Below are 60,948 nucleotides of genomic sequence, written 5' to 3' on the forward strand. Positions count from 1 at the left end.
GCCGAACTGAAAGACGTTGTATTGCATATTTCTAATTGGTTTATTTTCCTGATTGCAATATATTGTGAAGCATAAAAGCCAGCTGCATCAATCTCTATTACGCGTCATTTTTTGAAGGCGTTTCAAATAGCAGTCAGTGCAGTATTAACGTTTTTGGAGCTTGTATTACATTGTAAACAATCTTATTTAAATAAGTCTAAATTCGCACACTGTTATTTAGACAGCGCAAACCAGTCTGACCTCCTTCAACTTTCTGTGCCCGCTGAGTAGATCTTAAAGCAGCTGCAGCCAGAGTGGCCGTAATGGCAACACCGCGGAAGTTCAGTTTTTCTTATTTCTTCTGCAGAAGCACCGGCATCAGAATATACTGATCCACATAAGTAGCGCTTTCGGCTTCTGATGGTTTTTATTGAGCGCTGCTCTTAACTTTTGAACATTTGTTCAGACTAGTTTTCCCCATGAAAAAAGACATTTCCCAAATTACATGATTTCACTCCCCTCCACTATCAACAAGTAGAAATAAATAAAACATATAATACAATGAAAGAACCACAGACAGGATGGCTGGTGGTCTAAGGCGTTGCGTTAAGGTCGCAGTTTCCCCTGGAGACGTTCGTTCAAATCTTACTTCCGACAAAGAGCCTCTCTCGTTAGAGTAGAAACGACAGAATCTCTAAGTAAAAAACATTTCCACAACATCTCGCATTTCACGTGTTTAATGTTAATTGTCTTAGTGGTTGTTTCGGTGAATGTTGGCTCTCTTCTCTTGCAGGCTGACGGCAAACTTCTTCAGAGAGGGAGTCTCCCACGCACGGCTTTTCTTTATCAGGACCGAAGGTAACAGAGACAGACTTCAAACTCAAATGAATTACTTCTTGAGCATTTATGACCGTTAAAAAGCTGAGAGCAGAAGAAAAAGTCATTGGAAATTAAAAAATGTCTGCTGACAGTAATCAGAACTCATGCTCAACGGCGGACAAGCGTTCCTTGTTAGTACAGTGTTGAGTACCCCCGCTTGTCGCGCGGAAGACCGGGGTACGTTTCGGTGACAGGGTGCTGGTTTAATTTTTTAACAACCTGACTTCAGTTAAAAACTGTGTACTGTTTATTAAGTTTCAGACTAGTTATTGCGGTAGAATATGGAGATCATCTCTAGCTCTGAGCTCAACTGCAACAAGAAGTCGTGCTGAACAAAATCAGAGCCCAGCTCAGGTGCTCAGGACTCAGGAGCATTGTTGTGGTTCTAATTAGCACAACAATGGGATACTTATTGGAAATAGTCCCAAAACAAGCACGTCTGGCAGCTAGTAGACCCCTGTAATAATTTTGCAGTGACAGAACACTTTGAAGATTTGCAATCTATTTAAATATGAATTTTCTAAATTTCAGTTCTCTTTACTCCCTGGCATAACTGAACTCTCACCTTCACATACTAAAGGCATTACATGCATTAGCTGTGATAATGCTTCTAAGAAACACAGAATGACATTTAGTTTTGTTCCTCATTTCCTCCCCCCCCAAAAAAAGGAGTACATTTCCGCCTGGAATGATTGATGCCCCATCAAACATGTTTTAATATCCCCGGAAGTTTATACAGTAGAATCCTGGTTCGTGGCTTAAATTCAAGGTAAAAAATACTAAGGAAATGAGTTGGAAACAATGTCGATCTGGGATTTTACTCATCCGGAACATTTCACTACATTGGGCAGTATGTGCCAGAGAGAAGCTCCTGATATCCCTTCGGTAGCTCAGTTGGTAGAGTGGGGAACTGTAATGGGAACACTTGGGAATCCTTAGGTTGTTGGTTCGACTCTAGCTTGAAGGAAGGTGCCTTTTGTGTATTTTAATCAAAGAGTTAAAATAGTGAATCTGTTTAATTCAGCCGTTGATCAAAAGCTCAATAAACGACGAAGCAGAGGCTCCTGTTCCGAATTCAGCTCCCGTCTGATTGTCTTGTTTTGGCAAAGATCTGATCTATGAATTAAGGGACTACTCTGTCTGCTTTGTAATTCAAAATTACATTTTGTAATGCAAATGTCAAGTTTTTTGTAGATATAAAGGTGTTCTCTGTTTTCAAAGGATAGCTACTTAATTGGCTTTATGATTTGGTATTGATTTTGTATCGTTATGTTATTAACTTTGTGCTTTCTGTGTTTTTATTGTATTGTGGACTTATTTTTTAAACAAATGCTTACAAAGGCAAACACGGCACACATCTGTTTATACCAGTGGTGAATTGTACATTTTTATTAAGTACAAGCTACTGTGCACTTCTGGGAGTATAACAGGTTCGATATAAAGTGGCAAAAATATAAAAGGGGAAAATACCCCAGACTGCGTGTAAAGCCCTTGTTGTGGCTGTAGTTTTATTTTTAGATAAAAATGGCGTACTGTGCACGAAATGTTGCAGAAACACAATCTGATATTTTAATAACTATTATTTTAATAATTTGATAAGTATGAGGCCCCGGATCCAAGTCTTCGGTTCTGATTTTTTAAACATGATATCTTCCCTTCCTCTCGATGTGAGGAATTGTTTTTTTTCACATTGCGATCCAAAGAGCCTCAGACGCACAGTCTAACAGTAACCAAACCAGAATGGATTCTGCTTGGACCCGGACTGAGCTCATTCTCACTCCCTGTGCTGAAAACAGAATTATCTCTTCCCCGAACATCGTCTACAGATCACTTGTGTGCTTTTAACCTTCTCGCAGCTAGAGGCGAGACTGAAGCTGGAGATGTGAAGGCACCCGCTGGTGCATCTTCTCCAAATTTCACAATCGCGACAGACTTCTCTTTTTTTTAAAAAGTAGATATAGCCCTGAAAAAAGCATTAGCTTTATCAGTTTTTACATTAATCGATTTTGAATCAAATATTATATTTTTATTGCAATTTACATAATAATAATTATTATTATCGCTTACACTTATATAGTGCTTTTCTGGACACTCCACTCAAAGTGCTTTACAGGTAATGGGGACTCCCCTCCACCACCACCAATGTGTAGCCCCACCTGGATGATGCAATGGCAGCCTTAGTGCGCCGGAACGCTTACCACACATCAGCTATCAGTGGGGAGGAGAGCAGAGTGATGAAGCCAATTCATAGATGGGGATTATTAGGAGGCCATGACTGGAAAGGACCAATGGGAAACTGGGCCAGGATGCCGGGGTTACACCCCTACTCTTTCAAGAGACGACCTGGGATTTTTAAAGGCCAGAGAGAGTCAGGACCTCAGTTTTACTTCTCAGCCGACGGACGGCACCTGTTTACAGTTTAGTGTCCCTGTCATAATACTGGGCCATGAGGACCCACATGGACCGCAGGGTGGGCGCCAAGAGACAGAAACCAGATGGTACCGTGTGTCAGGCTTGGCAGCGAGCAGGACAATGACGTCACGGGGACAAAGTAGAGAAAATCAAAACGGTTCTATAAAAGACCTGTGTCAACTGTCAGTTCACAGTCTGGACACTAAATCCACTGAACCAATTTCAAATCTCTCTAACACCTGAGCTGCGGCTTCTTTCGAGTAGTTATTCAGGAGAACATTGTGTTAATCATATAGATGAAATGTTTAATATATTCAGGAGGGTAGCTACGTCAGCATGCATATCTGCAAAGGAACAAGTAATACTGTAGGTTTATTTCATGCTGAAAAGAGAAGAGAGAAAACAAACCTGAAGAAGGTTTCACAGCTGAAACCCTTTCTTGCATAAATTGTAGAACATGCTGTCACATTTTAGTTGCATAACCACCTCATGACAAATAACCTTTTCAAACCCCTCCAATCTGGCTTCCATCAACTTCACAGCACAGGAACTGCCCTTGTCAAAGTCCCTAATGATCTGCTAATAGCTGCTGATTCTGGTTTTCTTTCTATACTCATCCTTTTTGATCTCAGTGCTGCATTTGACACTGTTGACCATGACAACTTTCTTGTCTTGAGACTGTTTGGAGTTTCTGACACTGCTCTCAAATGGTTCAAGTCTTACCTCACTGATCGCTGTCACTTTGTCTCTCTTAATGGGTACAGGTCTGAAATTGGTCTCGTTAAGTCTGGTGTTCCTCAGGGCTCAATACTGGGCCCCTTGCTCTTCAGCATTTACATGTTTCCACTTGGTCAGATTTTAAGATCACAAGGCCTCAGCTATCATTTCTATACTGATGATACTCAAATATACATCCATACCAAACCTGACACTGATGTGGCTGTCTCTGTTCTATTTAATTGCATATCTGACAAACTTGGATGACTCAATTTCCTTTATCTTAACTGCGACAAGACTGAAGTCATGCACCCCCCATCAACTTCATAAAAAACAATCCTGTAACCCTATCTGTAGATGGTTCTGTACTTGATCTTCAGTCTAAATTGAAAAACCTTGGGGTGATATTCGATTCTGGATTAAGATTCAACCCATCTGTGCAGCATATTGTCAAACATCTTTTTTTCCACCTCAGAAATATCACTGGACTACGCCCTATGTTATCACTAACTGGGGCTGAAAAGCTAATCAACTTTTCAAATGTTCTTGAGAGAACATTTGTGTTCTCTCAAGTTGACTACTGTAATGCTCTACTTGCTGGGGTATCTATAACTACTTTGAACAAACAGCAGTATGTCCACAATTCAGCAGCTAGAATCCTGACCAGCTCTAGTGCAAGTGATCACATTACTTCTATCCTGAAGTCCTTGCACTGGCTTCCAGTCAAATTTCAGGTAGACTTGAAAATCCTCATGCTCACCTATAAGGCTCTGCATGGCTTGGCATCTCAGTAGCAGTTTGATCTATTATCACCCTACTCCCCACCTTCGCTCTTCTAATTCTGCTCTCCTAACTGTCCCCCAAGCCTGTCTTCACTGTATGGGTGACAGGGCCTTCTCCTGTTATGCCCCCAAGCTCTAGAACTCTATGTCCAAGGATACCAGAGTCACCTTCCCTAAACTCCTTCAAATCCAGACTCAACACCTTGTTCTGTAGAAGAGCTTTACTGAACTGGTTCCATTCTTTACCACTCTGCTTCTGCTTTTCTTCATACCACATATGGGAAGTATTCTTGAAAGGGGAACCCTCACAAATATTTCAATTAATGGGTCTCACTTCCCTTGAATTTCTCCACTCCATTTCAAACCTATAAACCATAAAGAAACAAGGGGAGGCAGAAGGGTCTTTCACAGCTTTATTGAGATGTTGCCATTACAAGGCAAGTGGAGGCAGGAAAGTCACAAGGGCCAGGCTGGAGCCTTCATTCAGGCACCTGGGGGAGGAAAAAGAAGAACAATCCAGCTGAACTGCAGGACACCCACCCCTACAGGAGCTCCTCCTGCCAGACCCTACCTGTCCACTGGCCAACATCTCCAAAGTCCTCTGCTCCCTCCACATCCTCACTGGAGCTCTGAGGGTCTCCCTCCTCATCCTCAGTCCAGTCAGCTCCCACATCCAGAGGACCCTCTACTGGTGCCACAGCCACCCGACTGCTGGTCACCAGGCTCCTGGTACCTGTGGACAAGCAGCACCCAGGAGTGAGGGATCTGCTATACCCAGAAACCCACAGTGATGCTACTCATCTAAACAGTCCCTCTGTCCAGCATGGGATCATTCCTCAGTTGTCCAAGCATGGTTGTCTCTTGGGCAGAGATGCATCCACCAGGGATAGAGAACCAGACCCACCTTCATTCCGGCTGCCAGCACACCTGGACTCACAGCAGGCACAGACCTCATGGTCACCATACAGCTCCTCCCACCTGAAAGAGAGGAGGACAGGTGAGGCCTCCACCTGGCATGTCCCAGAGCACCCTCAGCAGGCTCCTTGCAGAAGTACCTCTTCGCCTCCCTGTTGTAGGTGCAGGACTTGGTCCCTGGTGTTGCTTTAGCAGGAGCCACAGCCATGACACAGTGCATGTACAGCTCAGTCACTTCATGCTGCAAGAGGGAAGGTCACAGCATTAAGGGATCAAGGCCAATAGAGGGACAGAGAAGGACCTTCTGCCATCTGTGAAGTCAAGCTGGCAGCTCTAGGCACTACAGCTGCCACAGTCCGGTTCACATCTAGATCATGGATGTGAAAGCAGACCATGGATCAGTAGAGCAAGAAGGCTGAGCAGCCTTTGAGAGCAGTACCTTCCTGGACAGCTTCTTCTGGAAGAGGAAGGCATCAATTGTGAAGCGGAGCACATCCTTCTGCTTGGAGGGGACAAACCTGGACAGGCAGCCATCTGCCTTGCTGTCCACCATGCACCTGGGGACAAGGACAAAGATGAACCCCTGCAGGCTCTCGGGGCTCCTGCCCACCTCCACTCCCAGTAGGGGCCGTACCCCAAGTTGTCGATCACGGGGAAACGGGGCTGTGAGTGCTGGTCTGGTTTCTCCGTTACGTAACACGAGTGGATGTACAGCCTCTGCTCCACTGTGGCAAAGTAGGCAGTGGCCTGGAAGTACATGGGCTGACCCAGGAAGTACTCATCCTTAGGAGAGAGCCGGACCCAGCGGGCTGGAGAGAGAGGCAGCATTACACCTGCACACAGCACCCCCTGCAGGCAGGAGGAGCCACTCACTCAAGGAGCTTACAGTTGGTGGTGAGCAGGACAAAGCTGTGCTTGTTCTTCAGGTCCTTGAAGAAGGTCCTTCTCCTGGCCCACGTGGGGACATAGCCAACCTTGTAGGAGTAGTGGAACCTGCAGGACAGAGGGGGGGGGGGGGGGATGAGGGGCTTCTGGACACTTTCCCCAGTGGCTTCTCAGCAGCAGCAGAGCCCTGCCTACCTGTTGTAGGAGCACTTGACGGGCACAGAGAAGGGAATGAAGCGATGCACAGGTGCACTGGAGGAGGGCGGGGCATAGCGGAGAGTGTTGGAGTACATCAGGCGGCCCTGGACAACCTGCAGGGTTACAGAGGAAGGGATATTCCCAGGAAAGGCAACCCTGACACTAGCCCTACAGCTCACATCGATACACTGCCTGTAGATGAAGCCCCGCTTACTGATCGCTCGGTGCCACACTCATGAAGCCCGTAGATGAAGTAGAAGTAACGGCGTGTGGTTCGGCTGACGCTGCAGTTGCCCAAGGTCACCTCCGATGGCCGACAGCTGAAGCCGAACAGGAGCCGACTGACCCTCACGTACATCCTGCTGGAGTCGCACCACACAGCCACTCCTCGGGTGCCCCCGATAGCCGGGCGAGCCGGCTGCCGCCCTCGCTGGGGAGGAAACAGGACGCTCTTGATGTAGGCGGGTAAGGGCCGGCTGCCGGCTTCGGGCTTCATCTTCTCCTTGTCGAAGTAGGGCGAGTACGCGTCTCTGGACACGGGAAGACGGCGGAAGTCGGGAGCCAAGGGCTGCGAGTCGTTCTCGCTTGCAGACAGGTCTTCGGAGGGCGCATCTGCCAGGTTCAAGTCCTCCGACTGGGCTGCGTCTTCGAGAGCCGGGAAGTCGGCCTGGAGCGCTAATGCCCGAGAGTCCCAGCCAGCTGGCCCGGCGGAGATCAGTGCGGGGAGCCCGGCCGCTGCGCACAGGCACAGCATAAAGAGAAACGAGCGCATCGCCAAATTAACGTCCCGCTAAATTGCTACAGGAGTAAGATAAGTAAACCACCAAACTATGTTGAAGCAAAAGAGCATAAAGTGTGAACGCTGTGACTAGGTTTTTATACTGGCAGGACCTGCTACCACACACCTGGTCACACTACCGCTCAATCAACACAATCAGTTACACACAGAGACCCATATTGTTTCAGCGTCTAATTAGAACCTGCTTCCAGTCTGAGGCGGGACTCCGTGAAGCCACCTGCACACTTTCCCGTGTGTATCTGACCTCAGCGGAGGAGTTCCACGCAATTTCGACAGAATTAAATCACCCACACGTGTAAAATTTGCTCAGATTAATTTATTGTTCAATTAGTTTCTAATTTCCGAGGACAGTGTGTTAAACTCGCTGTCAGACAGAGTACGGAACACGCGACACGTCCGTCCACACTTTCCTTTATCGAGGGGGCTGTTCTATCAACATGTACGGCAATGAAAATAATTTTACTATTTTTCATGTGTAATTGCATGTCATATTAAAATGTGTAATACAAGCATTTCTTTGCTTCCCAGTAAAGAAATACTGATCAGCTTTTGACATGATCTGATAATAATTTGTCTGATTTTCCAGAGATTGCTTTTGCTTCGCAGCACTGAGAACCAATGGAAGCCCGTTTCCGCCAGGGAGTAAAAAAAACGCGCTATGGTATCTCAGAATTGTGACTTAGAATCTCAGAATTGCGACCTAAAAACTCAGAATTCCGGCTTTATATCTCGTAATTGCGACTTTATCTCTCACATTTGCGTCTTCGAAATAGCCCATATTTCATTGTTTGTCCTTTTGTTATTGTAACGGATTCGGGTTCCAGGGCTTGTGCCCCTCGCCGCTCCCACCCTACTTCGTGTCTCACTGTATTGGCTCGAGCCCAGGCCTTGCTAGCTGAGCTAAAGAAGACCTTCTTTTTTAAGTAAAAAAGGACATACAATGAAAATATGTAAAAAGTATAAGTTTCAGATTTTTTAATTGTGAATTCCTCTGGATGTGAAGTGTCTATTTGTCTATCTTATATCATATTCTGTCTCCGCTTTTGTATTTCTGGTGTTTCAATATTTTTTTTAAAAAAAGCCCATCATCCACTATTCCATCCGGGTACTATGGAAGCCTCACTGGCGGAAATGGGATTCCATAAAAAAATAATGTAATTAATTTGATTTTTATCGGCTGAAACGTGTTTTCTTTCTTCCTTTTTTCAGCATGGAATAAACCTATTACTTGTTCATTTGCGACATACAATTTGTACAATCTGGTTGCAGTGTGGTGACGGCACCGCCCTCCCCTGCGCATAACACGGATGCTGGCCGCCGGGGCTAAAGAAAGTGATCTTTAGCTCAGCTGGCAAGACGTGGGTTCGAGCCAATGCAGTGAGGCACGAACTAGAGTGGGAGTAGCGAGGGTACAAGCCCTAGAACCCGAATCCGGCATAATTACAAAATGACAGACAATGAGATATGGGTTATTTCGAAGTTGCAAATGTGAGATATAAAGTCGGAGTTCTCAGTTACTAAGTTAAAATTCTGAGTTACTTAGTCGGAATTCTGCAATACCATAGCGCGTTTTTTTTAACTCCCTGCCGGAAACGGGCTTTCATACATTTCAATTAGTCTGATCAGTGTAGGACAAGTTAATGTTGAATCATTACTAGGTCTGTCTGTCTCTTGTTTGTATATAAATGAATGTCTTTGACAACTTAATGTTAGTTTTTAATTTAGTTTTACGATGTAGGTCATGCGTTAACATATGCACGAGCATACGAAATGTCTCACTCCTGATTCAGCTCATGCTCCATAGTAGAGAAGAGATTCCTCTTGCTTCTCATACAATCATATCAGAACAGAAGCCCGTGTCACCCAGCTCTGATTCAAGAGCGACTCGCATCTTCAGCCCTTTTTTTATTCGTGATCCTAATTTTCTTTAGTTATGATCAATATTGAACTTTTTCTAAATAAAACGACAATAATCAAACATGCAGGCAGATTTTTAAAAAGTTTTAGGAGCTGACAGGGTGCCCCTTTGGAATAGTTGTCAGAAAATGTGAGAAAAGGAAAGGTACGTAAGCTCTCACACACAGCATTAGAGATTGGCATCTGATTGAAAAAAAAAACTACCTGTCTCCCCAGCATTTAACGGTGCTGTTGTTTTGATTTTACGTATTGTTAGCATTTTAATGAATTGTTAAAAGATTGATACACAAATCGCTAAATAAGAAAACGTAAAAACCCTAGCTGTAAGCAATTGGCCATTCATATTCCTGAATTTTAAATCCCTGTGTTTATCTGTATCCGAATGCCTGGTGCAGCTATTTTGAAAGCAGAGTCTATGATTTACTGTATTGCAGAAGCGTATTGCCACCAAAGAAAAAAAATCCTGAGTTTACAGGAGTGAGAGAGGAAACAAATGCAAACACCGTTTAGAAAAAACACACACGTCTCAGGCCTTAATCTTGACAAGGATGGGATTTGAACCTAGACGAGCAGAGCACAATGGATTAGCAATCCAAAAAGTGACTCCTGTTTAATTTTCTTTTTGCTTGCTCGATTTGTAGTACGCTCCTCAATCCTTACAAACGATAAACAAAACGGCTTCATGTGCCACAGCACTCTGCTGCAGGTACGGTTTGCACCGTGTATTAGGCGAACCCGAATTAAATATTTCAAATATGTGAAGAATTTCATGAAACCTGAAAAAAGATCACAGCCAATGTCAGCAATTCGGAGCCTGTAGGCAGCTTCAACAGAACAAAACGATCTGAAGCCGCAATACTTTCATAGAGTGTATTGTGACACTCTAACCACGTTGTTGCTATTACTGCTACTTCTGCTGCCGTTGCTTTAACCTCTACTCAGCGGGCAAGTAAAGTTGTACAAGGAATCTTGAAGACACGCCCTTGTAGAGCAGCTTGTAGAGCAGCCTGTGATGATTTGTACTACAAAAGACCAAGTGCTCAGTGACGTCTGCGTTTACCGTTGAAACTTTTCTTCTCAGGTGCATAAGCAGTTGTCTTAAACATAGCTGAGTGGCACAGCGGAAGCGTGCTAAGCCTATAACCCAGAGGTCGATGGATCAGAGCCATCCTCTGCTATACACATTTTATGCACGATTGATAAGCACACCATCAGTTTAATGAAGTGCATTGAAACTGATTTCTTCTCTCGTGTGTGCAAACTTCACACTTACGGCGCTCTTTAATCTTTACAAATACGCAGATGCCCAAATGTTTCTTTGGTTGTTCTGAGATCCTTTATAGATTCCTCAAATCCTTCAAATGAACATCCATATCAGCACAATTATGTTTATATATTTTAAAATTAAGGTACATACAACAAAAATATCAATGTACATTTGTACAGTGCTCATTTAATAATGATTGTCAAGGATTGTCAAGTTCCCCAACAACTCTGTGTTATAATTTTAAAATATTTTTGCTAAGGATACACAACGGGTGTATAAGGCATTCTCCCTACAGCCAGCTGAAGATAAAATTCCACACGTGAAAATGGTTTAAAACACGCTCATTTCCTGCAAAGCTCAAGAGGGTTTTTAGCGGAGATTATGTTCACATTGAAACAATCCGAAGCGCGTCCCTGAGTGGGCTTGAACCACCAGCCTTTTGTTTAATAGCTGTACAGAGACACACTCCCGTTGCTTTTCAATATTCACACGTTTGTAGTTAAAGAAAATAAAATGCTGACATTTTCCTGCCAGCCGGCAGTATTTATTCGGCACTGACCAAGAATAACCAAGAACTTTATTTCATCTTTCGCAGGCTGTAATTTCCAAAAAAGGAAGTTAATACTTGTATTAAACTAAATCAAGCCGACGGAGATGCACTGCCGTTGTTTTGCTCCACTTTTCATTAAAAGGAGAAAAATTACCTGCTTTTTCTTGCAGTATTTCTTCTGTCCTGATAAACAAGATTTGTATTTTATCTGTTAGAATTTGTATGAATTTCTTGAAGTTCAGAAACAACTTGTTCCAGAAAAGAAATGAACACTTGCTTCAAAGTAAATCAAGAAGTATGTCTCTCTCGCTGTGTGTGCTCTTATCTGTCCATCTCTCTCTCCTCTTCTCTCACTCTGGCAGTCTGTGCAGTGTATCTGAAGGGGATGTAACACCACTTGGCAAAGAAGAAGAATTCTCAGAGGCAGAATAAAAAATCATTATTCTCTTCTCAGTCAGATTCACAGCTTAGACTCACACTCAGACTGACGCTCAGCTCCATACTGGTCTCCATCCTGACAGTCCAGAACCAGAAGATTTTCAGACAATCAGTGCTGCTACATGAATAATATCAGACAGAACAGCCTGGACTCGGGTCACATCTCCCCCTTTTCTCCTTCCTCACAGCCGCTTAGAGACAAAGAAGAGCTCCTGGTCCTCCTCTCTGTGAACTGGGCTCAGGGGTCACTGATCTGGCAGCTGTGGGCTCTGTTCCAGGGCAGAAGCAAGAAGCTTCTATTAACCCTTTCCAGGACTTCCAGCCCTTTAGTATTACTTTCTTTACTGTATATCAGCCTCCAGACATGTTCTATAAATGTTTTATAACACACATGAGTGTGGAATTATCTTAGTATTTATGTAATTAACACCAGTAGTGACACTCTGATCAGTATATTGAGTATTAGTAGCCAATGGTCTGATGGTTGTGTCTCCAATAGTGACTAGTTGACCAGTCTGTAGCTCTGAGCAGTGGTACTTAGATCACACAGAAGAAGACCTGTCTGTGTGTGATTCCACACCAGCCCTGGGATTCAGCGTCTCCCACACATCTCTCGCAGACAGTCTTATAAATTTACAATTAAATGAAGTCTTGTAACAGTTATACAGTTAATTTCAATCATCAGACTACCTATGAAACTGAGAGCTGGCTGGAAATAAAGCCAGGATACACATTTTAACCTCAAGGATCAGGAGTCTGTTCCTCCTGGCTCCTATACTCTGATGATTCGTTTAAAACATTTAAAAGCGCTTATTACAGGGACTTGTGCTCGTTCTCTACTGCTCCACACGGGTATGCTTTGTAACACATTAATCTACGAAGTAAACTATTTTTTTTTCCTGTTTAATGATTTTCATTCCTCGGTTTGTCGCTCTCCTTCTCCAGCTGTTATAAATCGCTTCTCTTCACAGCCCGGTGTGTTCTTTTTGGAGATGTTATATCTGTAAGAAAAGCCCCCCGGGCTCCGGACAGGAGTCTCCTCCAGCGGAGACGCGCTCTGCTCTGTCAGAAAGAGCGCTGTGACGTCACAGACACCAGCCAGAGCGCTGGGATCAGAGAACGAGACCGCGGGAGGAGCGCGGAGCGCACGGAGGAGAGTTATTGATCACTTATCTGTCGACAAACAATTAATTCACCTGAAGAACTCTAGAATAATCGATTAAATTCACCGATTGGTGACTACTGATTCTTTTCCCGTTCTTGACCCTGTTTTAAATATCTAGAAAACAGTCAATAAAGACTGTATCGATCAATTACCATAGTGCGTTTAATGTTAATAATGTTCAATCTGAAATTAAACAATGATTATTCATATTATTATTTAGGTAACTGTATCCTAGAGCTAGAAAATTATTTTCCAAGTTGATAAATGTATGTAAGTAACAGTTTACATGCATTTTTTCCAGTGTTTATAAATCATAAGTATGGTAACCACAGCAACAGACGTCAGGTCACTGTGCGCGTCTAGGTGTCTCGCGTTCGTCACAAAGAGTGATGTGACGTCATGGGTAGCAACTAATACTAATACTAGTGTATTCATGTTAATATTAATGAGAGTACAACTGGTAGTTTTAATGCTAGTGTTCATGTGAGTATTAATGATGATAGCGCTACCGATAGTTTTAGTTTTAATGTTCGAATTCATGTTAATATTAATTATAATTATAGTGTTACTGTTAGAGTATTAACAGTAGTAGTAGTGTTAGTTTTAATGATAGCATTACTGTTATTATTTGTAGTTTGTGTCAGTGTTAGTGATAATGATAGTGTATGTCTTAGTGATAGTGTTTGTGTTGTAATATGAGGAGTATTTGTTTTAGTGTTAGCTATTGTGTATCTGTAGATACGTGTGTATGTGGTGTCTGTGCATGTGTCTGTTAAGTGTGTGGTGTCTGTCAGTTTATGGGTGTGTGTCTGTGAGTGTGTAGATGTGTGTCTGTGAGCTTGTTGTGTCTGTTAGGGTGTGAATGTGTGGGGTCTCTGAGTGTGTGGTGTCTATAAATGTGTGTCTGTGAGTATGCGTAGTGTCTCTTTGTTTCTGTAAATGCATGCCTGTGAATATGTGTGTTGGTGTGTGTCTGTGAGTGTGTGGTGTCTGTCAGTGTGTAGTTGTTTATTTGTAAGTGTATGTGTGGGTATGTCTGTCAGTGTGTGTAGTGTCTATTTGAGTATTAATGATGATAGTGTTACTGATAGTTTTAGTATTAATGCTAGTATTCATGTTAATATTAGTGATAATTATACTGTTAGAGTCAGAGTACTCATCATGTTAGTTTTCATGACAGTATTACTGTTATTATAAGTATTATTAGTCTAGTAGTAGTTTGTGTCAGTGTTAGTAACCATGATAGTGTATGTTTTGGTGATAGTGTTACTGTTGCAATATTAGCAGTATCTGCATTAGTGTTAGTTATAGTGTATCTATACCTAAGAGTGTATGCGGTGTCTATGTGTGTATATAGTGTCTATGTGTGTGTCTGTGAATGTTTGTGAGTGTATATCTGTGAGTGTGTGTAGTGTCTGTGAGTATAAATGTGTGTGAGTGTGTAGGTGTATATCTGTCAGTGTGTGTGAATGTGTGTGTAGGTGGGCTTGGGCTCCACTGGTGTGTCTGACAGAAGTGACCCATCAACAGGTGTTGAGGTCCAGAGCCGCTTGCGAATAGAAACACTTTCTTGAGTCCAGACCAACATCCAGAGAGCTGTGAGTGCTCTGTTTTTATCACAATTAGTAGTAATGACAGTAGTAATTCCCACACTAATCATTATTAACCGAAATAATCATCAGAAAATATTGCCTTTGCAATGATGTCATTCCTCTTGACATTGAATTCTTCATGAATTTTCTTTACTGACAGGACATATCTGTGTCTGAGTGCCTGCTGCGATAAGTACGACAAGCCATTGATCTCCAATATTTTCTGGTGTGGTTATTTATTGCATACGAAACATTATTCTCATTAAGAATATTTTACCTGCAGTCACAGTGAAACTGCTACGGCAAATAAACTTTTTATGGGTGGAAAACGTTCAAAAGACTTAATGGCTACAGGGGAGGGTTGAACACACAAACTCAGTATAACTCCACTGTGCACAACTGTATATGTACCACACACTGACCAATTGCACCACTTGACCTCTGTAAGGCAGGCTCCTACACAGATTGTAAAATTTGCACAAACGTAGGGTGAAACAGGGTTTTTTGGCTGTGGATACATCTCCACATGGGGGAAAGGGACAGTAAAAAAACAAGAGAAGAAACTGAAATATATGTGCTCACTGTAATGTGGGAAGAGGTGGTCAGACAAGCAAAACAGCTTTGCGGATAATGTGAAGTGACATTGTTTTGTGTCAATCAGCTCACGGATTCAGCTTCATGTGTATGGTTGTTGAGCGAGATTGGTTTCTTCACAAGCCCAGTCAATTGCCAGTGGAGAGCTTTCCGACACACACCTTCATGAATACTCTCGTTAAGATGATCACACCTTTCATTGTCAAGTCACCTCCTTTATATACAATAGTTGCACCAACACTAAGAGAAAGGATGAGAAATGGCTTTTATCAAGCGATTGCAGTGTTTGTTGAGGATCCTTTTTTGCTGAACTGGCCTCTGGAGAAGTGTTGTAGAGGTGCAGTAAAAGAGAATGTTTGTGTCACTCAAGACTGTAATAGAACACTACAATTACAATACTTTTATAAGAGTAAATATTACTGGTGCATCACAGTTCTTATAATGGTGAAAACAAGAGCACCTTCTCAACATTTTTGACTGATGTTCTACTCTGATGAAACAGTGTATAGAATTAGGTGACAATATCGGAATTCATTCAAACGCACAAGATTAATTTTCAGCAACAAAATGCGCTCAAAAATATTTTACAAGAAAGAAACCTTACATTCACCTAAATAAACATTCACCCTCTATGTTAGCAGAGAACAGTAGGACAGATAGTTAGTGTCACTGGACACTGCATCACAGAGGCCAATCTCTTCTCCCTCATTATGCCGGCTTACTCTCTCATAATAAACTGTCCTCCAACGATAGTCAGCTGCCATCACCGACTCAGACATGATGTTCATGTACATATTATACCTTAATATGGCACTGCATTACAATAATTTGATCAAAACAACTGGTGAAAAAATAATAATCAAATATTTCTTTTCTTCTTTTAGTAGATAAAGACTTTGTCCAAAAAAGAAGCATTTATTCCTTTCGTCTCCTACCAGCCTTTACAAGTCACCTAGTTTTCTGTGAGCCAGTGTGAGGTATGAGGCAGTCGAGGCTAATGCAGCCGAGCGCTCTAAAGAGGTGGATTAAAGCTCCAGTCTCTTTGGGGGTGTGAGTTGGAATCCCACTGCTGCCAAATATCTCCAACTATCTCTGTGTCAAGAAGCACTTCTTTTTTTGTTGTTATTTCCCTGCAGTTTAAACCAATTTCAGACCAATTAATTTAAACAACCACGCTGTTCTTATGGCATGGCATTGTCTGGCAAAAAAATAACATGACACCTCCTTTAAAACACACATTTTCTGTGGAGGGAACAGGAGAACTTGTGCCATTCAACCGTATAGCATGATGTCATTTTCTCATGCTCATTTTTAGATGCTTGTCATCGAATCTATGATCCTTATGAGTACAGTCACCCTCCATTCAGGTAGCACAGATATAATGTGCCACGTTTTCAGAGAATCGCATTAAATACAGGTCAGAAGAAGACGACAAAATGTCCACTAGGCAGTTTCCCAGTTGATTTTTTTTTCTTGTTTTGTAAGACAAGGAGACCGGCTGTTCAAAAAGTTACCTCACACTGGAGCCACTCTTTTCTTTCCAAAGGCTCAGAGAGAGATAATACCGCAGGTAACACCAAGTGAGAAACATCATGAGCATTTGTAAAAGCTCTCTACCTGCCCACTCCCCACACTGACATGTGTCAGAGCAGAGCATTTCTAAAACAGGAATTACACATTTCGGAATGTGCCCTCCTTTATACATTAAATAAAAGGTCTGAAGCCTGCTCCAAAGAAGAACTATATTCAGAGCTGCCAAAGAAGTCGAGATTTCACCAAGTGACAGGAAGCATCTCAGAAAACGATGGTACAGTCGTTTCCACACGTCGAACAAGAAGAGCTGAAGCCACCCGGTGTTCTCCGACCAAGTAATGTGAGGATGGAGGGTCTCATCAATGGTAGTGTGGCTGAGTGGTGCGTTTTAGGCTCCAGTCTCTTCAGAGGTGTGGGTTTGAATCCTACCACTACCAGGTCTTTCTGTGTTAAAGCCTTGCTCACTGAGCTAGGTTTTTCACGATTGTCTTTGTAAGCTTAATATCAAGGCAGAAAAAAGCTTTAGTTTTCTTCTCAACAGAAATGCTCATTGGATTGCTCATTATGCAGGGAACGACTTTTGAGTCCGTGCGAATCGTAGTGTGCCGTCAATTCCATTTAATAGTGCTTTTGTGTGGCTTTTGTGTGTCGATAGAGTCGATATTCAAAGACTTCAGTGTCTGTACTGGACTGCTTGTATGCGGACATCACTCAAAATCCCTAATATGTTTCTTCCGAATTCAGTTTTGCAGTGCTTTAGTGCTTTACTGTTTTCAGAGGGTCTTTTACTGATGCTGCTGTAGTAGAGAAGTGACAATCTTCTGTCCATTGCAGTTGAGAACGGATTTAATACGGAGCTGCGGAGAAATGTCTGCGGCAAATATCGCTGCAGAACTTGCCCGTGCACAACACCGAAGAGAAAAAGAAATACCACAGGGTTGCCCATAAGAGTGAAAAATAGACATCAATTGTTCAAAGAATTACAACACTCTTCCTCTTACAGTGGTCTAATGTTATTTTTCTTGCAATAAGAACAGTGGGATTGTTCGACTGTGTGGTTCCCCAACTGGTTGAATAATAATAACAATAATAATAGTGGTGGTAGCTGATCATTCTTGTCCGTGGCTGAGTGACCTGTGCAAGTATGTAGGTTGAATTCTAACCATTCGGTGCTTATTTCAACTAATGCCACGTTCCTTTTTCTAGGTCTTCAAATAATTCACAATGTAGAGGTATCTTTAGTAATAAGAAAAAAGGTGCACCTCGGAGATCCATCTCACAAAAGCAAAGACTTCTTAAAGTGCACTTCTGAGCTTTAGAACCCGAAGGAGTTATCTCTCCTAGTTATTAAATGTGCAGATAATGAAATCTGTAATTTCTGCAACCTTCCAGTAAGCGCGGTACTTATACAGCAGTACACGGCGGAGCAATGCCGAGCTTGTGAGTTCAAGACTCACATGGAGCAGTTTTGCCTGTGTTTTCAGCTGCAGAAACTTAACATCCATTGCCCTAAGATTGTCAAAAAGCAATTCCTTCTCTTTCATTTGAAGTCAGATGAAGAGGAGTCCCAAAAAAAGCAGCTAGAAGCAGTGGGATTTGAACTCACACCCCCAAACAGACTTACGCCTTGACCCAGTGTCTTAAACCACTCAGCCATGCTACCTGTCATAGTAGGCCTCTTTGTCTCATTACTTGCTCGGAGAAAGCCGGGTGGCTTTTGCTCTTGTCACCCGACTTAGTGGCGTTATGACCGTGGAAACGACTGCACCTGCTTTTTTCTGAGATGCTTCCCCTCTCATGGGGAGATCTTGACTTCTTTAACACCTCTGGATAAAGTTCTTCTGTGGAGCAGGCTTCAGACCTCTGTGTACAGCACCTTTGATGTCATTTTATTTTTACAGCAGCCACATCCGAAAAGTTGTGTTTTTTACTTTTTATTTGAACAACAAAATTAAATTCAATACAAACAGGAACACATATAACATATTAAGAAAATCGTCAGGGGCACATGCTATCATACAATTACACTTTATGAAAAACGATTACACAAGGTAAATAAAGATAAGGTACGCACAGCTTGTTCTTACATTTCAAAAGAGTCCGTAAATACCCCTTTACGTCTATTTTGAATTGTTCAAACGTAGGACTCTTCCCAGACCATTTCACTTTATACCACATTCCTAAACGAGGATGCATCTCCTGTTTTAGAACTATTTTGGGCGGTATGGTTTATACAACACACCCACAGTATTCTAATGGTGGACTGCAGATCTGTGCTATAGTTCAGTCGAATTCGAAGGATCCAGCAATCGTACTGGATTTGACTGGGATTCTGAAATGTCTCTTGCAAAGGTATTCGGGTGTAGTGTGCTCTCTGAAGGCACCAGTTCTGTAGGGTTTGGGCATTTACTGGGACAATTATTAATTGTAGCAGTAAATCACAAAATGATTCTTTTAATGGTTTTAGAATCCAACCATGCGATATAACTCAAACAACGCACACACACAGGTACTAATACACGAGGATACATTTATTAATACATAGAATATGCATGTAAACCCTAACAGATCTTATCGAGAGGGTTATCAGAATCCAAAAGGTATATATTCAATGAGTTACGAAGAGTTACATATATCAAGAGGACATACATTCAGTATATCATTCATTTAGACCGTTTCGTAAATGAACTTGGTCATAACTTCTACATTGGATACTCAAAACAAGTACATAACTCTTAGGAATTAAATTGATATCAATTGGTTGGGATAACAATTGAATTCTCGAGCTGTAATGCATTGAAGTTGAATACTCATCCAATCTCTGGGGATTCAGATCTCCTGAGGGCTCTCTGGCTCCGTGCCAGGCTGTGCTGTGCGGCTTGCGATGGTGCGCTGCTGACGCTCATTGACCGGCTAGTTAGTGTTGGCTTTAACTAGCAAAGTTTGTGCACAGGAGAAAAGATTACTGTGGGTCCCAGCAAGTCAGGAAGAGGACCGGTTCGTTCCTGATGAAGCGCTAGTTCTGAATAGTGATTCAGCTGTCCACAGTTCCGACCTGTTCACGAGGCTTGCTGCTGATGCTAACCTCGGGTGGATCCTCTGGTTACTCTCTGGCAACCTCCGCTCTAGACTCTTAGAGCAAAGGAAAGTTCTGGCACTCGGACACACTGGCCGTTCCGTGGTTGTCCGGGCTGAGTCTCAGGATGGTCAGGAGGCGCGCGGCGAGAATGTCTTTCCCTTGGGAGCCTTCTGCTCCTGGGCCGTCCTGCCCTGGAATTCTCCTTTGAATTGTCCAAAAAAGTTCACAGAATTCTCTCAGGCTCTCTGTGTTGCCTGTTGTTACCTGGAGGAACTTCAGCTCGTTCATTGGCTGAAAGTTCCATGGGCATCAGAGTCCCACGTGGGTTACTCGGCCCTACCAGTCCCTGATTGGTTGATCAAGGTGAGATATGAGTCACTTACTCCTGACACTTAGGAATGCAGTCCAGATGTCCATCTGGCACTCCCTAGACAGATAGGCGCCAATGGATGACCATTGATCATGATAGCCAGGCTTAGCTAAGTGCATCCCCCTTTGGGAGCTGTCCCTTATCAAAAGAAAACATCTTTAAATCAGCCTGCATGAATAGTTTCTCTGTGGCTGCACCACAGAGATGAACAGAGAGATGAGGCCTCATTTGGGAAAGCACCGCAATACTTAATTCTGTCTTCCTAACAAGCATTGCCGCTACACGGGTTTGTTTCAACCTTTGATAAAAAAAGTGATCTGATCTGAAACTACCCAGCTTACAATCTCTGAGGTAGTTGTCACTAAACTCGGACGTGATGTGGCACACATGTGCCGTGTGCCTTTACTTTTGTAAAAAACTGGTATCGGGAAAAGTTTCTTAATATTTCTTTTGATTAGCATGGAAGAAAATGTGATCATTACCTATGGAATTTCCCGCCAGCGTGGAGCTTGAATTCACAACCTTGAGATTCAGTGTTCAAGAGTCACAGAAGAGGTCGGCCTGGTCTTCAGTCTGCCAACAATAAGCTCCGGCAGTGCTCCTCTGTAAAGCAGATTGTTCGGATCGGTTATGTGGGACGGCACTTCGATACTAAGATCGTTTGCAGCACACGCATGGTTTCCCCCCTTCATGCAAAAAACATAGACGAAGGAAGCTTAGCTGAAAGAGTGGTAAATGGAGCTCGCCCCAGCCCGTCCTTATTCTTTTAAAGAGGATAAAAAATTAACTTCCCGCCATTACTACCAGCTTTCAAAGACTGCCATGGGCACGGAAAAAAACACACTACAGATGACTTTTCTGGAACCGAAGCAGAGATTCCTTTACGAACCAACTGATAAAGCTCAGCCAGTGAATACTGTTAACAGAATGTGAAAGCACGATCAACTTTGTAACTGCAACCACAGGAAAAACAGCAAGAAGCAGGCTCCATTCCCCATTTAAATCTGTCGTGCGAGGCATGCTTTTTGAACGCAGGAAGTAAATCCTACGATCGCTTTTGAACTTGGACAAAGTACTTCCAAAGGAGCGCTATGCGCAAAGATTTAACAAGCTCAACCCCCGCCAACGATTCGGTGCGAAGAAGCAGAACATTCAAGTTTCACAGACAGAAGCAGCACGCCAGCACAGCCAACATTAAAACGGAGGGCACACTACGATTTGCATTGACACAAAAGTGATCTGGGCAGACGTCGTTCCCTGCATAACGCAAAAAGTGGCAAAGCGCTTTTGGGTTGAGAGGACGCAAGAAGGTTTTTGTTTTGTGCCTTGATGTCAAGCTGAGAAAGTATCTTTAAACACTTTGCTTAGTTTCTCGAGAGACTGCCAAAAAGCAGTTCCCTCCCTTTCGTCTGAAGTCAGCTGAAAGGGGATCCCGACAGAAGCACCTGGCAGCCGGGGGATTCAAACCCACGCCCACGAAGAGACTGGAGCTTTAATCCAGCGCCTTAGACCGCTCGGCCACGCTACCCACTGTGCCCTCTCTCTTTGTCTCATTACTTGCTCGGAGGAGCTCGGGTGGGTTTTGCTCTTATCGCCCGACTTAGTGGCGTTATGACCGTGGAACCGACTGCACCTGCTTTTTCTGAGATGCTTCCCCTCTCATGGCGAGATCTCGACTTCTTTAACACCTCTGGATAAAGATCTTCTGTGGAGCAGGTTTCAGACCTCTGCATACAGCACCCTTGATGTCATTTTATTTTTACAGCAGCCGCATCCGGAAAGTTGAGTCTTTTACGTTTTATTTGAACAACAAAACTACATACAATACAAACAAGAGCACATATAACGTATCAAGAAAATCATCAGGGGCACATGCTATAATACAATTACACTTTATGAAAAACGATTACACAAGGTAAATAAAGATAAGGTCCGCACAGCTTGTTCTTACATTTCGAAAGAGTCCGTAAATACCCCTTTACGTCTATTTTGAACTGTTCAAACGTAGGACTCTTCCCAGACCATTTCACTTTATACCACATTCCTAAACGAGGATGCATCTCCTGTTTTAGAACTATTTTGGGCGGTATGGCTTATACAACACACCCACAGTATTCTAATGGTGGACGGCAGATCTTTGCTATAGTTCAGTCGAATACGAAGGATCCAGCAATCGTACTGGATTTGACAGAGATTCTGAAATGTCTCTTGCAAAAGTATTCGGGTTTGCTTGGACCTTTGATAAAAAAAGTGATCTGATCTGAAACTTTGTTTTGTGCCAGCTTACAATCTCTGAGGTAGTTGTCACTAAACTCGGACGTGATGTGGCACACATGTGCCGTGTGCCTTTACTTTTGTAAAAAACTGGTATCGGGAAACGTTTCTTAATATTTCTTTTGATTAGCATGCAAGAAAATGTGATCATTACCTATGGAATTTCCCGCCAGCGTGGAGCTTGAATTCACAACCTTGAGATTCAGTGTTCAAGAGTCACAGAAGAGGTCGGCCTGATCTTCAGTTTGCCAACGATAAGCTCCGGCAGTGCTCCTCTGTAAAGCAGATTGTTCGGATCGGTTATGTGTGACGGCACTTCGATACTAAGATCGTTTGCAGCACACTCATGGTTTCCCCCCTTCACGCAAAAAACATAGACAAAGGAAGCTCTCTTGTCTTGGGCTGCTGACTCCCGGATTTAAAGTCTCTGGGTGCCAGCTAAGTCTCTAACAAGCACACTATAAACACAGGAATTACACTTTGCTCACGTCACGCATGGAATGGCGAGGCTACTTGTTCCAATATTATCTAGTCTCACCTCATATGGTGCCGATTCCTGGTTTACATTTAGGAAAGAGCACTGCAAACACCGTAAACAGTGCAAAACGTGTGATGAAAGAAGTCTTTTCCCCCCTTTGTCTAAAGCAGAACACAGCGGAGTCATGCCGAGGGTTGTGAGATCAAGATTTCAGCGGAGCACTGTCGTCTACGTCTTTAGCTACATGAGTTGGACATCCTCTTGTACACGGAAAGCAGATTGAGATCCTCTGACATGAAAAGTGCCAGATAAAAGCCATTTCTCATCCTTTCTCTTAGTGGTGGAGCTATCGCATGTAAATGAGGCAACTTGCAAGGCGAGCAGGCTCGGTGCACACCGAACGCAGATGTCTCAGAGCAGTTGAGACGTGTCCAAGTGGCTGTCAAAGGACAGCACGTCGCCGGCGCCGTGGCTTAGTTGGCTAAAGCGCCTGTCTAGTAAACAGGAGATCCTGGGTCCGATTCCCAGCGGTGCCTTTCTTCCTGTTTTACTGTACAGAATTTATCCTTACGGGCAAATCCCATGCCTTTTAATTCAGGTGAATGCAAGTGTTCGTTTCCTTTCTGGAACAACTTGTTTTGAAAGAAATCTATACAGCTTGCGAAAGATGAAACACAAATCTTACTTATCAGTGATGAAGAGGTACTCCCAGCAGGCCAGCTAATACCAGCAGTGTTTTTTTTTTCACCCTAACCAGAGAATGGAGAAAAGCGAGGCGCCTGTGGCTCTGCAGTGTAATCAGTTCGCGAGTTCGGCGGTTAGCTGAAAGAGTGGTAAATGCAGCTCGCCCCAGCCCGTCCTTATTCTTTTAAAGAGGATAAAAAATTAACTTCGCCGCCATTACTACCAGCTTTAAAAGACTGCCATGGGCACGGAAAAAAACACACTACAGATGACTTTTCTGGAACCGAAGTAGAGATTCCTTTACGAACCAACTGATAAAGCTCAGCCAGTGAATACTGTTAACAGAATGTGAAAGCTCGATCAACTTTGTAACTGCAACCACAGGAAAAACAGCAAGAAGCAGGCTCCATTCCCCATTTAAATCTGTCGTGCGAGGCTTGCTTCTTGAACGCATGAAGTAAATCCCATGATCGCTTTTGAACTTGGACAAAGTACTTCCAAAGGAGCGCTATGCGCAAAGATTTAACAAGCTCAACCCCCGCCAACGATTCGGTGTGAAGAAGCAGAACATTCAAGTTTCACAGACAGAAGCGGCACGCCAGCACAGCCAACATTAAAACGGAGGGCACACTACGATTTGCATTGACACAAAAGTGATCTGGGCAGATGTCGTTCCCTGCATAACGCAAGAAGTGGAAAGCGCTTTTGGGTTTAGAGGACGCAAGAAGGTTTTTGTTTTGTGCCTTGATGTCAAGCTGAGAAAGTATCTTTAAACACTTTGCTTAGTTTCTCGAGAGACTGCCAAAAAGCAGTTCCCTCCCTTTCGTCTGAAGTCAGCTGAAAGGGGGTCCCGACAGAAGCACCTGGCAGCGGGGGGATTCAAACCCACGCCCCCGGAGAAACTGGAGCTTTAATCCAGCGCCTTAGACCGCTCGGCCACGCTACCCACTGTGCGCTGTCTCTTTGTCTCATTACTTGCTCGGAGGAGCTCGGGTGGGTTTTGCTCTTATCGCCCGACTTAGTGGCGTTATGACCGTGGAACCGACTGCACCTGCTTTTTCTGAGATGCTTCCCCTCTCTGGCGAGATCTCGACTTCTTTGACACCTCTGGATAAAGATCTTCTGTGGAGCAGGTTTCAGACCTCTGCGTACAGCACCCTTGATGTCATTTTATTTTTACAGCAGCCGCATCCGGAAAGTTGTGTCTTTTACGTTTTATTTGAACAACAAAACTACATACAATACAAACAAGAGCACATATAACGTATCAAGAAAATCATCAGGGGCACATGCTATAATACAATTACACTTTATGAAAAACGATTACACAAGGTAAATAAAGATAAGGTCCGCACAGCTTGTTCTTACATTTCGAAAGAGTCCGTAAACACCCCTTTACGTCTATTTTGAACTGTTCAAACGTAGGACTCTTCCCAGACCATTTCACTTTATACCACATTCCTAAACGAGGATGCATCTCCTGTTTTAGAACTATTTTAGCCGTGTGGCTTATACAACACACCCACAGTATTCTAATGGTGGACTGCAGATCTGTGCTATAGTTCAGTCGAATTCGAAGGATCCAGCAATCGTAGTGGATTTGACTGGGATTCTGAAATGTCTCTTGCAAAAGTATTCGGGTTTGCTTGAACCTTTGATAAAAAAGTGATCTGATCTGAAACTACCCAGCTTACAATCTCTGAGGTAGTTGTCACTAAACTCGGACGTGATGTGGCACACATGTGCCGTGTGCCTTTACTTTTGTAAAAAATTGGTATCGGGAAAATTAAAGTCGAAACCCAAAACAGTAACATACTTAAGAGTAAATGCCTCCTAATAGCTAGCAAGCGCTCCTAGTAAGTAAAGTTGTTTGTGTCCCTGCCTGTCACGCGGGAAACTGGGGTTTGATTACCGACGGGGAGACAGCTAGTTTTTTTATGATCAGATTCGAATCTTTAATGCTGTGTGTGAGAGTTTAGGTAACTTTCCTTTTCTCACATTTTCTGACGACTATTCCGAAGGAGCGCCCTGTCAACTCCTAATACTTTTAAAAAAATCTGCCTGCATGTTTGATTATTTTTGTTTTATTTAGAAAAAGTTCAATATTGATCATAACTAAAGAAAATAATGATCAGAAACAAAAACAAAATGTTGAAGATGCGACTCAATCTTGAATCAGAGCTGGGTGACACGGGCTTCTGTTCTGATATGGTTGTACGAGAAACAGGAGGAATCTTTTCTCTCCTATGGAGCATGAGCTGAATCAGGAATGAGACATTTCGTGTGTTTGTGCATATGTCAACGCATGACCTACATCGTAAAACTAAAACTAAATTAAAAACTAACATTAAGTTTTCAGAGACATTCATTTATATACAAACAAGAGACAGACAAAGCAATAATTCTACATTAACTTGTCCTGCACTGATCAGACTAATTGAAATGGTCTGATTCAGAGCCTGTGCAGCTCGTGCTAATACAACATTTACCTTTGATTTCCTTTGAGGGCGGAGTTGTCTTTAAAATCTGGATTAAATAAAAAGGAGTGACGTCAGTGTAAAACAGCTTTCCTTCTTGGGGAACAACGGTTGTGTTCCATATTTCTAATTATTTTGGTTTCAAGATAGCAATTTAGTATGAAACATAAAAGCCAGCTGGATAAAGCTGTTACACGTCATTTACAATGGTCTTTCAACTAATAGCCCGTGCAGGGATCAAACCCCAGCTGTTGGTACAAGTTGCGTAAGGCTCTGCAACATGCAGATGAGAAACTGACCTCCGCTTCTTCATTATATACACAGTGAGCTATATATGCGGGTTTACTGCCCCCTACGGGCTCTGTATTTGATTGCGGTACAAGACCGGCCGTGGAGAAATGAAGTGAAGAGGGTGTGTTCATTAAAAGGCTCATAGCATCCCTGGATGGTCTCAAACCACCACCCTTTTGATTAACAACCGAGCCACAAAGACTCATGTACAGCTTAACACTTCTCGGTCTCGGTGTAAGTGATACACTCCGTAAAATTTCTGGAGAATCATTTGTTTTTAAAGGAAAATCGCCAACAGCGGCCGAGATCTGTTGGAGTTTTTTCATTCTATACTGCAATTTCTGAAGGGTACCCTGTGAAAATACGAATTTTGACGAGAAGGGATGGACATATAAGGTCAGTAGGCTTGGGGAATTGGACCTTATGGTGAAGGCTGCTGGCTCGGCATCAGCAGAACCTGATCAATATCGGTTGACTCCGATATACTTTGACAACTTAACTTCTGGATTTAGAGACATTTACCTTAGTGTCGGTATACTAAGATGTTTTGGTAATGAGGAAGGAGGGACAAAGCAAATTGGCAGAATGTGTGCTATTTTGTTGACTACAAGTCCTCACATGCCAGAGGGTCAATATTAAAAAAAAAACGTAACAGTATAATCTCGTGTACTTCACGATTTAATGGTGTCTGTCACATTGTATCTCACACCTCAGTGTCAGAATTGTGAGATGAGTTTGTAATCAGGAGGGTGGGCCATAGCAATTCAGCAGAAATTGCATTCACCTTTTCCCAATGCATTCTCACATGCCATTTTCTCACATGCCATGCTCAGAGGGTCATATTTTTAAAATGGTATCATAAAATGTCCTGAAGTTCAGGATTTTGACAGTCTGTTATATTGTGTCTCACACCTTGATGTCAGAAATATGAGACGATTTTAAAATCAGAAGGGAGGGCCCTAGCAATTTAGCAAACATTGCATTGACCATTTGACAATGTATTCTCTCATGCCATGTTCAGAGGGTCGTATTTAAAAAACGGTACAGTACAATGTCCTGAAGTTCAGGATTTTGATAGTCTTTTCCATTGTCTCTCACACATCTGTGTCAGAATTTTTAGACATTTTTATAACCAGGAGGTAGGTTCGATCACCCTCTGCTCATCCTCAGTTAACCATATAGTCTCATATGCCATGTTCTAAATGTCCCATTTAAAACTGCTATATTAAAATTTCTTTGTAAAATGCAAGAGTTTGAGACTTTTTATGATCAGAAGGCAAGGTTGTGGAAAATATGCAGAAAGTGCCAGTGAATTTACGTTTTGCCTTTGTCTTATTTACTCCTGGTATAACATGCCAGTTTGTTTTATTGTGAGTTGTGTTTCTGAAATGTGTTTCATACAAAAATGCAATTTGGACAGTCTCTACTTACATATTCCCCTTTACTGAGGAAATGTACAGTAATACATCCGGATAAGTATTTTTAAAAAAGACTGTAGAGAGCCATCTACAGGCGAAAGACGACATAACATCACAGCAGCAGCATTTAAGACGGAACGAAAAACGCAAAGCAGCAGCTGGCGAATAAGAAGCCAACTTCAGCCTCGTTAATGCAATAGCATTAGGTGAGGTGGAAAAATATTTCTTGCTCTGAATCTTAACATTTTTATAGGAGGTGTTCTAGGACTTCTTGCCTCAGAAAAAAAACTGCCAGTACTTGCCAGCTATTGATTATTTCTACTCCATCAATAGCAGCAGTGTTATCAGTACTGAGCCCTAAATGTAGGTCCTATCATCATATAAAAAGTCGAAAGTATCGACTGCATTCAACTGATAAAATGTATCTTCTATGAGAGTTATATCTTTATCCAAAATACATCGGAAACATATTTGCACGTTTTTTGGGGGGGATCCTGAAGACTGAGACTCAAAACTTTTTTTTTCCCTTCTTTCCAGGAGGAAGGATTATTCAGATGCAAACATTGTCCCAAAATCAATGTACTCTCCATTGATATTCAAATCCTCAAATTCTTCATCTGAACGTCGATATTGAAATATGATATCGTACAAATTGTGGTTTTCTTTTTAAAGCAAATTTTATGCTTTAAGTTAAATAAATTTTATTTATTATGAATGTGCCGGAAATTTTTCAGTACTTTAGAGGGTTCTGCCATTTTAGATGTTATGCTGTTCCTGTCTGATTTATCAAATGTGTCATTTAAATCTCCAGTCATTTCTATATCAGTCTGAAGGCCTTGCAGTAAAGATTGCAATTCATCCAAAAATGCCAAGTTTCCCACTGGTGATACATACAAGGAAATGAATGTATATTTTCCCCCCAAATCAACAAATTAAAAATCAAATACCTCCCTCATCTGCGGGTGGAGAGAATAATGTCAGAATAAATACAGGTTTAAAAGTCAGGAGCATTGATAGTCCTATTTTAAAATGACACTAAAATGCTCACAATATATTAAAAAGCTCTGTAAAATTCAAAAATAATAAAAAAAATATTAAAACAAGGTACAAAGAAATAATACACAGTTATAAAGCTCAGGAATTATCAATGTGAAGTTACAATGGGTTGATTGTGTTTCATGTGATTTAAAAAATAAAATGTTTGCAAAAAATCCACTTACAATATGCTAAAAATGGCAAGAATACTTAACCTTTTACTACCAGTGACATATTTAGCCAATGTCCGCCTGGAATTTCCTCCCCCTTAAACATTTGTTATATCTCTGCAGCAGAACATAGCAGGAGCCTGGTTCAGGTCTTAAATTGAAGCTAACCCCCTTGGCTTTGAGTGTGAGTAGTCAAATTTCTTATATTTCTTAATGTGTCCACTCAGCAGACAAACATATGAAAAAAAAACAAAAAAAACAGCTGGCGAACATTTTTTTTCGGTCTTCAGAGGTCAGAGTTTTCAACTATATGCATGTCAAGGGCCTGGGAATGATTTGAAAACCTTGTTCTAGGTGGCTACTAGCTTGGATAAAAATTTGGGACAAATTGATCAATTAGAAAAAATTCTACATCATGTTTTGTGAAGACTGGACCTGGAATGAAATTTCACACCTACAGTATAATAAAAAATCATAAAAATATTGAAAATAATAAGAATAAAAACCATTGCAATTGCTATAAAAACCTTAAGACACTGCTAGAGAGCCTTTACCTGCTGTTATGCAATGAAAAAAACCTCAGAGTTGCCTTCTGGTGTGAAAAAAAGGAGCACTGATAAGAAACTGATAAAAAACTGATTGATTATCCCTTCTGAGTCAATGATTGACAGCTAAAAATGCAGCCTGAAGCGTCTAGAGGAAGTCTCACCCCCTAAGGGTGGCTGAAAATACAAAGAATGACAGCGGTTTTTACCAATCAAATCGCCTTATTTCTGGCGCTCGTTCTTCAAACATTTACTACGTAATCAGTAACGTTTACTAGTCTCTAGCTCTTGAGATAAACTAGTCTGGGTTATTTTGGATATATATCATGCTCCAGAATAAGGTAAAAACATGGGATATATATATGCTGGTTTTTGCTTTTGCGGTTTTGTTGGTAAAAATGTATGATACTGACATGCTGGGCTGGCCAGGTGATCGGGTGTTTTTATTGGGATTCTGCTAGTTCATTAATTTATTGGTTTATTGCATAATAGTGTCATGTCTGTGGAAACAAACTTTATGATTTTGTTGTGGTGATATTTGAGAATACGTGCATGTGAGAAAATTTGTGGAGCGGTTTCAAACAAATGTTGTTTATCTCGCGTTTATCTTAAAAATAATAAGTGTCATCTGGGGAGACAGGAGTGGTCCTCGGTGACCGCGATCCGGACTAAGTTAACAGGTGTGTAATTTAAAAAAAAACAAGTTAAAAATAAATGCTAAATGGGTTTAACATTCAGGAATGTAATTGGTCAGATGCTTACGATAATTGATGCTGGTGTTTCGTGTGATTTAGCGAATTCAAAAAAATATTCATTTTAAAAACGGCAAGAGCTCTTATGAAAAAAAAGTTCGTAAGTATCTTTGTTACAACAGCCGCGCCAGAACTATTCAGATACTGTACATCAGAAAAGTACCTGAACTTGACTGGTTTATATTCAGTTATGTGCATTGGGAACGAAAGGGAGACTTAGATGGATTTTATTAGGAGTTTAGTAATCAGAAAATTTATTTTTACACGTTTATGCCTACGAGCAGAAATAACTTCCTGCTTTCAGCGCTTTATTTGTTTCTGCTTGTAACCTTGAACAGAGAAACCCAGTACTGACTCACAGAAACACCCCGGAGTTTCTGTGTTTCTGGGATTTAAGAGGGATGTATGCAGCGGTGTTACGAGTCTGGAAGGAGGAGACGCGCATTCCGCACGGGGAGCGTAGAGCAATGAGCCGCACCTGCTGCGCGCTGAGTTCTGTCCTATATAACCGCTGAGCACGGACACACAGAGTCTCCAGCCAGTGTTGGAGATTTATGATTTCAATGTTTTTTTTCCTTTTGAGCAGAAGCTGGGTTTCTTCCTCTAGTTAAAGTTATTGGAGTTGTGGTTACTGTGCTAGACCGTCGGGAATAAAGATAAGAGTGCTTTCTTGATACTTCACAAGAGTATACATAATTCACGAGCTGTATTAAAAAAAAATGAACTGGAAGAAAAGCAATAGGGCTGGAGTTTATAGACTGTGATGCAAATACGAGAGTAGGAGAGGAGGGGACTAGTTCAGGAGCACAACCGGCCCTCTCCTGCCCATTCTCCCACCAGGGTCTGTTGTAACCCAGTGTGAAATTCAGCTCCTTGCAGTTCAGCTTTTGATTACTCAGCTGCTTTGCCCTGGGAATATGGGGCAAATAAAGGAGATAGCAACCAGACTAGAGGGAGAGTTTTTATTCGTAAGGGATGACTTGTTTTACAACAACAGACAACTTAAAGAAAAAAAAAAACCTCTGTTCTGCTGCTCCAGGTTGGTTCCACTGGGAACAAGTGTGGCCAGGAGCTCATGAACAGTAATTAGGGGTTGTTTCCACAAGGGGGGCTGGAGTAAGTTAGATGTCAAGGGCAATAAAACTCATTAGACCTAATTGACCAGTTAAAGTGAGTTGTTCTGCTTTCTGCACAGAAACCAGTGCTCTCTTCTCAATGTGTGGGTGAGTCTGTCAGTGATATAACAGCTAGGCAGGACTGCCACTGTGGTCTATTTCATCACCTGTGACCCCATCTTCCAAAGACAACAGTCCAATCTAGCATAGAGTGTCCCGGACTGATAGTGACTGACAAATAGTGACCCCTTAATGGAGGAAACTTTAGCTTTTGTAGGTAATTATACCACTTGACAATGTTACAGGTGTTGGGGGGGGAACCCCTAGTGATCCCACAGTCTCACATAGACAATGGCCAGTCTACACAAACCTTCAGTAAAACACAGCCCTGACCCCTGTTATGTCACCCAGGTCTACACTGTGAGACAATGATTATTTAGGAAAATTGTAAGGAATGCATTCCAAAGCAGTCAATGGAAGTATGGAATTAAAATAGTCAAGTCTTGATAAATATAGTATATTATCTATTTATTATACCTTTACATTGTGACAAAAACAAATTTCAAGTCCATTATGAGCACACACAGCATATTAAAGATGGGTCTCTGCGCTGTAAAGGAATCTCAGTAACTTTAGCTAATAAACCTGAAATGTCATTTCTTTTACTGCTTGTTCTTTAAGGTACTAACTCATTGACATTATGTAGATTAAAATAAGACTATTCACAAAGAAAAAGCATTTATCACAAATGTATCATGCCAAATAAACTCTAGTAATCAAGAGCAATTAAGAAAAGGAAACAAAACCATCTTTTGAGGATGCCAGATAGAAATGTAAACACACACTCACACGTGGGGCCAATCTTACCAGAAATCAATTAACCCACCAATGATCTTGGACTGATGTCTGAAAACCAGAGCAAACAGTACAATATTAAGGTACTAAAGCTATTAGTAGAACAGATCTAGCTTCTCAACATAATACTTTTGTCTGAACTTCATTGAATAGTGACACTTCAATCTTTCATATTCAATATTTTTCACAAAATCAACAGCTGAGAACAGACCGCCATATACCTTTATCCAGTGGTTTTCAGAGCAGAGACATCCGTGTGGGCAAGAGTTCTTTCCCTGAGGTCCACTGCACGTCAGCTAGCCACGTTCTGGCTGGGTCGTGTGTACTCCTGGGAACATCGCCTGTAATGAATATTGGGGACTTTGTACAAATTAATAATGTGAGCATATTAATATGATTTGTGTTGAAGCCAAACATAGACAATCACTGTTAAAACTTGAATTCAACCTCCAGTGTCTGCTTTTGAAATGCTGATCATCACCCGTCTTCTGGCTTCTAGATGCACGTGTTAATGGATATTTCTTGTCTTCTTTTTTTTCCCCCCATATGCTCTTCTCTGTATCATTAAGTACTTCTGGGTCATTTCATGTACCTTGTGGCATCTTGGCTGGTGGTGAATGGCAGGCAGCTGCTCTAAAAATAACATGCCTATTAATATGATGTTGAAGACAAAACCAAAACAATACAACTTTGTTTTGCACTTTACAATTTATCACAAGCTTGTCATATTTACAGTCATCAACTGATTTAGGCTGCTGTTCCTGTGAAAAATGTCCTTTGTTTAAGAAAGATTCAATTTAAAATCTTTAGGTTTTAAATATAAACCACTGGCAATATGGTAATCACTTTTACAACTTTTAAGAAGTTGCAAGATAGCTCTACAACTATGTTGTCCTTAACCTATTCAGAAACTACCACTAATATTGTAAGAAATTGTTCTCTAGACTCTAGATCTTGTGGGCTCTGTTCTCGATGAATTGGAAAGGTGTCGTTCATGAAGTCCAGTACTCTGTCGATCTCTCTCTTACCAAGAGACTACCCATCTAACGCTGCAGGAAACTCCAGTGCCTGGTCTGGGAATGCCGTGCTATTCAGATTCTGTCAATAAATTTCAAGAATGGTTCACCTTTTTGTTTACACTGTGGCATTTCTTTGCAGTAACAATTGAGTGGGATAGTTATCTGCCTTCTATACTCTTCTGAAAATCATGTATCTTTTTAGCAGTCCCATATCCCTTCCTTATATCCTTGCTGATGAGAATGAGAAATGCTATTTTCAAGACATTAACACGAATATAATTTTTACATTAATTCCAAGGTACAAGAAAATGAATATCTTCAAAATATGCACTTTAATATACTTACTTAGTTTCTTTTTTGGAAATGGTCAGTGAACCAACCACTCCAGAGCTTGTCCTTCACCTTGAAATTATTTCCTGGAAATGCTGTAATCACAGAGGAGCTCTTCTCCCCTCAACAATGTCCCTTTTTGTCACAGACAGAATTATGACAGGCTGTTCGTTGATTATAAATGACTTTCTTACAGCCCTTACATTGTCTTTTCTCTTTGATGGATTTATCCATCTTCCGATTTGCCTCCTTATCCGGGAGGCAGGCTCAGTGTTTTTCACGAGCATCAATGCACAGTTTTTGTGCAGGTTCATCTGAAAAGAAAAGACATCTCATGTCTCCCTCTGTCATCTGTGAGCTTCAGCAGTTGTCTTTGTGATGACCTTGCCGTTGTAATCACACACCACCTCTCCCTTCTGGAAACACCTGGAAGTCACAAACTTCTTCTCCTTCACAGGATCGTCAGTGATGCTCAGGCCTTCCCAGATTTGATACTTTATCAACTTTTTAATTTGCATGCCATTTGGTGGCAGTCCTGTGTTGGGCTTCCACTTCTCAAGCACTTCAGACACTGTTGATACATTGGCTGACCAGTCCATCTTCTCCCTCTCCTTTCACAGCTGCTGACCTGGGCATTACAGCGCAGTTTAGTGAAGTAAAGATGAAACGGCTGATAAAACACAAATAAAATGCAATTAAGGTACATTCCAGATTTTCTTAAATACTGTACATGATTGGAGCTATGCAGGTGGAGGTCTTTTGTTCGGTATTAACATGGATTTTAATTGGCTTCTATGAAAATTGGCCATGGTGTGAGTGAGTCCTGTGATGGACTGGTGTCACATTATGGGTGATACAGTACTTTGCATCCACTGCTTGCCAGGATGGTTCCAGTTCTACCACAACCCTGAATTGAGTGGATGGGTATATCAATGTAGCCATCAACTTGCATGTTCCTCTTCTTCACTCAATGCAAAGGAAGCCAGCTGTTGTTTGAGGTTTTGTGCTCTTTAACAGGAATTATGACCATTTTTGTGCCCACTTGTTGAAACAACACTTTCTTTGCACCCATTCCTCAACCTGTAATAGCGAGAAAATAAAAATGAATACACCAAACTGTAATAATTTGAACTGTAATTTCTTACTTTTGTTGTATGAAAGTATTCTTACTGTCATGTTCTTTACCACCCCGGGATGCTACAGGTGCTTCAGCTGGAGAAAGGCCTGCAGGTAATACAGTACAAGAAGCTGCTCAGGCAAGGTGATGTCTTGCCCAGTCTGTGCAACACATCTCTCTTTGCAACCATCAACACCTTCCAGCAATCCTTCGTACTTGGTTCTGGACTCTGCAACTGTCTATATCTGTGGGAGAAATTAATACTCATCAACTTTTTTTGTATTCAAATTAAAAGTACAACTGAAAGAAGTTTTAAAATGAAAATGACCTATTTTTAGTAATCTCTTGGCAACATTCTTACTGTTCTTCTTCTGAATATCCTTTAGGATACTTTGGAAGTTGATGATGAGGTTAGCCAGGCTGGGATCCTCTACTTTCACACTGATATCATTTAGGATGTAGCCCGGAAAATGGTTTATGTTCTTAATATAATTAGCAATGATTTGGTGAGACAGTCCAGTGGTCTTCATTTGGTTACAATAATTGTTGTTTTGGATAGGCCCTTTACAAAGTTTAAGGAAGATGCAGATGGATCCATAAAAACAGGAATCTGGAAATATTTTCTACCTGACAAATGTAGAGTCACTATGTTTATGGCTGAGATTTCACATGGGTGAATTTTAAGCTAAGGAGTAAAAACATGTGCTATGGAAATATCACTGCTCAATTTTAAATGCCTTTAAAAATAAATACCTCCTGAGAGCAATCTGCCACTTCAAGATCCTTGGTAAGGTCCTGTTTAAACCCAGCCAGGTGAGGAGCATCCAGGGAGTGCGTTCTGTCCAGTCCAGCCTGGGTCACCGTCTTCCTGAGAGCCTGCTGATGGCTTTTAAGAACTGGGGGACAGTAGGAATACAAAATACACATTTAACATTTTTACTTCTAAGACAAACTAGAATACAAGTATAAAACAAAAGATACATTTGGAAAAAATAGAAAGTTCTCCAGAACTCACATCTTCCCCTTCCTCTTCCACTTCAGTCTCTGGCATCTCTTCCTCCTGGACAGCAGCCTCTTGCTCAGGGCATCTGGACCACTGGTATATCATTTTAACATACCCTTACATAAAGGTAAAGGTTAGAAATGAAACAGAAGAAGCCTTATAAATTATAAATATCTTACCTTGCTGATGTGTCTTCAGGATTCCACATAAAACAGTCCATGGACTCCGCCAGTCTCACATTCTCACCACACATGAGCCCTATGCTCTTGTAATCCCCGACCTGCCCATTCCTCAGGTGATTCAACAAGTCCTTCCTGGCCTGGAGAAGGACCTTGCTGATCTCCTCTGCTGAGGCTCATTTCATACACACCCTCTTTAGGTGAAGAGGAAACTGGTCAAATGTCTTCAGGCAGGTCTTGCACACCAGATGAATCCTCATGGGTCTCTTTTGAAAATAAATAACTTTTGTGTAAAGGAACAAGTCAAGACTGTTTCAGTTTCTTAACCGAGCCTTAATTTTCTCTCCAATAGCTTCACCATATTGTTTATTGTATTTTTATCAGAATTATACCTTGCTCTAAAATAATGACTTTATAAAACAACTTAACTCTTACTTGGTGTTGTTCGCAGTCTTTCCAGTAGAAGTCGTTGTAGAATTTAAAAACTGCTGTGATAATTTGATCTGCCCGAGTGTCCTTCCCTAACCCAGTATTCATAGCTTGTGTACTGTAGGGTCCAAAGGTGGTGTTCTGCAATTTCCTCCCATAATGTTTCTTTGATCAGTTGGAAGCAAGTGTGAAAGCTTCCTCCCAGTGGGGAAGCTCAAGATCCTCTAGTTGTATGACAGATTTTGCTCTTCGAGGATCTGCAGTGTGGTGTGAAGCCAATTTTTGGCATTGCTTACCAGCTTCAAATATGTGAGTTTGGGTGGCTTGGCAGGTTTTATGAGTTCCTCGGTCTTCCGTCGTAGGCTGGCAGGTGCTCGGTTCTCCCGTCCAATAAAACTGCTGTGTTTTGTAAATGGTGGACTGTTTGGATCATTTTGTAGATGATCCTGGTTCCTTGTTGGAAGGTATCCTGTCTGTTTGACATGTTTGTTGTGTAGGCAGTGTGGAGGGTGACCGTACGGTTGCGTGCGTTGTCAACTCTGGATTGATCCATACTTACCATTTAAATGCCTAAAGCTTCGTTGACACCGTTAGGTTTCCACTGTTAGGCAGCTTTACCTCTGTAGAATCTGTGGCTCCATAGGAAGACAATCTTGCCTTTCTGTGTGTCGCTATGTTTCTGCCTGGGTCTTCTTCAGGCATTGTTCTGGGACACTGTGTCCATGCTGGCCTGTTTTTATCCTGTTTTGTAAGGGACAGTGTGTTGTAGTTGTAGGGGGCTAGTTTGTATCCTATGGTCTGTGTTCCTTCTGTACGTTTCTGTATGAGTAGGTGCAGTTTCAGTTGGTGAATGAGTTTCTGCTTTCCCTGGTGGGGATTATGCATGGACCATTAACATCTCAATAGGCAATCAGGGTCTTTTGTTTTCCTCCCTAGTAGGACTGTGCAAGCTGTGCGAGTTTCCATAGCTGATTGGTTTCAGTTATTCGTCTGTTTGTTGCGTGTTAGTATGGTGAAGAGTTCCAGTCCCTGTAGGATCTGGCTAGTTAGGAGAGGGGAACAAAGCTCCTTCTCCCAGATTTTATCCGAGAGGGGACCATCTGGCACAAGGTGAGCACTCTCCTTCCAACGACTAAAACCCTCCCGGTTTTTCTGATGTTCAGGTCTTGTGTAAAGAAGTCTTTTGATCCACTCCCTTTCCTTTTTCTTTGTTTCTATCTCTGTCCAGTTGGGGTTGCTTTCCAGTCCCGTGGTTCCTGATGTACCTGTGTTGTGTCAGCTGGGTTCGGATGGAGTTACCCGTTCCCCCCACATAGGTCACCCCGCACTTTTTGCACTGGATGCTGTAGATGGCGTTATTGATGTTTTCTGAGAGTGCCCTTTGCAACTGGAAGATTTCTTTAGTTTCTTTGTTTTGGATCATTGTTTTCTGTTATGAAATGTTTGGCTCTTGGTGTATATGATCTGTTTTGTACAGGTTTTAGCTTGCTTTGGACTAATTAATGCTGAAGGTTTTTGTTTTTTTCTGTGTGCAGATATGATTTTGTGCTCCCTTAGTATGTTTGTGTTTTCTAATATCATGGTTTTTGGTTGGTTTTTATGCTGAGTTGAGAATATGATGTGTTGAGGGGTATTTTTCTGTCATCTGGAGTTTTTCTATTTAGAAATGTTTGTGCCACATTTTTGAGGAAACTTTGTGTGTATCTTCTCTGGCATAAAGCTGGGAAGAGTGTGTATTTGGCTTCCTCAAAGTCTTGTTGTTGTGTACAGATTTTGTGGAAGTGTAGGAGTTGTGATTTTACCAGTCCTTTTAAAGTATGTTTTGGGTGGAAGCTATCCTTGTGCAGTAAGCCGTGTGAATGTGTCTTTGAAAAATACCTTGATGTCCAGTTTGTCTGTGTTGTTGAAGGAAGAAACCTTGTATGTGGTGGTGTCTAGGAAGTCTATCAGGCTACCATGCTTGGTGTATTTGAGTTTAATGGACCTGTGGTGTGTGTTGAGGGTGTTAATGATTTCTTGTAAGGCTTGATATGTGCTGCCTATATGTTTATTTTTTATATCTTTGCCCTGGGATGGACTGATGACCTTTCCAGGGTGTAGCCTCCCATGTGTCTATTTCTTGCCACGTTTTAAAGTGGAGTTACAATCTTACTATTTTTACAGTTTTAAATTGACATTTACAAATGTATATTGAAGCAGCTACCCACCTGAACTAAACTATGTCAGCATGTGTAGTCTGCAAAGGAACAAGTAATAGGTTTATTCCATACTGAAAAGAGAAGAGAGAAAACTCAATGTTTCGGCTGTGAAGCCTTCTTCAGGTGTGAGAAAGACAGGGCAGATTACAAAGATTAAATAGCACAGAAGAACAAAAGCTGGGAGAGGGGAGGAGGCAGGAGCAGCAGAGAGGCCACACAGGAAGTGCAAAATGGAGAGAGGTGAAGAAAGGTGTGAAGTCAAAACCTGCAAGAGAATAGAGAAGATTACATTAAAATAAGTCAGTCATTGAGAGATCCTGGCTATTTGAGGTGAAAAGAAAAACTATGGGCTTGGAGAAATCTTTAACCTTCCCAGCCCTAATATGTTCTCTGAAGCATTCTCCTAGTCTCCTTTCGGTTTCCCAAATGTAGATAGCTGGGCATTTTTTGCAAGAGATACAGTAAATGAGATACAGGATGTTGTCAGGGTTATCTGGAATTGTCCTGTGATGCCCTGAATGTCGTTAGATATGTATTTGCCAGTGATGCAGCGAGTGCTATTGCAGGGGAAGGTGCTGAGTGTGAGGGAGCTGTGAACAAGAAGCTTATGTGGTGGTCAGCGATAAGAGATGATTGGGCGGTCGGAAAAAAGAGTACCAATGGAGGGATCGTCCTGTAAAATGTAGTCATTGTTAATGATGGTCCTGGGGATAGAAATTGGGTTAGGGTGGTAGGGAAGCACCGAGGGAATGCAGTTGTGAGACTGGGAGTTCCTGATTGACTTGATGATCCGAGGGCTGTTTTTGGCCCGGGAGTAGAATAAAGCGACACCTTTCATCAAACATTTTGACAGGTACCACGCCCCCTTTTTCAGCCAATGGGAGGCCGCCATGGGCAGATGTCCTGCCCCCTTATCGGCCAATGGTGCAATGTTATGGGCGGATGTCCCGCCCCCTCGAGAGCCAATGGTGTGTCATAATGAGTGTTGTTGTCCCGCCTTCCACCCCTAGCAGCCCCAGGCCTCAGGGTCCAAATGCCCACCACCGCATCCCCTTCGATTTATAAATAAGTGTGTGAAAGAGCGTATTAGCAACGAGGGATGGAAGGTGATCATGTCTGCTGCAGGTTTGAATGCAATCTATTATAACCCTAGGGAATCGGCGGTGTGGGAAGTCTGGTGAGTGCCGCGAGTTTCTGGGATGTGAGCGCACGCACGCACGCACACACGCACACTGACTGACTGACTGACTGAGTAAAGTGTCACAGAAAGAACTCGCAGGACAAATAGCATGTGAAATGTGAACCACTTTATTTCATCAGTAGGTTTTAAATTACAGAAACATCCCAGTATACACTTTTAAACTTTTCACACACATTACAGACTACTGCTTGCAATCGCCAATTAAATGTTGGTGCAGAAAATTAGTTGTAGCTATCGCCCCAACATTGTTCAGAAACTCAGCAGCATCTGAAAAAGCATTCATAACGCCCTTTCTCTCGCCATTTCTATAGCCGTGAACACCGAACTGGGCGACCCTAACAGAGCAAATAAATTAGCCTGAGTGATCAGAGGGACGGTGTTACCACAGGTTCTATGTAAAATACGTTGTAGTTTTGGAATACACACCGCTGAATCCGCCAGGCTTCAGTTTCTGATCTGAAAACATCAGAATCGCAGTAATTTCACTCATGTTCTTTACATGCACATCTATCTCTTTAACAAATTCAAGGACATTAGCATTCAGTTAATTGATTTTTATTTCAAGCTTTGCAGAAAGAAGAGTGTAAAGCACTTTTTGTAAGAATTCTTACATATACATTCGAAATTTTTCATTCTTCTCACGATGGCACACCTGTGTCTGTAAAACAGAGTGAAAGCTCTATTCACATTGCGAGTATTTCACAGCCCTGGTTTTACATAGATCTTTTTTCTTTTCTGTAAAAATAAGTATAAATAAGTATAAAATAAGTTTTGCAACGCACCAAAAGTCACGTGTAGTATTTTTCCATCTACCTTTACAAGTAAGGAGCGTACATACTCATATGGCGAGCGGTCGTCAATTATTTTTCTCAGCAAGTGCTTTATACTCCGCTCAGTATCATCTGTAAAAGTATAGGCACCCAGGCCACTGGCGATGTACAGAACAGCCGATAAAATTCGGGCTAAACTGAGACACTTATAAATTTCTAATGCGGCAAACAACACATCTTTGTACTGTAACATGACCAGGGGAAGGGTCATTCATAACAGGTATTTTCGGAATGACCTACTTAAAATACTAGATATGGACCTTAGCAAAATGGCTGCCAAAAAGAATCAGCTGACCGGTACATGGAAAGGGTCTACCCTGAGAAACAATGAGACACAGCTGAGCCGCATCAGGAACCGAAATATAAGTGCCCTGGAGGCAGTGAACAGGGCGGAAGCCGATAAGGTGAATGCGGTTTGGAGGAAAAGAGAGGAAAGAGGTGTATGTTAAAGATCGGGCTAAAGAATAACGGACTACTGAAAGGAGAAAAGGTTTATGGTTTTTGGATTACGGACACTGGATAAGGATACATCGCGGATTGGCTTTATTACGGACTTTTGGAACTCGGATCGGATCAGGATTAAGGGAACGGATTACGGACTGTATTTGGAAGATAGTTGGAGGAAGAAACGCCACGAAACTCAGGAAAGAAAAGTGTGGTGTGAGTACTACTTTAATTTACATAAACTTTCCCCCGGAGACACCACAGTACCCATCCGCGCACCCGACAACTAGGCATGTGTGACCCCGTTGACCTGGATGATTAATCAAACGGGCCGCGCATTCATCAACCACAACCCCCTTTAAACAATGGTTGAAGGTGCAACATACCACCGACTTTACAATCTGATCCATAGCATCGGGCTCATTAGAGCCATCGTTAGCTAAACTAGGTTGAACATCATCATTAATCACATTTTGGCGAACACACATGAACAGACACGAAACATTCAAGCTTGATGGTAGTTTGAAGATTGATGCGTCGACCTCTTCGTTATTCTATTAAAGGAAAAAAGAAAAGGAAGGCTTAACAAAATAAATAGGCATGCTTTTTACCTAAAATATTTACAATTGTAATGCCTCTTTTGTGTTAGAGTTTTTCGTTTGCTTCGAACTTGCTGTGGTTTAATATTTACCATTTGTAGCAACTCTTCATCAGTCGTTGACGGACCCCCAACACCTGAATCACCGTCAGAGTTCACATGACAGCCACTGTCACACACCACTGAGTGCTGGGTCAGCTTTTGCTAAAAAGAAGACAAAGTGTTGAAAACGAAATACGCTAAACGCAGATTGAAACGACAATTCCACTATCAGAAAAAATATTTTAGCAACCTACTTCTTCAGTTTGCATAGCAGAGGAATCCGATGATTCACTACTCAAAGAAGCCATCTTCGCAGCAGTCAATATCGGGGCCTGACAGCTCAGGTTTCACATTTCAAAACCGGCAAGTCGGCTAATTTAAGCATAAACTCCAAATTTGTAACCATGCCTACATAGCTCAAGACATTTTTCAAATGGTTGTGATGTTTTAGAACGCCCCACCATATCCCCCCGCCCCAAAATCACACGTGTTTTATCGAGAGTGAAAAGTAATCACGTTGAATTAAAATATGTAAGCTTATTTCAATGACAAATTCTCAACAACTTTTCAAAAGTTTGAAATGATTTTCCACGTACCGTGAACGTAAAGTCTTTAAACCTTAAAAATATTAACATGCAACCCAAGCCTCAAATGATGTGTTTCTCTAGAAAAGAAATTACATTGAATCAAAAAATGTAAAACTTATTTTATCTTTTGAGAAGAGCGTTGTAGGGCAGGTTTTTATATTTTAGTGGATAGGTCATAAAAGTGTTAAAATAACTGAATAAGACACATTTAGCAGCGATAAATTATAAGCACGAGCAAAAATTGATATTTATAACGCTTATAGATTTTAACAATATAACAGACTTTACTAAAATGTTTACTTTTAAATTAAATATTACATCACAACATGTCCACACCCAGGCACCTGCCGTTAAAGGTTATGGGATGTAGAGATACAGTATATAAGGTTCATGATGAGAATAAAAAACGCTCACGCTAATACACAAGCACCCGTGTCTCGCCAAAGCTGACAAATAAACAGACGGACAAGCCGCACTGCACGTGTGAACAGGGGAATGAGCGAGCGAGCGGGGATAGGGCGCCTCCTGCGCTTAAAAGCTTACAGCACCTGGTATTCCCAGGCGGTCTCCCATCCAAGTACTAACCAGGCCCATCCCTGTTTAGCTTCCGAGATCAGACGAGATCAGGCGTGCTCAAGGGGGTGTGGCCGTAAGCGAGAGCAGGGCTCGCTGGCACCCTTCTTATAGAGAGGACAGCTCCGTCACCTCTTTTACGACGCTGCTTTTTTTCCCTTGCGTTTTTCTCTTCTTCCCACGTTCTCTCTCTTCACTGCCTTCGTCCCCGCTCTATTTCACTTCAGCCTTTCACTCTTGCTTCCTTCCAATGAGGACGGAGCTGCGGGAGAAAGGGCGCTATAGAGGATCGCTGTGGAGAGCTGCTGCTGTGCTTTGACATCTGAGCTCTGTGGAAAACGATCTCAAAACAATTCTGAAAAACGCGACTCCCCGAACGCCAGCCGAACAAGTCTCCACAACCGAAGCGCTGTGTCTCTTTTCAGCTGGCGATAAACCTTTCCTCGATCCTTTGCGGACTTGTAAAACTGTTCATGATCAGAATAAAAAACGCTCACGCTAATACACAAGCACCCGTGTCTCGCCAAAGCTGACAAATAAACAGACGGACAAGCCGCACTGCACGTGTGAACAGGGGAATGAGCGAGCGAGCGGGGATAGGGCGCCTCCTGCGCTTAAAAGCTTACAGCACCTGGTATTCCCAGGCGGTCTCCCATCCAAGTACTAACCAGGCCCATCCCTGTTTAGCTTCCGAGATCAGACGAGATCAGGCGTGCTCAAGGGGGTGTGGCAGTAAGCGAGAGCAAGGCTCGCTGGCACCCTTCTTATAGAGAGGACAGCTCCGTCACCTCTTTTACGACGCTTTTTTTTTTCCCTTGCGTTTTTCTCTTCTTCCCACGTTCTCTCTCTTCACTGCCTTCGTCCCCGCTCTATTTCACTTCAGCCTTTCACTCTTGCTTCCTTCCAATGAGGACGGAGCTGCGGGAGAAAGGGCGCTATAGAGGATCGCTGTGGAGAGCTGCTGCTGTGCTTTGACATCTGAGCTCTGTGGAAAACGATCTCAATACAATTTTGAAAAACGCGACTCCCCGAACGCCAGCCGAACAAGTCTCCACAGCCGAAGCGCTGTGTCTCTTTTCAGCTGGCGATAAACCTTTCCTCGATCCTTTGCGGACTTGTAAAACTGTTCATGATCAGAATAAAAAACGCTCACGCTAATACACAAGCACCCGTGTCTCGCCAAAGCTGACAAATAAACAGACGGACAAGCCGCACTGCACGTGTGAACAGGGGAATGAGCGAGCGAGCGGGGATAGGGCGCCTCCTGCGCTTAAAAGCTTACAGCACCTGGTATTCCCAGGCGGTCTCCCATCCAAGTACTAACCAGGCCCATCCCTGTTTAGCTTCCGAGATCAGACGAGATCAGGAATGCTCAAGGGGGTGTGGCCGTAAGCGAGAGCAAGGCTCGCTGGCACCCTTCTTATAGAGAGGACAGCTCCGTCACCTCTTTTACGACGCTGCTTTTTTCCCTTGCGTTTTTCTCTTCTTCCCACGTTCTCTCTCTTCACTGCCTTCGTCCCCGCTCTATTTCACTTCAGCCTTTCACTCTTGCTTCCTTCCAATGAGGACGGAGCTGCGGGAGAAAGGGCGCTATAGAGGATCGCTGTGGAGAGCTGCTGCTGTGCTTTGACATCTGAGCTCTGTGGAAAACGATCTCAATACAATTCTGAAAAACGCGACTCCCCGAACGCCAGCCGAACAAGTCTCCACAGCCGAAGCTCTGTGTCTCTTTTCAGCTGGCGATAAACCTTTCCTCGATCCTTTGCGGACTTCTAAAACTGTTCATGATCAGAATAAAAAACGCTCACGCTAATACACAAACACCCGTGTCTCGCCAAAGCTGACAAATAAACAGACGGACAAGCCGCACTGCACGTGTGAACAGGGGAATGAGCGAGCGAGCGGGGATAGGGCGCCTCCTGCGCTTAAAAGCTTACAGCACCTGGTATTCCCAGGCGGTCTCCCATCCAAGTACTAACCAGGCCCATCCCTGTTTAGCTTCCGAGATCAGACGAGATCAGGCGTGCTCAAGAGGGTGTGGCCGTAAGCGAGAGCAAGGCTCGCTGGCACCCTTCTTATAGAGAGGACAGCTCCGTCACCTCTTTTACGACGCTGCTTTTTTTCCCTTGCGTTTTTCTCTTCTTCCCACGTTCTCTCTCTTCACTGCCTTCGTCCCCGCTCTATTTCACTTCAGCCTTTCACTCTTGCTTCCTTCCAATGAGGACGGAGCTGCGGGAGAAAGGGCGCTATAGAGGATCGCTGTGGAGAGCTGCTGCTGTGCTTTGACATCTGAGCTCTGTGGAAAACGATCTCAATACAATTCTGAAAAACGCGACTCCCCGAACGCCAGCCGAACAAGTCTCCACAGCCGAAGCGCTGTGTCTCTTTTCAGCTGGCGATAAACCTTTCCTCGATCCTTTGCGGACTTGTAAAACTGTTCATGATCAGAATAAAAAACGCTCACGCTAATACACAAGCACCCGTGTCTCGCCAAAGCTGACAAATAAACAGACGGACAAGCCGCACTGCACGTGTGATCAGGGGAATGAGCGAGCGAGCAGGGATAGGGCGCCTCCTGCGCTTAAAAGCTTACAGCACCTGGTATTCCCAGGCGGTCTCCCATCCAAGTACTAACCAGGCCCATCCCTGTTTAGCTTCCGAGATCAGACGAGATCAGGCGTGCTCAAGGGGGTGTGGCCGTAAGCGAGAACAAGGTTCGCTGGCACCCTTTTTATAGAAAGGGACAGCTCCGTCACCTCTTTTACGACGCTGCTTTTTTTCCCTTGCGTTTTTCTCTTCTTCCCACGTTCTCTCTCTTCACTGCCTTCGTCCCCGCTCTATTTCACTTCAGCTTTTCACTTGTAGCGGCAATGGTTGTTAATAAGACAGAATTAAGTGTTGCTGTGCTTTTTCTAATGAGGCCCCATCTCTCTGTTCATCTCTGTGGTGCAGCCACAGAGAAGCTATTCATGCAGGCTGATTTAAAGATGTTTTCTTTTGATAAGGGACAGCTCCCAAATGGGGATGCACTTAGCTAAGCCTGGCTATCATGATCAATGGTCATCCATTGGCGCCTATCTGTCTAGGGAGTGCCAGATGGACATCTGGACTGCATTCCTAAGTGTCAGGAGTAAGTGACTCACATCTCACCTTGATCAACCAATCAGGGACTGGTAGGGCCGAGTAACCCACGTGGGACTCTGATGCCCATTAAACTTTCAGCCAATGAACGACCTGAAGTTCCTCCAGGTAAAAACAGGCAACACAGAGGGCCTGAGAGACTATTTCCTGGACTTTTCTAAAGGGAATTCAAAGGAGAATTCCAGGGCAGGACGGCCCAGGAGCAATAGGCTCCCAAGGGCAGGACATTCTCGCAGCGCGCCTCCTGACCATCCTAAGACTCAGCCCAGACAACCACGGAACGGCCAGTGTGTCCGAGTGCCAGAACTTTCCTTTGTTCTAAGAATCTAGAGCGGAGGTTGCCAGAGAGTAACCAGAGGATCCACCTGAGGTAAGCACCAGCAGCAAGCCTTGTGAACAGGTCGGAACTGTGGACAGCTGAATCACTATTCAGAACTAGCGCTTCATCAGGAATGAACTGGTCCTCTTCCTGACTTGCTGGGACCCACAGTCATCTTTTCTCCTGTGCACAAACTTTGCTAGTTAAAGCCAACACTAACTAGCCGGTCAGTGATCATCTGCAGCACAGCACAGCCTGGCACGGAGCCAGAGAGCCCGCAGGAGATCTGAATCCCCAGAGATTGGATGAGTATTCAACTTCAATGCATTACAGCTTGAGAATTCAATTGTTATCCCAACCAGTTGATATCAATTTAATTCCTAAGAGTTATGTACTTGTTTTCAGTATCTAATGTAGAAGTTGAAACCAAGTTCACTTTATGAAACGATCTAAATGAATGATATACTGAACGTATGTCCTCTCGATATATGTAACTCTTTGTAACTGATTGTATATATACCTTTTGTATTCTGATAACCCTCTCAATAAGATCTGTTAGGTTTATATGCATATTTTATGTATTAATAAATGTATCCTCGTGTATTAGTACCCGTGTGTGTGTGCGTTGTTTGAGTTATATCGCATGGTTGGATTCTAAGGCCATCAAAAGAATCATTTTGTGATTTACGGTTACAATTAATAAATGTCCCCGTACATGCCCAAACCCTACAGAACTGGTGCCTTCAGAGAGCACACTACATTTATTGGCATCCCTGGACGGGCTATGGTAAGACTGAAATGAGTCAACCAAGCGGAATAATTCAATATAAAACACCACGGGTTTCATACTCGACAATACAGTGTGCTGAAAGCCGAAAGGAAAAAAGTTCCCCTTGCTCTTTAAGCAGTGCTTGATTGTTTTGTGATCTTTTGCGATCTACTGGGTTGATTGCATACTTGATCTTGTGGTTTTCTGTGGTAGAACTGTGATTTCGTACTTAAAAGTAATACTCTTTAAGTTTAACGATGGTTGCTAAAAGGTCTGAATTCAAGTCGCTATTAAGCACTCTCTCTAGCAGCGACAGGTCTGACCACGATCTCCGTCATATCTCCGTCAGCGGAGAAGCTAGGAGAATAAACCTCCATTCTCTGAGAGAGCTAGCGAAGGACATGGAGAGATTTGACCCTGCAGTGTCAGAGAATAATATCGAGAGTTATATTCAAGACCTCAGGTATACCCTGCAGTACCTGCCAAACGCTACAGAACAGGAAAAAGTATTTCTGGTCAGGAAAACTAGCAGCAGAGCTGTACATGAGTGGATGGATAAGCAGATGAAGAAAGTCTGTGATGACTTTGAAGAGCTGTGTCAAGCACTTATCAGAATACAGTGCGTTTATTGACCCGACTGCCGCGATAGCCGCCGCCCTTAACATTAAGCACGAGAGAGCAGAGTCCCCTCGCGAATATTACGAGAGACTTAGATGAACTTATTTTGCAGGGCGAAATGATGAGGGTTGTGAAGAGAACACACATTTCAAGGGTTTATTCATTGCGAATCTCCACCCGTCAGTCAGAAAGATGATCTTAATGCATACAGATGCACAGACCATGAAAATGACTGATATTAAGAGATTCGTGCAGAAAGCCTGGGAGTATGATGTCCAAAGTCGCTCTGAGCAAAAAGCTGTTAAAGCGACTGTGTTCGCCGTCAGAGCCAGCAGGATTAATTCCCCCCTGCTCGAAGGAGCACAGGCTCCTGAGCTGGCTAAGCCCCGTTCCAAAGCAGGCACACAGGACCGCACCCAGCGTCCTAAGTTCCATGAGAACACCGGGGAAGGGAAAGGGCTAGATAAAGCTGAACAAAAGGATTCAGTAGCCGCCCGCCTGGCCAGGCTTGAACAAGTTTTATTAGGACATAGACAACCGCTCCCCAAGGCTGCCGGAAGCGTGAATGAGCTGATACTCTCCACTGGAGGAGGCGGAGACCCGCCCCCTCTCCCTCCCTCAGTCTATCTGATTGAGTGGAAGAGTTCCTGCCTGCATGAGGTCAGCCACTCGCAAGCGAGTGCTGACTCCACCCCTGAAGTCACAGAGCAAGCAGTAAAACAGAGAGGAAAAGCAGGAAGCTTTTACCTCAAGGCTGCCATGGGAGATGTCTTACACAGTGAGACATTGATTGACACTGAGGTTGAAAGGTGTTTGATGTCATACAGCAAGCTCAAACGGGTAGAAAAAGAAAAGGGCATGCGACTCAGAGAGGAACCTTTGGTGGATCACCAGAAAGGCAAGGTGTGGAAACAGGTCAAGGTTCCTAAGCCTTCTGTACAGAAGGAAGGGGGGCCAAGAGGCAGACTGTGCTCACACAGTGCCTACCGAACACTGAAGCCTATGTGGAGATTCCTTCTGTTCCCTCTGGACAAGAAATAAAAATATTTTCTTGTTCCCTGGATATACGGGGAAGTCATGTCCCGGCTGAGGTCACAACAGCCTCCATGCCACAGGAGCGGTGCTCCAAGCAGCCGCCTGATCCACCAGGTAAAGCACACCCCTTTTACATCCCTAAAGAGGAGCAGATCTCCCCACCTGGCGATGAAAAGGAGCTTTCCCTGTGCACCCTGGCACCCAAGAGGGGTCAGGACCACCACCCTGCAGTGGTGGAAGGGATCCAGATGGCAGGAGAGCAGGTTGGTGATGTAGCCCTCACCCTTAGCCCTGAGAGGTCCTCTATCAGTGAGGATCTGCTTGAGCAGCTGTCACGGGGCCACCGCCAGGTGCCCCTGGTGCAACATTCACAGGTTAGAGAGGAGGTCCAGCTGGACGCTGAGACTACTGCGCTGTGGACACACCTGATCCCAGATGCCGATTCCCTCTGCTGTGACCCAGGGAACCTGCAGTCAGGTAACATTATTTTTCACAACTACCAGATAGTGAGTGAGACTGACCTGATTGTTCCTGCCTCAACGGCAGGGTTTCCAACACACCCAGTCCCCCGGAAGGGACAGGGAATGAAAGCCGAGCCGGTTTTCTTATAGCCACCAGCTCAGTCTGTCCAACCAGTCCACCAGTCTGAGTCTGACCAACAGTGGTTCAGCCAGACTGGAGCTGGATGGTCAAGCCACCCGCCTGTTAGTGCAGAACACGGCAAAGAGGGGTGTCAGAATCCCCGCCCGCACTGACATGGGCCTGGTGGGTGATAGTGAGTTCAAAGACAGTGAACTAGCTATCCCACTGCTGGGGCAGCTCCCTGAACCCCTAGCGAGGGAAGGGGGGAGCGAGCAGGTGCCCTACACCCACGCCCAGCGAACGATTGTAAACATGCCGATAGAGGGATTCCTCAATCAGGAAGTGTACAGGGTTGACCTGATCAGTGAGACTGGGGTAACAATTCCAGATCACTCAGGTGCTCCAGATGATCACTCAGCCGAGGGTCAGGCATGCTCCACCGCTGCACCACCCCCTGCAGGGTTCCTAGAGCACAGGCATGAACAAATCGAAAAAGCAGATGCCCTGGAAATGGAGGAGGAGCATCAACAGCTGCGTCAGATCTCCCCAGATTTCCAGGATGTTGGTGCCCAAGATGCCACATGGCATACTGAGAAAGACACCATGTACATGCTGCGCCAGCTTAGAAAGGCGACAGTCACTCAGAAGGAGATGACTGAGATCAGCCAACCTAAAAGACTTTTAGGAGGAGACTCAGCCCGGACAACCACGGAACGGCCAGTGTGTTCGAGTGCCAGAACTTTGCTTTGTTCTAAGAGTTGAGAGCGGAGGTTGCCAGAGAGTAACCAGAGGATCCACCCGAGGTTAGCATCAGCAGCAAGCCTCGTGAACAGTTCGGAACTGTGGACAGCTGAATCACTATTCAGAACTAGCACTTCATCAGGAACGAACCGGTCCTCTTCCTGACTTGCTGGGACCCACAGTCATCTTTTCTCCTGAGCACAACTTTGCTAGTTAAAGCCAACACTAACTAGCCGGTCAGTGAGCATCAGCAGCGCACCGTTGCAAGCCGCACAGCCTGGCACCAAGCCAGAGAGCGCGGATTGGACAGCAACAGCCTGCAACTGTTTCTTTGTGCCCGCAGGAGATCTGAATCCCCAGAGATTGGATGAGTATTCAACTTCAATGCATTACAGCTCGAGAATTCAATTGTTATCCCAACCAGTTGATATCAATTTAATTCCTAAGAGTTATGTACTTGTTTTCAGTATCTAATGTAGAAGTTATAACCAAGTTCATTTACGAAACGGTCTAAATGAATGATATACTGAACGTATGTCCTCTTGATATATGTAACACTTCGTAACTGATTGAATATATACCTTTTGTATTCTGTTAACCCTCTCGATAAGATCTGCTAGGTTTATATGCATATTCTATGTATTAATAAATGTATTTTCGTGTATTAGTACCTGTGTGTGTGCGCTGTTTGAGTTATATCGCATGGTTGGATTCTAAAGCCATTAAAAGAATCAGTTTTGTGATTTACTGCTACAATTAATAATTGTCCCAGTAAATGCCCAAACCCTACAGAACTCGTGCCTTCAGAGAGCACGCTACAATCAATATCAGCAGTGTTATCAGTACCGAACGCTAAATATAGATCCTGGCAATAATTCATGAGTTGTTCGTTAGAAAATTGTTTAAGTTTTTTTTTAATATATTTTCAATACCAGACAAAAAGTCGAAAGTTTCAATTTCATGCAACTGATGAAATCTCTCTTCGATGGAAGTTATAAGTACAGTACATCCAAAATACTGCGGAATCAATCAAATTTACATGTTTCTTGTGGATCCAGAAGATCATTTTGAGACTCAAAACATGCCTGTCTTTTCTTTTTTCGAGGACGAAGGAGTAGCAGCAGGAGTAGCAGTAATGGCAAGAACGTGTTTAGAGTTCAGCACTTCTCATTTTTAAAGCAGAGCCTCGACTCAGAAAGCACCGCCCGCGATAACAGAAATTGCAGAATTGGTCTGTTCATGCTGCCTACACGCTTTGAATTGCTGGCATTTTCTGCAAGTTCCTTTTTGAGGGTTCATGAAATTCCTCACATTTGAGCCAACACTAAAATATTTCATTCGGGGTCGCCTAATTCATAGTGCAAACCGAATCTACAGGGGAATGCTGTGGCACATGAAGCCGTTTGTTATTCTGTTGTGAGGTGTGAGGGGCTGAATGCAAATCGAGTTGGTGAATAGAAAATGAAACAGGAGTCACTTCTTGAGCTACGAATTCCAAAAAGTATGAAAACCTGTGCATTTTAACAGTGCAGAATACTCACAAATTGCACTGAGTTGCTTGCTTTCTTCTGCTGCTTTTATATTTCAGTCATTCACTGTCAGCTAGCACTGGAACAATTCAAGAGAGGTAAAAACAGAAGCTGTCAGGAGTGGGATTTGAACCCACGCCTCCATTTGGAGACCAGAACACCCAAGCTAGCTGGAAAGACACACATCCTTGAGTCGGGCACCTTAGACCACTCGGCCACCCTGATAAGCAAAAGCAAGTGGTGTGCTGAATGCACCAGTAGTTGACTAAACTGAGATTCTTCCCTGAAATTATTTGCTTGCGAAGAGCCAAGTTGCCTTGAATGGATCTTGGAAATCAAATATACGGATGGATTGTTATTCGGTTGTGAGTTTTGAGGGGCGTATTATAAATTGAGTTGGTGAAAAGGCGCTTTTTGTTAGTCTGTCGGGAGGCTGCATAAGGTGTTTAGAGGGAGAACTTCTAAAAGACAGGCTCTCTATGTTTAACATCAAGGCAGATTTTTTTTTTCTCAATGGAAATGCTCTTTGGCGCTTTCAGCTTTACGTACTGTAGGGAACAACGTCTGCCGAGATCACTTTTGAGCCAGTGCACATGGTAAAGTGCCACCAATTACATTTAATATTGGCTGTGGTAGCGAGCTGCTTTTGTTTGTGAAGCTTTTACTTCTTTAAGCTGAATCATCGGCAGGAGTAGCTTATTAAATCTTTGCTCATAGCGCTCCATCAGAAATACAACGGAGGCATTGGAGACCCACTTGGTGTTACCACACCCTGCCAATCCCTGATTGGTTGATCAAGGTGAGATGTGAGTCACTTACTCCTGACACTTAGGAATGCAGTCCAGATGTCCATTCGGCACTCCCTAGACAGATAGGCGCCAATGGATGACCATTGATCATGATAGCCAGGCTTAGCTAAGTGCATCTCCGTTTGGGAGCTGTACCTTATCAAAAGAAAACATCTTAAATCAGCCTGCATGAATAGTTTCTCTGTGGCTGCACCACAGAGAGGGAGAGTGAGATGGGGCCTCATTTAGGAAAGCATAGCGACGCTTAATTCTGTCTTATTTATAAGCATTGCCGCTACAGCTGTAAAGTTATTTGGCGAGCATGGACCTCTGAGAAGGAGTCTGAATCCATCAAGAAGACAGGAATTCTAATATGGCACTGCCGTCTTGTGTACAAAATATTTGTTCAGCTCTAACGTCTGTGTGCGTTGACAAGGCATCTCAAAAGGACGTATTAAATAAGAAAATGATCCTTTCTGTCACCATTCCTGTGGATGGAGCGTTGTTTCACCCTTTTACGTTCTACAATATTTACAGACAAGGTTTTATCACTGGAGTTGTACAGAACAAGTGTGCATCAGTCCATGAAAATCATCAGTACTGCTGTTTTTCTATGCATAGTTTAATCAAGAGCACTTAAAAGATGCAAAAGATGGATTGTGTTCTGTGAGCACCTGCACATCTCTAAGTCACTTCCACAGCCTTCTAGGTCGGGGATGTAGCTCAGTGGTAGAGTGCATGCTTTGCATGTATGAGGTTCTGGGTTTAATTCCTGGCATCTCCAAGTGCTTTATGGTACTGTGCTCACATTGCAGTCTTCTTTTAAGTGAGAACTCTTTGCTCGTGTTCATAGAGAGCCAGGTTTACACAATTAAACTACAGTGTTCTCTGCAGTTTTAAATGTACCTCCAAAGCATTTAGTTCTGTTAACTACCAAAGAATGTGAACTAATTTAAAGTCACATTCAGGAAATCCAGAGAACGTCTTCACACTTGTCGTGGCTGTTGCAGAAAAACCTCACCTGGGATGTTGAATCTCACCCGGGATTTCCTGAGAGATCATTCACCAAGCGAGTCCTCCCTCTGGACTCTGCACTGAGCTGAAAGCTGCACGAATTCCTCACTGCGTGTCCTGTACTGTGTAGCACAGTGACAAGAACGCCTTGAGTTTTTTTCCGTATGTGAAGGAAAATGCAAAAGAGCATGAAAAGTATAGTATGGTATAAAATATCCATGGTACAACTCAAGAAAGAACTGACGGACAAAACAATGCCATTTGATGATTACAAGAGAAACACAACCGTCCGAACATGGGCTTGGATCCTGAACGCTTGCCTTAAAAGACAAAGCAAAGGATATAACCTGTAAATGTCTTCATGTCTTACAGTTTATGAAATAACACAATTTCATCCTTTCTTAATAATTTCTTACTATTGATAGATGCTTTTTTGAATTTTAACAGAATCACAATTACAGACATTTGGGGTTAAACTGTTATTCACATACTCTAACGAAGAGAAAAGTTAGTGTCTTCCGGTGTGTGAGCCCATTTCTCAAAAAATAAAAAAATAAGTTATAAATATTGAATTGTTCTGTTTTGTAGGCTTGCATAGTCTTATTCATATTTCAGTTAAACATTTTCTTCTGTAGTAATTTCATTTGATATTATATTAATCCTGATTTACAATTTTTGGACATGGTTCATCTTAAATAATTTGTAATTAGTTTGTGTTTTGGAAAATTGCGCCCAGAAGCTACTAAAACTGGTAATGTTTGCATAATATGTAATGTAATAGTAGCATTTTGGGTGGGAAAACAAAAGGCATTTCTTGGTATGAATCCCAGCACTTCATAAGCGGCGTTCGAGGATTTCTCGCTTCAGATAAAGCTGTCAATACATCATAGATTTTTACTCAATCAATATCAGCAGTGTTATCGCTACCAAATGCTAAATATAGATCCTGGCAATACTTTGTGAGATCTTTGTACGAAAATCCAAAAAACTACAGAAGCAATCAACGTTTCTTTTGGATCGAGAAGAGGATAATTATGAGACTCAAAATATGCCTGTCTTTTCTTTTTTCGAGGACAAATGAATTATTGAGGTGTAAAGATGGGTTCAAAACCAAAATCATCTGCTATTGCTGCTGTTTCTTTGATAGTTTCTTCAAATCCTTCAATTGATCATTGATATCGAGGAATAATATTATACAAATTGTGGTTTTCTGTTAATTGACAATTTTATTGTAATTACATCTTCGTTTACAGATGTCTTGCATGTATCACAAGGTATAATAGTCGCCGTGTGTCCTCAGCTAAAATGTTTTAAAAAGTATGACAAAAGTTCAATATGCTTAACATCATTTATGGTTATATCTATATTAAAATGAAGGTAAATATACCAAGATATTAAAAAACAATTTTACAGTTCCAACCTAATTATGCTTGTGAAGTTTTCCAATAAATCCGAACTGTAATTTTGAAATATTATTGCTGAGAATGCAAAGAGAATACAAAGATCAAATTCAATGAGTGAAAATACAAAAGTAGTTCACTAAACTGAGTTTCTTCCCTGAAATGATTTGATTTGCTTGCAAAGCACTAAGCAGCTTTGAACGGATCGCGGGAATCAAATATACAGATGGGTTCAGAGTGTGCTTTCCAACTTTTGTGTAACATTTTCCTTTGATAGGGCAGAGTTGTCTTTACAATCTGGGTTACATAAAAAGGAGTGACGTCAGTACAAAACAGCTTTCCTTCTTGGGGAACAACGGTTGTGTTCCATATTTCTAACTATTTTGGTTTCAAGATCTCAATTTAGTGTGAAACATAAAAGCCAGCTAGATAAATCTCTTACACGTCATTTACAATGGCCTTTCAACTAATAGCCCGTGCAGGGATCAAACCTCAGCTAATGGTACGAGTTGCGTAAGGCTCTGCAACATGCAGATAAGAAACTAACCTCTGCTTCTTCATTTTATACACAGTGAGCTATATTTGCGAGCCTACTACCCCCTGCGGGCTCTGTATTTAATTGTGGTACAAGACCGGCCGTGGAGATGAAGTGAGACGGGTTTGTACATTAAAAGGCTCATAGCGTCCCTGGGAGGGCTCAGACCACCACCCTTTTGGTTAACACCCGAGCCACAAAGACTCATGTATATCTTAACATTCCTCGGTCTCAGTGAAAGTGATACACTCCGCAAAGTTTCCGGAGATTAATTTGTTTTTAAAGGAAAATCACCAACAGCAGCCGAGATCTACTGGAGTTTTTCATTCTATACTGCGATTTCTGAAGGGTATCCTGTGAAAATACGAGTTTTGACGAGAAGGGATGGACATATAAGGTCAGAAGGCTTGGGGAATTGAACTTTAAGGTGAAGACTGCGGGTTCAGCAGCAGCAGAACCCGATCAGTATCAGTTGACTCCGATATACTTTGAAAATTAACTTCGGGATTTAGAGTCAGACGTGCTACCGTTGCACCATGGGGTACTTAATTAAAAAAATATAGAAAAACAGTCAGTGTTCCTGGATCTGTTATCAAGAACAACACCTGCACAAGAGCTGCGCAGGAAGAATAAAATGTGGTCTGGGATGAAGCGACTCTCTTCGGAAGAGCGGCGCTCTTCACAGGAGAATTTGTTTGTGAAGCTGATTTGTCTCCTTTGGGGAATTCAAATTAGCTGATAGCAGTGACCTCGTGGCGCAAAGATAGCATGTCTGACTCCCCATCAGAAGGCTGCGTGTTCAAATCACATCGAGGGCTGCTTTTAGTTTTTCAGGTTCTGCCCGTCCTGAACACGGAATTCACACCATGTAGTTGAGTTTTATCTGTACACCACATAGATAATCTAAACAAAACAGAGCCCTACTGGACATGCAGTTAGGATCTCACACAGCAAATACCTCTTGAACACAAGAGAGAAGGCACAGTTCACATCTGCGAAACATCACATCCGTCTTTAGAGACAGCTACATCAGAGAATGGAATCCCGAAAGTTTCAAATAACTTCTTTTAATACAGGTTCAAGCAAACCTGAAAGTTAGGGAGTTTCCGGACACTTTTGTTTTATTAAAAAGTGTCTGAAGCCTGAAAATGTAATTTGAAAAAAAAATCTATTGGACATTAGCAGGTACTTTTTGTAACGATTTGCTATTTCATGCTGGAAAACAAAGGAAACAGACCCAACGTTTGCTTTCAGGTACGGTTCATTACATAATAGACATCTACTACTGAAGAGCTTGAATACAATTTACACGAGCCAGGTAGAAGTCGGACCTACAATCTTATGATCCGAAATCAGACGCGTTATTTATTAATCCGCTGGCATTTCACATAACCTGAATTCCCCCATAGTGTGCTCAGCGCCGCTACTAGTAATGCACCGCTCCGTCTAAAATTTCAAAGTGAGAAACATGTGTTTTCTGATTTTTTATGAGTTTTAAAATATAATTTATTTAAATATGACAAGGGGTTTATGTTTCGCACTGAAATTCCGATTGATTGAGAATTCAAAGAAAGACTGTTTTCTTCCACAACACCGTATAATTTTCACATCCACCAGACTCCAACCTCTCCAGACCTTGCTGGTTGAGCAATTGCTCCGATAAATTAGGTCACGGATCGTGTTAACTCATTTCTTCTCAACACAACATTTCCTGGTGCACGTTTTCTCTATGAAAAAAATACATTTTTCCCTTGCACGATTTTTCGTTTTTTATCAAAGCGTACAGAAAGAAAAAAGAAGAAGAAATAGTGTTGCAAAAGAACTCTGTCGCCCTTGGGAGATGTCAAACGCATTGGACATGAAAAAATGCCAGATAAAAGCCAGTTCTCTTCGTTTCTCAGTGTCGGGGCTGCAATGTAAAAGAGGCAATTTGCTCTGAGAGCATGCTCAGCGCTTACTGAATGCAGATGTCTCAGAGCGGTGTGTCCAAGTGGCTGTAAAAGGTGATGGCTATCCTGTCACCGTAGCTTAGTTGGTTAAAACACTTGTCTATTAAACAAAAGAACCTAGATTCAAATCCCAGCCGTGTCTTTCTTCCTTTCTTGTAGTACAGAACGTACCATTTTGGGCACTCACAAAGGGCTTGATTTCGTTAAATGCATGTGTTCATTTCCTTTCTGGAAAACTTATTTTTGATGAAATTCACACAGCTTGCGGAAAATGAAATCCAATTCTTGGTTATCAGTGCAGAAGAAATATTACCGGCTGGCAAAATAAACGGTAAGAGATTTTTTTTAACCAGAAATTTGTGATTCGAGAGAAGGACCTACAAGTTAGTCTCTGTGGCGCAATTGGTTAGCGCGTTCGGCTGTTAATCGAAAGGTTGGTGGTTCGAATCCACCCAGAGACGGATTTCGTTTGCGATGTAAACATTGTCTTCGGTCGATTGGATTTCTCAGCGAAACCATAGCCTTTTTAATATTTGCAACAAATGCGAGTGTTTAACACGTGTCAGGATCACCAGGAAATGTCCAACAATGCCCAACATCGTAACTCCCCAGAAAACCATATTCACCCAAGAAAAATGATCGTCGAATCGTCATTTATACTCCAGTTGAATCCTCTGCTGAAATATTTTAAAAATACAATGCAGGTTTGTTTGAGAACTTGACAAGCATTGTTACGATAGCACTGTGCAGTTGGATTTTGATATTTTGACATATTTACCTTAATTTTAAACATAAATACTATACAGTCTATTGTAATTTTAAAATATGTTAGCTGAGGATGCAAAGGGGTGAAAGGGAAAGATCAGAGGGTATACAGATGCAGCCATTCAAAGTGCGCGTTACAGACACGTACCGCAGGTGACGTCGCTCAGTATGACGCAAGATGACGCGTGGCACCGCAGTACGTGATTGGTTGACCGACAGGGGCACTCGTGGTCCATTGGTCTGTCGTAGAAAGACTTACAGTAAACGTCTTTGCTGTGCCCGTTGTAGGTATTGAATTTTACCACTGAAGGGAAATCTTAGTAGCTGAGCATAAAAAGAATAGGAGCATACTGTAACGCGTGTGAAGGCCATACACGATATTAATTTTGGAACATAAACATACAGTGTATAGCTGGTCTTGGTACTTTAAAGAAAAAAATACACACCAGTATTCCATTTCTCCCTAAACATTTTAAGCTTCGAAGTCTTTAACTAACGCGATACCGGAGTCAACAAGCATACTTTTAGAATTTGATTAAAAGGGAATATAATATGGAATCGCGTATCTAAAGAATTTAATAACGGTATTCGTGTGCTGCGACAGGGCTGTGTAGGGCTGTTTCGCCTGCCTGTTCATGTGAGCTGTCTTGTAGCCGACTGGTCTAGGTGCGTGACTACTAGCTGATAGGTTGTGTGTTCGAATCCAGCGGGTGCCGGGCTTTTCTTTTAACAAACATTTCTTCAAAAAAATAGAATAGCGATATTATGGACAATCAATTGACTTTTATATTTCAAAATATCGCAACATGATCGATATTTGCGATATTTTGAACATATCTTCCCTTTTGACAGCGGTGCCTGCTTCTATTGTGTGTGTGTGTGCAACAGAGTAAATTTTTAATAGCGTTTTAAGCGAATAGGTAATTAGATTGCTCATAAACCTAATCGCTTTTTCTACATAAACACAGCATGATTGCTCTCTGAAAATGCTTTTCCTTTATTTTTGAAGTAGGGTCAGATTTCAACTATAGATCGTATTATTATAAACTTTCTTGGAAAAATGTATTTTATGTAAACCATGTTTGCTATTAATTCATTTAGGGCTAAAATACGTTCATTGTCTTCCAATCGAGTCGAGTTGACATTGGAAGCCTGCCACACCCGGACTGTTAAACCAACGCATTAGCACGTCAAAGCCCATTGAGGGTATTGAGCCAGTATTGGCTTTAGTATTCCCCCCCTCTCCCCTCAATTCAATTCAATTCAAGGTGTTTTATTTGCATGACAGATGGGTACAAGCAGTGTTGGGTATGTATATTGTAACGCTTACGGCAGACAGGCACTGTGTAAGAGCCGGCGCACCAGAGCAGCGCACCGAGGGAGCGTCTGCATTTATAACTTGGTTTTTAAAATTAGTCAAGCAATATGAAGCATCTTCTTTTACTTTTAAGTCCCTTAAATACATTGAACACAGCTTTCTCACCACTTAAGATTGCTCTTGATACCATCCTTACACAAAGCAGAAGGGAGATCTTAGTGCCTGAGCATAAAAAGAATAGGAGCATACTGCAACGCGTGTGAAGTCCATAAACGATATTAATTTTGGAACTTAAACATACAGTATATGGCTGGTCTCGGTACTTTAAAGAAAACATACACACCAGTATTCCATTTCTCCCTAAACATTTTAAGCATCGAAGTCTTTAACTAACGCGATACCGGAGTCAACAAGCATACTTTTAGAATTTGATTAAAAGGGAATATAATATGGAATTGCGTATCTCAAGAAATTAATATGCAATAACTGAGTCAAGGGACTCAGAGGATCCAAGGCTAGACTGAGTATAATAGGCTTCGGGCTTCTATTGTGACATCTACTGTAAATTACAGAAATGTTAAAAGTAAACAAAATAAAGTAATTAAAATGTGGTCTGAAATCACCCCTTTAGACACCCCTTTTACTTCACTGGTGTCAGATATGAAAGGCAATAGTCTCCCGTTCTGTCTGCTGTGTGTTGCAGCAGAGGGACTCCCTGCAGCTGAAAGGGGCAGAGTAACTTGCATGCCCTCTTACTAGAGTGTACAGTTTACACATGCACGACTTTAAAAGCTAGCAAGACAGGTTTCGATTCACATTAGCTGGCGAGCCTTGTTAAAAAAACGAATGATAATGTAACATGCCACTGTTCATGAACAAAGTTATACTGAGATTTCCTAAGATACGCGTTTAAAAATAAATAAATAAAAATTTGAATCTCCTGCGGAACACATTCCATAAGAATCAGTGGTTTTACAGTATATATCGCCTTTAAAGGTGGCTTCTCAAAACGCTTTACGGGATAAAAACAACCAGAACAGCAGCAACAACAATATTGTATTTCGTTGCACTTTGAAAACCAAGTAATAACTTAACTATACAGTACGTGCAAACGTTTCGTATGTTGCTGTCGTGAATGCCTGCGTACCCATAAGTATCTTATTTGCCTTGAGTCTGTCTACAGTCTCTGTCCCACTACCCCCATCTCTCCCTCAATTCAATTCAAGGTGTTTTATTTGCATGACAGATGGGTACAATTCTTGTTGGGATTGTATACTTTGATATTTACACCCGGCGCGGCACCGAGGGAGCGTCTGCATTTATAACTTGGTTTTTAAAATTAGTCAAGCAATATGAAGCATCTTCTTTTACTTTTGAGTCCCTTAAATACATTGAACACAGCTTTCTCACCATCCTTACACAAAGCAGAAACTGTCCGATGACTCACAGTACAAGTGGAAAGATTACAGATTTTAATCGTCTTTAATTTTGTCTTTAATTTTGCCTGTGGAGTGTATCTTATTAAGCTCTAAATTGCATTTTGAGCGCGGTTTTTTACTTTTTTTTTAATTGCATTTTGGGCGCGGACAGCACATACAAGGGTTAATGAACTGCGCCAAGAAATTTAAAATAGTATTCTTTAGGTGTGAGGGTAGGAGTGGACCGCAGCAGGCATAATCAGCAAACCAGGAAAACAAAGAACAGGACAGGTGAGATGTGTATCCAGAAAG

General features: G+C 42.5%; 1 protein-coding gene, 9 non-coding genes and 1 pseudogene across 10 annotated transcripts; 3 read left to right on the plus strand and 8 right to left on the minus strand.

The window, feature by feature from the left end:
- Positions 1 to 5,311: 5,311 nt before the first annotated feature.
- Positions 5,312 to 7,539, minus strand: LOC148825198 (zona pellucida sperm-binding protein 3-like). Its single transcript, XM_088926458.1, has 8 exons — positions 6,982 to 7,539; positions 6,765 to 6,880; positions 6,571 to 6,677; positions 6,319 to 6,493; positions 6,124 to 6,241; positions 5,825 to 5,925; positions 5,674 to 5,747; positions 5,312 to 5,502 (listed from the first exon to the last, which is right to left on the minus strand). Exons 1-8 carry the CDS (start codon positions 7,537 to 7,539, stop codon positions 5,312 to 5,314), a joined length of 1,440 nt encoding a protein of 479 aa, XP_088782584.1.
- A 15,746-nt stretch (positions 7,540 to 23,285) lies between these two features.
- Positions 23,286 to 23,359, plus strand: trnat-agu (transfer RNA threonine (anticodon AGU)). Its single transcript has one exon. It is a non-coding gene; the product is annotated as a tRNA-Thr (tRNA).
- A 1,012-nt stretch (positions 23,360 to 24,371) lies between these two features.
- On the minus strand, positions 24,372 to 24,453 carry trnaf-aaa (transfer RNA phenylalanine (anticodon AAA)). The gene has a single exon. It is a non-coding gene; the product is annotated as a tRNA-Phe (tRNA).
- An 18,225-nt stretch (positions 24,454 to 42,678) lies between these two features.
- Positions 42,679 to 42,797, minus strand: LOC148825201 (5S ribosomal RNA). Its single transcript, XR_016093350.1, has one exon. It is a non-coding gene; the product is annotated as a 5S ribosomal RNA (ribosomal RNA).
- Positions 42,798 to 43,334: 537 nt separating this feature from the next.
- On the minus strand, positions 43,335 to 43,453 carry LOC148825202 (5S ribosomal RNA; annotated as a pseudogene).
- Positions 43,454 to 43,990: 537 nt separating this feature from the next.
- On the minus strand, positions 43,991 to 44,109 carry LOC148825203 (5S ribosomal RNA). Its single transcript, XR_016092980.1, has one exon. It is a non-coding gene; the product is annotated as a 5S ribosomal RNA (ribosomal RNA).
- Positions 44,110 to 44,645: 536 nt separating this feature from the next.
- On the minus strand, positions 44,646 to 44,764 carry LOC148825204 (5S ribosomal RNA). Its single transcript, XR_016092917.1, has one exon. It is a non-coding gene; the product is annotated as a 5S ribosomal RNA (ribosomal RNA).
- Positions 44,765 to 45,301: 537 nt separating this feature from the next.
- LOC148825205 (5S ribosomal RNA) lies at positions 45,302 to 45,420 on the minus strand. The gene has a single exon (XR_016093351.1). It is a non-coding gene; the product is annotated as a 5S ribosomal RNA (ribosomal RNA).
- A 6,141-nt stretch (positions 45,421 to 51,561) lies between these two features.
- On the minus strand, positions 51,562 to 51,674 carry trnal-caa (transfer RNA leucine (anticodon CAA)). Its single transcript has 2 exons — positions 51,637 to 51,674; positions 51,562 to 51,607 (listed from the first exon to the last, which is right to left on the minus strand). It is a non-coding gene; the product is annotated as a tRNA-Leu (tRNA).
- Positions 51,675 to 52,949: 1,275 nt separating this feature from the next.
- On the plus strand, positions 52,950 to 53,021 carry trnaa-ugc (transfer RNA alanine (anticodon UGC)). The gene has a single exon. It is a non-coding gene; the product is annotated as a tRNA-Ala (tRNA).
- A 4,501-nt stretch (positions 53,022 to 57,522) lies between these two features.
- trnan-guu (transfer RNA asparagine (anticodon GUU)) lies at positions 57,523 to 57,596 on the plus strand. The gene has a single exon. It is a non-coding gene; the product is annotated as a tRNA-Asn (tRNA).
- Positions 57,597 to 60,948: the final 3,352 nt, after the last annotated feature.

This window comes from Atractosteus spatula, chromosome 10, assembly GCF_055471065.1.
Source record: "Atractosteus spatula isolate fAtrSpa1 chromosome 10, fAtrSpa1.hap1, whole genome shotgun sequence".
Lineage (NCBI taxonomy): Eukaryota > Metazoa > Chordata > Actinopteri > Semionotiformes > Lepisosteidae > Atractosteus > Atractosteus spatula.

Bases quoted from the DNA above. Each gene is read 5' to 3' on its own strand.
- LOC148825198 (XM_088926458.1), bottom strand. From the start codon at position 7,539: ATGCGCTCGTTTCTCTTTATGCTGTGCCTGTGCGCAGCGGCCGGGCTC. The intron at 6,678-6,764 runs GTAGGCAGGGCT...TCTGTCCTGCAG, and splicing joins GTCAAGTGCTCCTACAACAG to GTTCCACTACTCCTACAAGG. The intron at 6,242-6,318 runs GTACGGCCCCTA...CCTTGTCCCCAG, and splicing joins CCCGTGATCGACAACTTGGG to GTGCATGGTGGACAGCAAGG.